The sequence below is a fragment of the Peromyscus leucopus genome, chromosome 5 (assembly GCF_004664715.2).
Source record: "Peromyscus leucopus breed LL Stock chromosome 5, UCI_PerLeu_2.1, whole genome shotgun sequence".
Taxonomy (NCBI): domain Eukaryota; kingdom Metazoa; phylum Chordata; class Mammalia; order Rodentia; family Cricetidae; genus Peromyscus; species Peromyscus leucopus.
The window spans coordinates 143,742,763-143,814,851 of NC_051067.1; the positions used below are offsets into that span (position 1 = coordinate 143,742,763).

Here is a 72,089-nt window from a genome sequence, read left to right on the forward strand (position 1 = left end):
GTGCTGCTCAGCTCGCCTAGTCATGGTGCCCACTTTATCCAGTGTCTGTCAAATGTCAGTCTGGATTTTCCTACATGGGAGTGGTGTAGACATCAAACTTCAGTCAGGAGGGGCTGGAAGTGTAAATCTGGGGCAGAACATGTATTTATCACATATAAACCTCTGGGTTTAATCCTCACCCCAAAACAAAACCAACCAACAAAAACTTTTAGGGAAGTGTTGAAATCAGTCGAGGCTGAATCACAAAGGTGACCCTTACATTGGACTGAGCCTCTTCCAATCAGTTAGAAGGTCTGGTGGGGAGACTGGGATCCCTCAGAAGGAAGGAATCCTGCCTTTGTGCTCCTGTGGACTTGGCTTGTCCCACCAGCTCTTCTGACTCTCCAGCCTGCAGGCCAGCTCTGTGATTTCAGGTTTGCCAGAACCCTCAACTGCAACGCTGATTCCTTGACATAATTTCACTCCATATACCTGTGCATCATCTATAGCTCCCCCTATCACTCCTGTTTTTCTGGAGAACTCTAACACATCCCCACTTTATAACCAATAACACCAAGGCTCTCTGAGGTGAAGCATTGTGCCTTGGCATTCAGCTCACTGATGCGGGCAGAGCATGGGCTGCCTTGCCATCTGCACCCCCACCCCGATCAAGCTGGAGCCCTCCCAGCCTGTGGCCAACGGACATGTGAGGGCCTGTGGAGAGCTGAGTTGTTCAATTCCTCTCATCGGTTTTGTCCAAAAGCTTCTCACAGCAGCCCACGTGAGGGAAACTGATTTGCTCAGGATGAATGTGGCCACCAGTGTGCTATTTCTCTCAGTCTAAACAGAGCCTCACACACACTTCATCGATCATACCTCCACACTGAAAGGTCCCCTTAATGCTGGCCCACAAATATTATGTGTCTCAGGCAGTCCTGTGCTATCAGCCACATTTCCTGATCCACTTTGATTAGATACATAAACAGCGCCAGTAAAACAGATCCTGAGCTTTGCTGTTAGAAATACAAGATAAGGCCTCCATAAAGATTCATCAATGGCAGAGGTGCTGTCTAAATTAGGCCTGCGCTCTCAGATTCATGCTTGCTTTCTTTTTTCCATGTTGGAGGAAGGGTCAATGGGCAAACATCTGTGATATATAATCAATGTGTCCAGTCCACTACTAAAGGGGGATCTTGGGGAGAAGGAAAGGTTAAAATAATTGAGAGGTTCACAAAGTGCTCTTGCATTTGCGGCCGAGTACATGATTGACACTGCTTACGGTTACCTCATCATTTTGTGTCTGGTAAACAGTGTCGCTGTCGTAGCTGAGAGCAGGGAAGGAGAGGGCTGATGCCTACAAGGTGCAAAAGGCAACAGAGGCAGCACCCCGAATCTTCATGGCCTTCAAGGAATGTGCTGCTCAATGCCTTCCATGAAAGGAGCCCAGTGTGACCAGGGGTAACAGTCTGGGACTGTGCTTATAGTCTGGGGACGTAAAATGCTTTTTAAATCTGTTTCAGTTAGTTTGTCTTATGCTGCTAGTGCTTCTTGGATCCCACACTTTTGCTGATTTTGTTGAGTGTTGTTTGTTTTGTGCATTGTGCATGGTAGTCACGTAGTAAAAGCTAAAGTGATGAAAAGCTGTATTGAAGAGTTAATTTGGAGAGATCTGTCCACTTTTTCAGGCTTTCAAAAAGGCATATACACTACACGTGGATATTTCTTCAGATTGGATATCTTTTATTTTTGTTTTCACATGCCAAAGGTTTTAAGTATCAGACTGATGGAGGTGAGCACCTTGCTCTCCCCCACCCCCCCAGGCCTGTGAGTGCAGCAGACATCAGAGACCACTGGCCATTTAGGTAGAAAAAACAGACATGCCCCCGAATTTAGAGTCAACAACCAAGAATGCCAAAACACCCTGGTCACTCAGGTCTGAAGGAGTCCCAAGCACCTTTTGGGGATCACCTTAAGCCTTTACTTTATTCCCCCAAGCATCCCCTACTGACAGTTTTCTCCATTCAAGACACAGAAGAGTAGTACAGGGCCAGTGGTGGACAGTCCCTCTCCTGAAGAAAGACAAATTCTTCATTTGCCATGAAAAATCGAATCTCTGAAAGAATCCAGGCATCAATCCATGGAGTAGAAACTTTTTGTTCATATTGGCTTCCTTGGCATGATATTTTCATACAAAACCACAGATGTGATGAAGTACAGGATGCTCTCAGGCCTTTAATCTTCACAACCAGGAGCTCAGTGTTTTATTTGAAGTTCACGTAACAAAGCTTCCCACAGTTCCCAAGGAAAGGAATTTGATATTGCAAATTTGCACTTGAGGTCTTGAGTATAATAGTAAGTTATATCTTCCATTCAACTTAACTCCCAAGTACACAATGCTGAGATAAACAGACCTGCTGGCGGACTGTTTAAAGTACTGAGGTATTCATCCGCAGATCTGGAGTGTGCAGTCTCAAAAAGCAGCATGAAATGTCTTCCAGTGCATTTCATGATTGTAATTTCCTGTTTATTCAAGGTAAGAGTGTTGCTACCACAGGCTGCAGTCGGACTTAAGCTGTTTGAATCCACAAACGCTGACACTCCAGCGACCCTCTCTGTTGTAAACAAGCTGTGTTTATTCTGACTTCCTCGGGGTTGACCCTGCCAGTTTCCTTGGCTGTTTGTGCTCTTTTGCTCTATTTACGTATTTCTTCCAAAACAGATCTAGGACTGCTTGCATTGTCTCTCCTCACCACACTGCTGTACCCTCTCCTCTCCCACCACCCTGTGCGATGGCTCCCATTTTCTACCGTCCACTGGTTACCCAGCAATAGTAAGAACTGAAATAAGCGTGCAGTTGACAAGGTCTGAATTCATAAAATAAATAGGACAATTCTATGCGTCCTCACATTTATCATATCTGACTCATGTCCCTGAATTTAAGTTTAGTCAAAGTGAAATGAAATGTCAGTTACCCTAACATTTTAGCCATTTCACCAGAGGGCCTGGGCTGAACCTTGCAGTAAATTCATATCCTGACCATCAGCACAGGACCCTCCTCTCCTACTGGGTCTAAAGAGTAGCCTGTATTTGTCTTACAGTGTCTTTCAGAATGTATCTATGAGTAATGAAGGCTTTTCTTCAAAGCGACTACCCAAGAAATGCTCAGTTTTCATTTCTGACTAATCTTGCTATTTTTGATGTGCTGTTGAGTAATCTTTCTTTTTTCGGGTGTCAGAGTGGTCAGGCCTTCAGAAAATGCAAAGTAAGGAGGTAGTTTAAGAAGTAGCAGAGGAGAATTTGACCTGGCCTGGGGGATATGTTGCTGTGGGCAGCTACCACACACATCCTGAGAGTGTCTTGCAATCTTATGACTAGGTGTATGAGTAAAGTGGTGTGCAGTAGCAGGAGATAAATAGGTCAGGTTGGGTGGAAAGTCTAGAGAACAATTAACTGATGACCCTTCACAGTTTCTGTTTCTGTGATCCCGTTTTAACCCTCACAGGGCCTTACATCCTTGCATCGAGTCCTGAATGTTTTCCCTCTCTCCACTCCAGTTTCATCAGCCTTGGGGCTGTTGGCATCATTGCTGAATATTCTCTATTGCAAAAGGCTGCCTCATATACTGCTGGATATTTAGGGTCAGCCTTCCTAGATGCACGTAGCATTTCCTCATCCCTTTCTTACAGTCAAATGGCCTCTCCTTTTTATTCCCCACTGAGTACCACTGCTTTCAAATATACTTCTGAAGTCATAAAGGACAAAGTAAGGAGCAAGATGCATAACCACATGTGGGACCAAGGGCATGTGCTTCTGTGGGCCACAAATGGATATTACAGAAGGGAGTCAGACACTTCCATCTTGCAAAGTTCTATCCAATAAGGAAACAACAAACAAACAAAAAATTAAGCCTGGATATAGAATATTGGATTAAAAACTGATCATCAGCAGAGATGCTGCATACTAGGGAACTCTTCCTCCTTTTCCTTTTTAGATAGGTCTCTGGGCCAGGCTGTCTGTCTAACTATCTAATTGAACTTTTGATCCTCCTGCCTCCACCTCTAAAGTAGTAGGACTGCAGTGATGGTGGTTGAACCAAGGATCTCATGCATTCTAGACAAGCACTCTATCAACTAAGCTACATTGCTGACCCTTGAATATTGCTTAATTTGATTCCTTTATTCTGTATTCTATCACAATGAGATGATTACTGCCCACTTTTTTCTCTGGATGTTGTGAAGCCACAAAGTTATTATACTGCTGCTTTCAAGTCTTTCAAAAGCCTCATTTATAGGTGGGACTATACTCATAGGAAGATAGCCTAAGTTTGGAGAGTTCTATATAGAATGTGTCATTTCAAAATGAGAGGAAGCCAGACATGGCATACAGAATTCTCAAATAATTAATAAAATATTATTTTTTTCAAATGAGGAAAATTCTGGTTATCTGGAGTTATCTTCTTTCCTAAGACTTTGTGTATGAAGTTGACTAGCTGTCTTTATTAACACATCCTTGTTAGTTGGTTTGCTGTTGCTTGAGGAAAGGGCCATTTTGGTCCATAGTTTCAGAGACTCCAGTCCGTGACCACCTGGCCTTGTTACTTCTGTGCTGTAGCAGGAAGAACATCTGAGGAATGCTTGGCAGAGGAGGCTGCTCACCTCATGGGGGTCGGAACACAAAGGGGAGGGACAGAAGGGAGCCTGGGGCCTAGAATCCCCTTTTAGAGCGGATCTGCTAGGACCCAACTTCCTCCTACTAGCCCCCACCTTTCATAGGTTCCATCATCTCCTGATAGAACCACAGGATGGAACCAAACTTCCATCACTTGGTCTCTCAATGACATTCAGAATTCAAGCTACGGCAATAGACATCTGCTAGAAAAATGCTAGAAATGGTCTTAGGTTGGGTAAAAGAATAGATGTCCTTACTACAGTCATATTTGAGATTCTAGGAGGTAATGGGTCTGGTCTTATCTATGACAATAGATAAGACATGCATAAAATGCAAAAAGAGCAAGAATGGATCAGGTAACAGTTTTTTTCTGTGTCCAGAGTAAGGCCATTCTATACACATCTGTGAGTCCATTATCAATGACACTCAGCATTCATTTCCAGATAATTATTATCAATCACTGCCATCTAGTGTTAACCAGATGAATGGATTTTTCTATATGATTTCAGTTTTGTCAATCCATTTTCCAGACCTGCACATCTGGATTAAAATGAAATATATGAACCATCTCTCTGGAACGATGCATGCTGTGTTGTGATGTCTGTACCCTGAAAATACAGGTTTTATGCCAAACCAGGCACAGTTTGTAGTTCAGGGTCCCTAGTTGTTCTTTTTTTGTGTGTGTTCCATAGACTGTTGTAACCAGTATCAGCCTAGTTCATGACCTTTGCCTTCAGACACCACAGTCTCATAGGACCAAATGCATGAGCTGAGGAACAGAAGTTTATAATTCACCAATTAAAGAAACAATTAAGGAAAGTTCTTCTCCATTTTTTGTAATGGATTAAACACTGGGGAAAGTACTTGCTGTGAAACTGCTAGAACCCAAGTTCAGCTCTCCAGAACCCACATGAACCTACAGTAGTATGCACATGTATTCCCGATGTGCCTATAGCAAGATGGGAGGCAGAAATGAAGAGTCCCTTCAAGCTACGGACCAGTGAGCCTGGCATACAGAGCTCACTGAACAAAAAGGGACCCTGTCTCAAGCAGGACAAATACTGGAGGATGTCCTCTGACATCCACATGCATCACACACACACACACACACACACACACACACACACACACTCACATACACACACACACTCTCACATACACACACACACACACATATACACACGTGCGCGCACACACACACACACACTCTCACATACACACACACACACATGTGCACACACATACACACAGAGGGGAGGGACAAACAGAGAGAGAGAGAGAGAGAGAGAGAGAGAGAGAGAGAGAGAGAGAGAGAGAATTTAGAGAGCTATTTGAGCTCCAAAGGAGCTTAGAGAAAGCTTATCCAACATTGTCTCTTGTGTCTTCCATAACCGTAATAAGCTGTTCACCTCAAATCACTAAGAAATGAACTTTGTTTCAAGCCTTTTTAGTTACTGAGTTGCTCATGTTCTGCTACAGTTGTGTTAGTGGACTCACTGTGCAAAAATATTAGCACAATACTATATCAAAAGTACCCAGAAATAGACAAAAGAAAATAATTTACTCATAATAATTAATATAAGTAATCTGCTCTTATAAAATAGTATTCTGAACTCTATCTGACTTCATTTTGAGCAATTGTAAAATAACTTCACAGACATGAAACTAAGACACATGACACTCAATGTTACATTGTATAAAAGATAAAAAAGCAATTATCGCTGGGCTTCTGAATTTTTGGAGTGTTGAAGACTGAGTCCACTTCCACTTTCTGGATGTGGGAGGAGAAAACAAATCCCTCGCTTGGCAGATGGACATTGTCTGTTGTTTATTGAGTTATTAGATAGGGAAAGGCTCTTATTCTGTTCAATGAACCTGCTCATGCTTCCTCCACCTTTTAGCTTCTTAGAAACCAATCTCGTGCTTTCTAAAACTAACATTGCCATCCACTATGATGCGAGTGGTCCCTCCCTCTAAAACTCATGTGAAAATTTCATTTCCTTTGTAACAGCACAAGGAGGTGTAACCTTAAAGAGATTAGGCCATGGGGGCTCAACCCTACGGAGTGGGATAACTGCTGTTGTTAAGGATGGATTTGGCACCTCTTGCCCTCTTTCTCACCTGCTCTCTTCTCACCATGCCATGATGTACTAAGCAGAACCTTGTCAAATGTTGGCACCTTGGCACTGGACTTCCAATTAGGGCCCCAGAAACAGAATTCTGTTTATTAGGAAGTATCCTGTCCCTGCTGTTATTACAGCGGCACAGAATGGATGAAGGTGTTGTCTAATTTTTTTGTTCCTATATTAGGGTTCTCCAGAGAAACATGCCCAAGAGGACACGCACAGGTGTTACGGGAATTCTGTCACCAGTCTGCTAGCCAACTGAAAGGAACATTGTGGTCCAAAAAGTGTGTGTGTGCAGGGGAGGGTTCATCGGGAGTGTACATGACAGAAAGAAAAGGCAGTGCCGAGGGATGTGTGGCCCCTTTGAGGAACGAGTGGCGAGTAGCAGTGGCTGGTGACTCGTTTGGATTCCCCATTCTGTCTTGTGACATTTGTGCATGGATTTTACTGATAATAAATGGTAAAATGATCTTTTGATTTCCATTTTCACATAGGTCCATAGAACAAGTCATAGCATAGCATTGGTTCACGTCACTATGGAGACTAAAATCTTCCCAGATCTGTGACGTGGTTCCCTTCCAGACTCAAAGGCCTGAGAACAAGGACACTGATGATGTGCTCAGTGGTTTGAGTCTGAAGTGCTGGGGGCTAAGGTTTGAGGGCAGGAAAAATGGATGTTTCAGCTCAAGCACAACCGATTCACCCTTGTACCCTGCTTCTGTTGTAGCCGGGCCTTCAATAGATCAGATAATACATGTCCATCGACCATGAAACTGAAACGGTGATCTTTACTAGTTAGCTCCTGAAATACTGACCTGCTCTGGAAACACCTCTATGGAGTTTTGATTGTGGTGCTGAAACTGGAATTCAAGACCCTCCACCGGCTGAGCAAGTGCTCTGCCTCTGAGATACAACCTTGGCCATTCCTTTTCATGTTTGATAAGTCCCTTGTAAGTCAATGTGCACTGGGAACCCCAATGTTACAAGGAGGAGAAGCAGAGATGGGGAGAGAAATGGGTACCATCTCTGATGTCTGAGAGTAGCCATGTTCGGGGTTTTGCTTCCTTTCTTCAGGGGGAGTGAAATGGGTACCATCTCTCATGTCTGAGAGTAGCCGTGTTCGGCGTTTGCTTTTTTCCTTCAGAGAGAATGAAATGGGTACCATCTCTGATGTCTGAGAGTAGCCGTGTTCGGCATTTGCTTTCTTCCTTCAGAGGGAGTGAAATGGGTACCATCTCTCATGTCTGAGAGTAGCCGTGTTCGGGATTTTGCTTTCTTCCTTCAGATTCAGGATCCAGCAGTGTCACTGTGAAACCTCCTCCCTACAAGAGCCCTGCTTAGACTGCAGTACATACATAGTTCTGCATGGGGATGACCAGAAGATCTTGATAAAGTGTGGAGTCTGCTTCTGCAGCTCAAAGTGAGATCTCAAGTTCTGCATGTCTCCCAAGCTCGAAGGACATGCTGCCCTCGCTAGTCCTCCACACAGCTGGATTGCAAAGTAGAACATAATGGAGACAGGAAGAAATATCTGATACCAGGGAAACATTATGATACCATGGATGTTTCTTCTTCATCCTCAGGGTCAACAGTTTAAACAAGTGTGCCCTTGAGCTGGAGGTGAGGGGAACAAGGGGAAAAGCCATTTAAAAAGTGGGTTACAGTGAAATAGTGACAAGGTTATGTTTAAATAACTAGGGTTGGCAGACCTCATGAAGCTGAAGTCCTCTAGAGCAGTGGTTCACAACCTTCCCAAGGCTGCAATGCTTTAGTGCTTTAATACAGTTCCTCATGCTGTGGTGACTCCCAAGCACAAAATTAATTTCATTGTCAACTTCATAACTGTAATGTTATGTTATGAATCATAATGTAAATATCAGATTTTCTGCATATCCAGGGAAAAGGTCCTTCAACCCCAAAGGAGTCATGCCCCACAGGTTGAGAATCACAGCCATTCACTTAGATCACAAAGGACTCAGGGATGATGTCACAACCCTTCATTGACATTTGGGCCAAGGTGGCTTCACTTTGGGGACTAAAACCCAGGTAACAGAAGAGGAAGGCCGAGTGAAGTATTGATTCAGACTTACTATTTTTCTCCCTTCATGTACAAGCACAAATTCCACAGGTTATGACTGAAAACTAAAACTCTCTTTAGTCATTCCCAATGGGATCAAGTGGCAAAAATTGGAAGAGCAAAATGTGGACAGAGATAAAAATAGATAAAGCCAGGTCAGGTGAAGGGGTGACATTTACCCAGGAAATACAGTCACCTATTGATCCGTGCCATAAGCCCTCCTATCTCATGGACACCACCTTCCTGGCCAGGCTCGCATCTAGTTTGGAAACAATTTGAATACCTGCATCAGCCTAGCAGCTGGCATCCTCTGCTGACTGCCTCATCTTAGCAGGCTCTCCTGGTTCCTTGGCAACTGTGTTTTAATAACCTTTGTAGGGGAATTGGTGCATAAGCATAGAGCCGGGGTTAGCCTACTGCAGGTGTGATAAGACTTCCCATGTTTTTCTACATATGATTCATCTCTATCAGCACCATATTTTGATAGTTTACTTAAGACAAAGGCCAACAGCACGGATTCTTCGTCAGCAAAACCTCCCTTAGTGTAAGTAATAATCTTATCTGAATTGGTCCTTGCCCCCAGGTTCCATGCATTAGATTCCTTCTGTTCCTTCTGCTCTGTCTACTTCCTTGTTTACACACCTTTAATAGTTTAAGTCAGACTCTGGAAACTACTTCTCAATGCAAATACAGAATATTCTGTCCTCCTCTATTTTGCATTTTTTTTTCTGATTTGTCAGAATTGGTCATTTTGTTTTAGTTTGTGCAGTATTCAGTATGTTTTTGAGCTTTTGTGGGTCCTAATTTATTTATAGTGTGTGTTCATGTATGTACTAGCAGGAGCTTTGTCTGTGTAAATTATATTCTTGAGTTCTAATAATTTCAAGGCATTTCTCTATATTTATTTATGTTCTTAACTTTGCTTCCAGTAGAATTGATTTTTTTTCCTAATAAAAGCAGGTGGCTTAATATACCATTGACTGTTCACCACTTGTAACTGTGAAATGTAAACAGTTTGACTGTGTGAAGAGTTGTCAGTGATCAATACAGAAGATATAATCTGCAGGTAGGAAGGCTATTGCCTAGGTCATCGGAACTTGAGCTTGAGTGGTGATAATTTGTAAATATATGAGTTGTTTTCTATGAGGATTTGCCCTTGGTCCTTATGTTATATGTCACATTTAACTATATCTGCATTTCTGACCTGAGAGGCACCCACATACATGTATACCCAGACGCATGTGGACATGCATATACAGTTAAGATATTTTAGGCTATAGTGGTCTGATATGACACAATGAAGTTTAATCCATCACCAAACTACTCAGTGAACTGAACGGAAAGAGTTATAGAGTTGGAAACAAATCCTCTGCCATTTGATTCTGACTTTTCTGGGTAGGAGGCATCGTTTTTGTATATGATCGGGAAGCTTTTTAGTTCCTGATTCTCTCAATATTCTTATATCCCTGATACTCTTAATGATACTCCAGATCTTGAGGCCAAGTTTGGTAGAAAGCTGGGTGTCTGGACCTGAGTCTGGAGCTATGCCCCAGTTTTCACTGCATGTGCTGACTATGTGGTTTTATAGATACTTCTCAGTACTTCGATAGTTTTAAAAAGTATTTTCTTAACACAGTCGATGGCTCATTGTTTTAGAAGGATGCAACAGTGTCTAAACTGCCTCTTAAAATAGGGTTGTGCCTAAAAATATCGTTTAAAATAAGTTTGTGGCTTAAACACATTTGATAGATAGAGAACCTGGGAGACTCTTAATAAACACTAATATTTATACCTAATTCTCGAATTATGTGTTTTCTCTTCATATTCTTCTTTTTCCTCCCCACCTCTTTTAACCTTCTTATGAATCACATCCCTTGAAATCATGTGAGGTCTATTTCAATCATATTCACAAAAGCAACTTGCTTGTTTGAGTTTTTATAACTTGCAACACATCAATTTTGGCCTGATGAGATAGTGATGGCACATTCAGTACATGAATCAAATTATTCTTGTGAAATTTGGAACCAAGCTAGAAAACATTGTGAAATATGATATCATCACTGAATTTTTAAGATAGATTTGCATAATTCTTATTTTTCTTAATCTGGAACAAAAATGAAAAAAAAATCTTTAAATAAATGAATATTCTTTCAGATCTTTGCAAAAATACATTTTCCATACTGGCTAGTACTTTTTGGAGTGCTATGTGCCAAGTCACTATTTCAAATACTGTACTAGTATTAACTCACTAAATCTTTAGGGTAGCTCTGTGAAGCATGTGGTATCATTTAATCTAACAGCTACAGAATGGTAGGAGCTAGACAGTCTCTGAGAAGGCAAGTCTGCACACTTGCTTTCCTTGTCTGCAAGTCCTGTGTCCTCTAGCCTTCTAACACCAACAATTACAGTGTTTCCCTGCACGAGTCCGCTCAGTAACCTAAGCATGAAGCCATTGGTCAAATAATGTCCTTTTTCTCTTGTTTGTTTTTTTAGGAGAGGATGTAGGTTCATGATGAGGACACAAAATCTGGGAAGGTGTGGTTGTGTTCCTGTCTCAGTTGTTTGACTTCAAGTGTGGTATTCAGGTTGGAGGTATCAAGACTTTTTTCATAAAACAGGAGTGGTCGTCATAGCACCTACATATGGTTTTCAGATGCTGAAGAGTTAAGACATGGGTTTTCTAGCAGTGTCTGATATGTAGGAACCCTCACAGGCCTTTCCCTTGTTATCATTATTTAATCTGATCATATCAAAATGTCTCAGATAGCTTAAAACACTCTGTGATGAGTAGCAACAGTCTGTTCTCAGCAATGTTTGTTCATCTGCGTCTGAGGCAAAAATAAGTCTAAAATGCTGAGGAGTTTTATTTTAGTGAAATGTTTTTGTGATTTGTGTGACTTATATTATAACTTCGGTAATGGGCTCTGGGACTATCTGGGAGCTTCAGTTTACAGCAATATGATAATTAACTTCCAAGAAAATTTAAAGAATAATTGGTAGGATGTAAAAATTCCAAAGTTTTATGTCTGCTTCCATCTGCTGGACTGGTTTTCTCCAAACAGCATTTATTGAGCTAGGTACCCTGTGTGCACATTGTCTAATCTTGCCAATGCCCCAAGGAACATACATTATTGTCATCACTGGAGAGATGAGAAAAATCGTAGTTACTGAACTTAGGGGAACTAGAGTCCATATGAAGGCACACACTGTTCTATACCGGAGTGCAAACTCCTTCTATCGTTCCTTCTGACCATAGTTAGAAGTATAAAAGTAACCCAGGCTGAAGCACTGAGAGGGAAAGGCATGGCCATGTGGCTCTCACGACACTTCGCCTCAGGAAGAAGTCTTGTTAGCAGGACAGGGCCAATAGTACAAGGGCACAAACCCCCTTTGAGGCAGTTTCCTTACCTTTTTTTTCTGGCCTGTACTTATTATTTTTACTGATTTTATTTGATTCTTGTTTGTGTTTGTTGAGCATCAATTATGTACAAGGTGGCATTCTAGAAACCACAGAGTATGAAAAAAAAAAAAAAAGTGAAGAAAGGTGCCATACTTTATATCACCCAAGACTGAAGATGGAGTAAACCATGAACAAGTCTATGTCATGCCTGGTCGGAGGCAGGCCATAGTCATCATTACAGGCAGAAATAGGAGAGACATGCATATCAGTCCACAAGAGACAAGGAGCATAATTCAGGGGGATTTCTATGTGGAGGTACCACATCGGGTAAACTTGGAAAGAGCTGGAGGGAGAACAGGCCATACAGAAGACAGTAGGAGGAGGAAGATGAGGAGTCATGAACTTTTTGGATCAAGAGTGATTCCCTACCAGAAGAAGAGGCTAAATTAGACTAAGAAGATTACATTATTTCTGTGGAGGAAGGAAATCTTTATGATCTCTGTTCTTTAGTTAGTAATACTTGGGAAGGACGCAGGGCTATATAGATACCATGAAAGCATTTTACCTTGGAGATACTACTGCAGTGTGGATATAAAGCCTTAGAGCTCTTCTTCAGGAAGAATGCCTCAACATATCTTGATGCATGCCAATTTCAGATGTAGGAGCCTGAGAAAATGTTGGAATCTTTGATGGAAAGTTAAATTTAGACCAGTCAAGATCTGTTCTAAATTCAACATTGTATGTGGTTAATTTGAAAAACTATGGAGATGCAAGACTGGGCTTTGGGTGAAGGGAAAAAAGGACTCTGTGTGTCAGCTGTACTATGCAGAGTAATAATGATATTGACATTGTAAAGGCAAAAGTGTGTAAGAGATCAGAATCAAGAAGAGACTTCAGGGATGGAAACACCACTGCAACAGTCAGGAAAGAGGAGGCAGGCAGGAAGAGAGAAGTGAGCAGAAGAAATGGTGTTGGAGGCAACAGCAGAAGAGAACATCGGAAGACAAATGATGACTCACTTAGTTGTGAGCTTTAGGAGTTCCAGACTTTGGAGGTTGTGTAAGTCACCCTGCGTACTTCAGTGTACGCAGTCCCACAGTGTGAGGCACAGTGTTTCACTGGTGTTCAGTAGCCGTGAAGATCTGTACTGTGCAGAGTTTGAGGACAGTGAAGGACTTAGTAGTATAATCAGTAGATACCTGATGCATTGGGAACTTCTAGCTTTTGTAATTTAATGGTAAGCACAGAACTTCACATCAAAGATGAAGACACGTAGAACACTGCCTCTATGTCTCCATGCCATGTGTTCTATTGAGCCATGATTGTAAAATTGTCTCAGTTTATAATACTACAAGTTGCTATGCAACACCTAGTGTTGAACTTGTACTGGATGTATTTGGCAGCAAGAAGGTGGAGACTATCAATATAGCCATCTCTTAGACCATGTAAGTATACTGTGGTGGGTGCACAAAATAAGATGGACTGTCAGAGGCCCTACACTATATGGACATGAGGTACAATTTATCTTGTAACCTAAATATAACATCCAGTGGGAAAGAATAACAAATAGAGAAAGAGACACAAAACAATAACATCTATGAATATAAAAACATTCAGAACAACCCTGTCCACATATAACATATGGACATGCATAGCTAAAGTCATGTTCATGGAGTAGATGTCTTCTGGAGTTGGTGAGTGAATAAACATGAGAATCACTTTATGAAGTTCTGTGCTAGGGTAATGTGAATTCACACTTTTGTATTACACATGAAAGAAATAACGGCGTGGATCTGATGAAGGCACGTTTGTAATTTTCAAAAAGCTAAATGCAACAAAAATCCATACTGCTATCCCTGAGGAATGACTGTGTAGGTATTATCCTGTATTAAGACCATTGGTATACAAGTTACTTTCTGTTGCTCTGATACAATGCCATGACCAAAAGAAATTTGAAGGAAAACAGTTTATTTTTGCTTACAGTTCCAAAGGAAGAGTCCATAATGGACAAGAGGTCATGGCAGCAGGACCAGGAATCTGACTGATCACATTTTTCATCCACACCCAGAAAGTAGAGAGCAAGCAAGGTTGCCAAACCTCTCTAAACAGCAACACCAACGGGGTCCAAGTGTTCAAACGCATGAACCTATGGGCAACATTTCTCATTTAAACTACCACAATTGACAAAGTAAATACAGAGGGAACACACAGCGACTATAACATTCACACTTACCACAGTCTACTAATTAGGACTTCAGTCAAGTGTCTCAGGGTGATGCTAATGTGAAGATGAAGAAGGGAGGGACCATAGAAACAGAGATTACAGTGTCCCACCCCAGGTTCTAACACAGGAAGGCTTTATATGGTAGAAGTTTGAATCTAATACTTGGGACTATAGACATCTCCTGTTATATAGTTATGCCACTATATATACCACTATATATATAACTATAGTTATCTAATCATATTATATCAGCATATATTGAATAGGAATCTAATATTGACATTTGTGTCCTGGCTTAATAATTACATTTATTCTTGTCCTTCATAATGTGTGTTCTAACAACTTTGCTTTCTATTCAGTCAAATAAGATTACCCTTCATTAAAGTCCAACTTGAATATGTCAGAAAGGATATTCCCAATACATGGTGATTGACATAATATATATATATGATTTTCAGGAACTACAGTTTCCCATGCAGTGACGGTGACATCTGTCCAACTCCTCTTTCTTTGCTCTTTCCAAACTGACATTCACTGAAGTAAGTCAAGCAGTAAGTCTCCCACTCCCATAAGGCACCCCACTAAAGGTCTGGGTGACTAATGTTTAGGACTAATATATTTATAATATATACTATATAATAATATTTAGTGTGGTTTTGTCTTAACTGCATTCAACACAAAATTCCATTTGCTGTGCATGTGCTCCAGCCTCTCCCTCTTAAATCTGTCCTGGAAAGAACAATGGTTATCTTCATCTTCTGTCTCTGAGATGATTTCCATCTTCTGGATAATGAGTTTGATGAGTTCATGCTGCTTTTCCAAGAGAGAAGTGAGGTCCTTCAATCTGTAAGAGCACACATGTGTCAGGAACTTATTTTTAATCCCTTCCCCTTTCTTAGCCCTTGTGACTGTGGCAAGAACGAGGGACTAGAAATGGTCGGCACCAAGTAACAGCTCAGCTTGTGGCCTCATTGTCGCCATCCATTCCTGAAGTGGGAGTGATTTTCCCTAAGTTACAGGATTACTTTCTGACCAGCTGTTGTTTCTAGCTACTGATATGAAACATGCATAGAAAGGTTAAGCAGCCTTCCCATGGACATAGTTACTAAATAGTTGATTAGGAATCTAAACTCAGGTAAACTGTACAGCCCTCTTGCACATCTCCTGTCCACTAGGTAGCTATTCAAGGGATTCTCCAAACCTTTTTAGGGTTCTGTTATATGAGCCCAGTTGGCTCATGAAGAATATAGTTTATGATAATGAACCCAATAGTAAGGAAATTATCATTTAATTCTTATCCATTTATTCCTTGGATGGCAAACTGGCTGGTGAATGGTCACACATAGAGTCCTAAAATATGTCTCTTGATTTTCAGTGCATGAGCAATGTCCCTCAATAAAGCCTAATTTCATATATGAGAAAAATACCAGTATCATAATGTAACTGTACCCAATTTCCCACATGAAGATAGATGGAGAAACACAAACCTGTATTTCTGTTTCAATATTTCCATTTCCAAACACATGTCAGTGTTTGGTACTTCTTGCCGTGTTTCTTGGGTACAAAGAAAGTAATGAAAAAATCGCTGTGGGTAAAACACAGTAGTTACTAAGGGTGAATTAAATTCAGAACTACTTCATGAGCACGCACTGAAGCTCAGTCCCCAAGTCAGGTTCAGCAGGACAAATTTTCCTAGGCTACCACTATGGCCTTACAAAGCTCCTCGTCTACCTGGGAAACCATCAGGCCAATAGCTACAGTGAAGTCATCCGTAAGAGAAAAATTTAAAAATGCAAATGATACAGAAGGCACAAATGTGGGAGGGGCTGTTAAGAAAGGACTTTGTTGTACCATTTTACAAATTCTCATGAAAAATGCCCATTCTGCATTATGAGCAGTACTGTTCCATATACGAGGTGTTAATTCTTTGAAACTACTCTGCCTCATAATTGATCACAATTCAACTGCTGAACAGTATTTCCCATATAAACATTTCTGAAGTTAAATATTAATAATTTTTTTTACTTAGTGCTCTCTTTTTTTCCTGGTAGCAGGGACAGAACACTGGGCCTTGCAGGTACTGAGGAAGCTCTTTAACACTGAGCTGTACCCCAGCTTCACCGAGTGTCTTTTAAATCATAGTCGACTAGAGAAGGTCAAGTGTAGATGTGAAATGGCCAAGAATGAGGTAATTCTAGGAGTCCAGGACATGAAGGAATTCAAGTGAACTATGTTTAGAAATAGAGTGAACTAGAGGGGAGAAGAAGAAGTAAGGGGATGTCTTACATAACCAGGATGGCTAGCCCACCTAGGCTGATGAATAGTACATGAACTGCGGCAGTGAACCCTAGGGAAACACTGGGACCTTTTCTCTGTGGGGAGGAGAGGGTGAAGCATGGCAGAAGTGAAGTTTGGCTTTGGGTATGCTAGGTTTAAAGACGCTTTGAGACAGATGAGTAGAATCTTAAAAGTGGTCAGTTGAATGCAGGTCCTGGACCTCAAAAGTAAGCTCTCAGCTAGAGAAATGAATTATGGATATTCTGGGCTTAGGTTCAACCATGTACAAGAGTAGGGGATAGCTTGGAGTTAAAATAATACCTAAACTAATGTGCAGAGATTATGATTTTGTGACTACACAAGGTAAAATCAACATACAAAGAACTCAAAAAGAAGAGTCATAAGATGTGAGCAGCCTGGGTATGACAGAATTAGGATCTGGAACTTGTGACTTTTAGTATGGTTCTTCTCTCGTATAATATACTGGCCTTACTTGGTCTTTCTTTATTTTACATGACTTCTAAAGTAGACATTCTCATATATGTTCTTTACTTTGTGTTCTATATTTGCATTTAAACACACACATCTGAACATAAGTCTACACATAAAAGTATGTGGCAAGTGATTAGGAAAAGCAAATGAATACCTGCCCTTGTAGACAGCTACTAAAAGGGTATAGCCTGCCCATCTATCTGCCTGAGCTTACAGGGATGTGATGCTGTGCATAAACAGATGTCTCCCTCCCGACATCCTGATACTTTCATATAATGTGTTGTGCACTTACAAAAATACAACCACTTCTTTCCCACAGGCAGAGCAGACCCAAAGTCTTCTCAGGGATACTGCTAAGGTCAGCACAATGAATGACTGTCATACAACATCATTTGGTATGCTCTTCCTTAAGAGTACTTACCAGCATCCTGCCATGCCTGGGTCTGTTTGGATACACAATGGTGGACTTCTGATCTACTTTGCGTAAGTACCAGAGAGGCAACTTTTTCTCTAAGTTGGTATGAAGTTCCACCTAAAATGTATATTGGGTTTATTAATGAATCTTTGATTAGTCTCTGAAGCAATCACCTCAAGAGCAAAATAAAAGTGGATTCCCATGTCCTGATTTATACCCAGTGACTGAGCTGGCCAGGCTTCCTTCACCTGCCACTTAGCTCAGTCACCTACTTGTCCCTCTCTCGCCTCATCCCCCACAAGGTCAGAGCAATCCACAAGTGAAGTCGAAGAAATGACTGAAGAATTTAATATTAGCAAGTGGGTATTTAGTGCTCAGGCAGAGGCTGTAATCCACACTGAAGATACAAAGAAGAATGAGATAGCCTGTATGCTTAGGGTGTTACAACACCAAGAGTTCAGCACTGCTGGGAAGTTTGAATGGTATGATGTGCCCAGGACAGGAAAGGAAGGATTGCTTAGGTGGGGAGATACAAAGTGAACACACAAATGCAGTTCAATGCACAAAACAAAAGGAAAACCAAAATGCAACTATCACGCCTACAATCCTTCTGTGTTTTTTTCTCCGTATATTAGCAGGGCAGAAAGTTTTACCCATGACATACATTGAATATAACTTCTCTTTGGAGACACAGTATTTCATCTCTTTAATGTTTCTGTTTTGAGCTGGTATTTAGTTTAATTCTCATATTGTTTATTAATTTTTTGGCAGTACTGGGGGTCCAACCCAGGCCCTTAAACATGCTCAGTTAAGAGCTCCCAATAGTCTTCCATGGAATCCTCAATCTCCCATTTGTCCTGTATCTCTAGCCCTTGGTGTCTCTCTGCATGTGGTGGTTGTGACAACTGTGTAGTGGCACTCGCTTTCTAATCTAAGACCACACTGCTTTCAATACCTAGGATTTCAATGGCTTTCATGAATAGTGAGCTATAACGACATTCCTGAGCAAGGTGCCTCAAATGAAGTGTGCCTCAAGTAAGACACACTCACTATCTGGCTTACCATTTATTTTTATGATGTACACCACCCTTTGCATACTGTAAATTAGTTTCCATTTTAAAAAAGCTGTGTTTTCTTGTGCTTTGCTTGCAATTCTGGTCAGATATTTGTTTTGATTTTTATGATAATTTGCTGAAGATCAAGCCCAATGTCTTTCAATGCTAGCCAAGGCCTTTATCATAGAGCTACATCTCCAGGCCCTCATTATTCACTGCCCACCATCTCTCCACTAATTTACCCATTCTATAGGCAGTTCAAACACCCAGACGGAAGAGAAGCTATTTTAAAGAGGGACTCCATCTCTCCCCAGGCCTCTGGCTATAAGACTGTTTAAATATTGGAGTCAACTTCTATTCTGAGAAAAGGAAAAGGTTGGAGCCCTGATGCCAGCCAGGAGAACAGCATGTATGTTAGGAAGACATGTTACTTGGTTTTAACAACCCATAAAACCAGTTTGCAGGACAGTGTGGAGCTAAGGCAAAGATAAGTCAATGATGGATGGGATCACACCTTGACCATGAGTACTTAATTACACGTGCTTCACATGCCAAACTATCAGGAGAGCTTCTGAATGGAACATTTGGGCTGTAATAAGAAAAAATCCTCATATCATTTGGGTGACACAGGCCTGTAACTCCAGGACTCAGGAGGTTGGGCCAGGCGAATTATGAATTCAAGGCCAAAGTGAGTGACAAAGTGAGTTCAAGATCAGCCTGATAGAACACTCAAATCTACACACATATACCTTCACATACACACACAGATACACACATACATCTACACATACATACCTACATTCACACCTACACACACATACATGACATATACATAAAAACACATACATACACACTTACACAGATTTATATCCATGCATGTACATACTCATACACACACATGTACATATATGCACATACATAGACACACACATACAAACACCTATACGTACACACCCATATACACACATATAGAGACACATAAACACATGCACACCTATACACACATACATACAGATACATTCACATATACACACACATACAAACACATATCTACACACACACACACACACACAAACACACCCTCACACCAATGTTGCATTTGGCTCAGCATATAACTAAGCTAGTTTCTTCAGTTGGCTATAACTTAACCTGATACGAGTTGTCAGACACTTTCTCAATTTTTCTGAGTAGATTACTCCAGGGTATTTTATGATAATCCCTTATCTTTTAATCATAACAAGAACATACAAACAGGTACAGGTGGCAATTCTCAATACGGAGAGACATCTATATTAAGAAATGGTGCACTTAGAAAATCAGCTTTCTTATATACAAGTAATCATAAGAGTATTGATTTCAATATGTGTTTAATAATTATAATACTTACCTGCATAGCAATCCTCTTCAGTGATGCATGCTTCTGGACCTCGGCAATGTCCCCAACTGCCAAACCAATCTATAATATGGCAAAAGATCAATCATAGCTCAACAAAAAATGCAATTAAGATTGGTCTTACTTTCCATTCAAATGTCAATAATTAAACACCATCGACTAAGTGGTATATAAGCAACTAAACACCATAGGCCAAATGCTATAGAATCTAAACAATGTGAATTTGTTTTTTCCATTTCTGGGGCCAGGAAGTCTAAAACGATATTAGCAGATTCAGTGCTGTACATAGTGTCTTTTATATTTTCTCAAGGAATAGCAGACAAAGCATTGTAACAAGTTCCAACACAACTTTTTCACACAGGTGAATCCTGCACATGAGTCCTCTGTCCTTATAATAGAGTCATTCAAAGGCCTGGGAGCTTTTAATACTATTATCTTGATGATTAAACATGCAAACTGTGGCAAGATCTCTGCCAAAGTGGAAGAATGAGTGATGGGGTTGGAGTCATTGGTTAAGGAAGTCTGTCCAAAAGACCTGACACTTGAACTTTGAAAGATTAGAGTTAGCCTCTGGTGGGATTGTTTTCCATGAAAAAGGAAAAGCCTGCACAAGAGTTCCATAAGCATGAAGGAAAGCTGAAACAGTCCTGGGGATGATGGGGATGGGATAAGATCAAGATGATGGTGAGCCAAGCATACAGATGGGTTTGGACTGGATTAAGACTTCTAAAGAGTTATGAAAATGAATTTAATAGGCCCACTTTTAAAACAAAATGATCAGCTTTTAAATAGCTATCTCTGTAGTGAAAATGCTTAGGAAGAATTCGGCAGAGAAATGAGATTGTAGACTCTTCCAACGACCGCTATGACAGAGATGAAGTGCCCTGAGGATGTAGGCCACCTGGAGGAAGATGTGGGAGGTAAAAAAGAGCAAAGATGGGGAGGCAGGAACTAAGAAACTTTCCATGATCTGGACACCATGTCTCTGGACCATGGGAACCAGGAGGTGTTAAACATTATCTTTCTAAGTTTGCTGCCTTCTGTAGTTTCTTGTAGTAACATAAAGCTGACTAATACACCCCAAATACATAGATGCTTAAGGGGTTAAGAATCCTTGGTATTTGTGGTTGTTTGAAAGAAAATGGCCCTTCAAAAGGAGTGTCACTATTAAGAGGTATGGCTGCCGGGTGGCAGTGGTACACTCCTTTAATCCCAGCACTCGGGAGGCAGAGCCAGGAGGATCTCTGTGGAAGCCAGCTTGGTCTACAGAGCGAGATCCAGGATAGGCACCAAAACTACACAGAGAAACCTTGTCTCTAACTCCTCCCCCCCAAAAAAAGCGGTATGGCCTTGGTGAAGGAAGTGTGTCACTGTGGGAGTAGACCTTGAGGTCTCTTTTTCTCAAGCTTTCCTCAGTGTGACAGTTAGTAGATAGTTGTTGCCTGAAAGATGTAACACTCTCAGCTCAAGCACCACATCTGCCTGTACACTGCCATGCTCCCCTTCGTGATCATAATGGACTGAACCTCTGAAACTGTAAGTGAGCCACCCCAACTAAATGTTTTCTTTACAAGAGTTTCTGTGGTCATGGTGTCTCTTTCCCGCAATAGAAAACCCTAAGACAGTATTATTAAATGTTCCAAGTAAAATTAATGGTGTGAGCAATGAGATATCACTTACTAGTAAATTCATGAGAACAATTGGGACAGACATTGTGAAGGCAATAAGTTGCCCAAAGGTCAGAATTGGATATGCCAATTCCTTTCTTAGGAATGGTTCTAGGAAGGCATCTCGATAGTTGATGTCTCCTAGCATCATGCTGAAAGTCTGGATTAAGGAGAGCAATGGAGTGCTGAAGGCATCCTGAGAAAAGAAGAAAAGGAAACAGGAAATGAAAATCTCATATCATGAAAAAGGGTTTCCGAATGACTAAATGATGAGAATTATACTAAGAATACTTTTAAAATTCACACATGTAGCTCTTAAGATATAGTCATGAGAAGTATTATTAACAAACTACAATCATCAAAAGTAAATGTAAAACACATTTTGGTGCTTAAATATAAATTTTTGACCGGAGAAAAATCTAATTAATAAAATAATACTTTCTCATCAATAAAATCATTTAAAAGATGTATAAGATACAAACTATTCAAATACAGTTATTAATTTGCTAGGCCATTAGGATTTAAGTATAAATATGTATTTCCAATATTACTAGTAATGATATCAACCAAAGATGTAAATATCTCACTTGGAAGTTCAGGAGGACATAAAAGCTGAGGCCAAAAGCCAATAGGAGGAAGATAAACACGCCCGTTGATCTCAACAATGTTTTAAAAATCACCTCCAACATAACAATGAAAATTCCACAGTTCTCAAACCTAGAAAAGCAAAAGTATTAAAGCAGTTGCTCACTCTGGTGTCAAGGGGTGTTTCATTCAGTATTTATCGTCGAGTAAATCAGGTAAGAGGTTTAATAGAGGAGATCACTGAAGCCAGGCATTTTGGAATAAATAAATAAATGCAAATCTTCAAGTAACCAAATCTTCTTTTCAAACTGACCATTGGGCTGCTTCCTCCTCCTCCTCTTCCCTCACTTTCTCTTCCTCCTCTTCTTCTGTTTTTTCATTCTTCCTTTTTTATTTCTCTCCCTCTTTTTTCCTTCCTTCCTTCCTTCCTTTTTTTTAAATTTGTTTTTTGACAAGGTTTCTCTGTGTAGCCCCGGGCAGAGTATTTCTTACTAATGCCAGCTTTCTTTGTTTTACCACTTGACCAAGGGGATGGCAGTTTACTCTGAGTGATTAACAGAAACCCTCACAACCCAAATAAAAGAGAATGAGGCCTGTTGTTTAATAAAGGGATTAGGGACAGAAATTCTGTGATGACTCAAGTAGAGACCAAGTAAAGGAGCTCATGTTCTCAGAAGCCCCCAAGACAGGGCACGAAGTACACAGTTACACTCCTCCATCCTTACAACCCACCCTTAGCATGCTACACTGTGATGCTTGGATACACAAGTGCAAGATCTGGCCATTAGCTTGTACTCTTCCTTTGTCAAAGACTCTTTTAAAAAAATCACATCATATAACAAGCTTCCACTACTTAAATTATACCTGAAAATAAACATCCCTTTGTACTTTATAAACATGTATGCATATTATATGTCAATCAAAAAATACAGTTTTTGGAAAATCTGAAAGGAAATTTAGCTATGTTCCCAAAGAGAACCAGAAATGTGGCCAGATCACTGACAGTGCCTGACTTGACTCTGCATTCCTTCTGGGTCACTGCCTTTTCCCAAAGCCCTGTCCTCCCTCTCCAAGGGCCCACACTTCAGTCAGCACGGCTGCACTGTTTCCAGGGATGCAGATTAGAGTGGGGTAAGCATATCCCTGGAGACCCAAGACTCTCCGGTCCAACCTGTATCTCGGTTTACTGGCTGAAACCTTCAGTAAATTACTGCTATTCAGTGTTTAAACTTCTTCTTTGACACAGTGGAGGTAGTGCCATCATAAACATGTTGAAAATGATGCTTAACTCAGCATCAGCAGTTGTTGGGACGAGAACTTGGGCCACTTTCTCTCTCTTGAATCACTTACTACTTTTTTAAAAATTGGATTATTTTATTCCCTGTTTTTTATTACTTTTATTCAATTAATTTGAGTGTTTTAATTCAAAGTAAATTTTTTACCAAATAATGTCAGATGAAACAAGAGTAGCTAACACTTTCATTTCCATTTCTGCCCATGTTTGATCTAGGCTTGTTGATGATGGCAGATTTGGCACTGAGGGGACTATGGCCATGTCTGGATACTTTTTGGTTGTTACACTGAGGGTGCAGATCTGCAGCTAGTGTCTAGTGGATAGAAATCTGGAATGTTGCAAACTACACAACATCTTGTTGCATAGGCAGAACTGCTCCCTCTACACAATGACATACACCAAAAATAATTAATGGGTCCCAAAGTGAGGAGTTAAAGCCTCAGTCTACACACTGAGGCTCCCACCCTTCAGGATTAGTATATTAACATCCTCACATTTAAAATGATTGGAGACAGTGAGAAGCAAGCTACAAATTCACATCACTTAAAATAGTCTTTCTTTGATATTAAAAAGGTTTAAAGAATATAAAAATCATTCAAACTGGTCTTACCTCTGAAGATATAATAGAAAGTTCATCCAGTATAAGAATATTGCTATTGCTCCACATTGCCACTGCATATATGCTGGGATGTTGAGAAACAAGGGTAATACAAAGATGATGCTGGTTGTATAGATAATCCATTCCAGAGCATTGTTGTAATCCAGGAAGTAATTTCTTTTCTGGATAGAGAAGGGTGGAGAATTACCACATGGAGAAAGCTGGCATCTGTATGCTTTAAAGACCAAGCATCACATCTGTCATTCTGGAGTGACTTACAATCAGTGCTAGAGGTGGCAAAGACACTGGCCGTCCTAGTGTTCTGGGTACCCGATAACTAAGAAAATGCTGCATGTTTTTGTTTGTTTTCTCGATAAATGGCATATTCCCTCTTAGGGGAACTTCTGTTTGTTTGGCTGTTTTTTTTTGTTTTTGTTTTCTCGAGACAGGGTTTCTCTTTGTAGCCCTGGCTGTCCTGAAACTTGCTCTGTAGACCAGGCTTGTTTCTAATTCACAGAGATCCACGCACGAGCTACCACCACCTGGCTTAAGGGAACTTCTAAAGAATTGCAGATTGGTCTCATAATTCCTGAGATCTTTCTGCCTGTAAGGACACACATTTCTGGTATTGTGAACAAGTCCAGCTATAAAGAAGTTTGAGACCTGTGCTGAAAGTTAACCAGAGAACAAAGCCAAAGCAAATGATGTGCTTAGTAGAATATTCTAGACATTAAATGTTCCATACCATAGACCATTTAAAAATAAACCAGAAAAAGGGAGATCAGCTGTAAACGAGGATTTATATAATGTCATAGTTTTTAAGCTATCATTTGAAATGTTCAGTTAGGAAGATGAAAGAAGATAAGTGAGTCTAAATAATGTGCCCCAAATAATTTAAGGTAAATTAATGCGACTTGATTCTCAGGATTGTGACAACTTACTGAAAAAAAGAATTCACATACACACGAAAGTATTTGTGATGTATAATAGTAAGTGAATACAAATTTGTATTAATGCCATAAGTCTTTAATACAGATATCCATGCACTTACATTATATAACAAAGAAAAATTTCAAAAATGTAATGCTACAAAAGAGATATGATTTATAAAAATTCAAAATATATGCTTAGAAATAAAGGATCTTTCTCAGTTGCCAAAGAAAAGATCTTTGGATAGTTAATAAAATTCTTATGTCTAATGTGCACCCAACTCATTATCTTAAAAATAAGAATAAAGTAAAAGAAAATGCCGTGATAAATTTCCGAGTCAGGTATGTGGCACATACAGAAAATCCCAGGATTCCAGAAGTGATGGCAAGAAGATCATGAGTTCAGATTCAGCCAGAGTAAGACCCTTGGCTCAAAAAATAAGTTTCCATATTTTATAACAATTTGGTTTTTCAATAAAAAGAAAAACCATTCCTCTTATGGCAATGATTCAAAGACAGACCTGTTTGAAATAGAAGAAGCTCCTTAAAAATACATTTCCAATTTGAAATTGAATTTATAGTATTACAATGAAAATAACTCTCGGCAAACGATCTTAAATAGTACAAGAGCAAACACGGTGAAGCCCTTCATGATGATCGCAGTGGACTGACAGTCCCGCCTGGAAGCAGGAATGGCGGAGCAGTTCCTCCTCATATGTGCCAGCTAGGCAGAGTGACCTGACCAAAAAGCATGTGATTTCTACATTTTGAAGTTCCCATATGAGTCAAGTTGTGTGAATTGAACATGACCAATACCATTTAAATAATTGTTTACTAGTTAATTCATACTCTCGATATTAAAATAGTTATAGTTTAGAAATACAAACTAAATTATGTACCTGTTGGAAAATTTGGACCACTTCTTTGCAATATCCAAATATACTTGATAAGAAAACAAGAACCATACATATTGTTATTGGAAATGAATTCTGAAACAAAAAATGTAAGACAAAAGGATTATAAGGGTTTAAGAGTAGACAAATTTTATTTGCATCATAATTTTCCACCAGTAGATTTTATTTTACTTCTGCTTCACTTCTCTGCACTGTCTACAATTGCATTAAACTGAAAATTATCATCATGCCAATACTCATCTCATTAGTAGAGGTTACATGCTCATTTCTTACCCTGATTATTTCATGTTCAAACACTGCCAAGTGAATTATGAAGGGGCACAGGTCTGCAGATCTACATATATTTTAAAAAATTGTGGTAAAGTACACATGTTATAAAATTCACTGCAATTTTTATTGTTTGTATTTGTTACTTGTTTTGTGTATATGGTATGTGCACACATGCATGTATGCATGCACTCATGCTGTAACATGAAGGTCAAGATCAGAGGACAATTTCAAGAAATGGGTTCTTTCTTTCTGTCATTTTGGTCCTGGGTATTAAACTCAGGGCATCAGGCTTGGCAACAAGTGCTTTTAACCACTAATCCATCTTGCTGCCTCCCACCTCACCCCCATTTGCCATTTTAAAAACTCTATGTCTTAAATACACCTTAACATTTTAAAATATAAATCCTATAATTAAACACATTCACATCATTACATCAGCATCATCACTATTTCTAATGTTTTCCCATTATTTCATTAAAAAAAACCTCACACTCACACAACAGCTCTTCCTATTCCCCTTTCCCTATATTCTCCATAATTACAAGTCCATGCTATTTCAGAAAAGTTGTAAGTTCTCACATTTAGCGTTTTAGCTAGACGTCAATTTCTTTGCATATTGTCTTATTGACCATTTGTTAATATTTGTTCTCAACCCAAGAAAGTTTTAGAAGAAATTTTTACCACATGTAAGTTCTGTTAATAATAATCAAAGTCCCGATACATCATGATAATGAACTTGTTATTTCTAAAGAAAAACACATTTTTACATTCCTTAATTTTAAATGTTGAAGTTTTGAAATACCAGAGTGTTTACTGGATCCAAATTATTACTAGTTTCATTGATGATTCCAGTGGAGTTGAAGGCCATTCCAGGCTTTATTTTGACAACAAGAAAGGTCATGGGAATGAGACCAAGACAATAAGACCCTAGGTTCATCATATGGGCTCTGAAACCATAAGCACACCTACAAAAGAATGAACAAATCACAACTGAGTCATCTCAAATAAAAATATTTACGGACACCTATGGAAGAAATAGCAATGATCTATTTCGAACATCTATTTTATAAATTCCTTGTATTTTACAACCAAAGTTCTTCCTATTCACCTTCCTCATTTTCAGAGATAGAATCTCAGTTGCTGAGCAAATGACGATGCAAATCTCACCAATTCATGGAAAAGGAGTGTTTTCAGCCATGTGTCATAGCTGCAAATGGAGCCTTTCTGTACGACACCCCTATTGTCTCACTGCTTACTAAACTTCACGACCCACAAGGCTAGTTTGTGTCTCACATTAAAAATCACGTATTTCAAATCTTAGTGTCAAAGATAACCATAATGATTTTTAATGACAAAATTTGCCTTCAATGCTTGCTCCACTCAAATTCTAAAACATAATAATATCTAAAACAACAACATACCACTGCAATATAATTACTTAGAAGTCTGGGTAGAGTTAAAGGGAACATCATTTTAAACAGAAGACTAGTACCCACCATTTCATAAGTAAGTATTCCTTACACACAGGGTGGTTGAGAAGCTCTATGCGGTTATGTTGTACCATGACCTGAAAACAAGGAAAAGGTAATAAACACAATGATGTTAAACAGCTGAAGATGAACTGAGCCTTTTGTTTTCTGATTTATGATGTTATTGTGGTATTATGAGTGCAACATTTGGTTATTTTAGAAATTTTGATAAGTTCAAACTTTCACAAAAAAGTAAAAATGTGCGGGTGGTGGTGGCACAGGCCTTTAATCCCAGAACTTGGGAGGCAGACGCAGGTGGATCTCTCTGAGTTCAAGGCCAGCCTGGTCTACAGAAAGAGCTCCGGGATAGCCAGGACTACACAGAGAAACTCTGTCTCAACATCCCCCCCCAAAAAAAAAAATTCAAAAGAGAGAGAGAGAGAGAGAAAGGAGGAGGGAGGGAGAGAGATAGATAGATCACTTTTATACAGTGCAACCACTTGATTTAGTATGTCTCTTTTAATCTCTGTCCCAATGATGTGGTATAAGCTTGTTAATCTTAAATAGGGTTGCAGCAGAAATAGAAATTATAGATAAATTGGCAAGAGTTTACCCTCATTCTGTCTTCCTAGAAGGAATTTCATCAGTAGGGCACATACAAGCAGTTAAAATAATGTATACATTATAAGCTTTTGAGGGTGTTATTAGTAACTATTAGTATCTATTTAAAAATTATATTTTAATTATCACAGAACTATAAAATGAGAAATGAATGGCCTGGACAGTACAGGAGAACCCACCAGATCCTTTATCATTCACAAAACACTGATTTTAGCATAATACACAGAGCACATTACCTTGGTGAGTAACAGAGACCCCAGTTAAAAGGATCCTGCTAGACAGATGAATATATCAACCTACAAAGGCTATTCCCCAGAGAAGATAAATTCTAGAAAATACCAAAGTGAAAAAATACAGGCTTGGGCAGCATTGCAGGTATGGACATCATTGCACTATAAAACTGTCTCCCCAGAGCTCTTCCATTTCCATCAATCTTGTTGTAGCCAAGCAACTCAGAGTCTGAGTGGAAACAAGTCAGCTAACACAAACACTAGACTTACATTGAGGACTGTCAGAGGCTCATATCTCACATCCTGGGTAGGTGTCATTTTTTTGGTCATTTCTAGTGGGCACTGAAGATATTTGAAATTATATTCAATCTGTGGGAGACATACATTTAAAATATTAGTCTAATAATTAGTTTAATAAAGATCTCCAACTACTTCTTTTTAAAACTCTTGTTGAGATTTATTTATTTATTTTAGATGTTATGGATGTTTTGCCATCATGTATGTCTGCACACTTCATGTGTGCTTAATGTCGACAAATTCCAGAAGAGGGTATTGGATCACCTGGAACCAGAGTGGTGGACAATTGTGAGCCACAATGATGGTGCTGAGAATTGAACCTGGGTCTTCTGAAAGAGCAACCAATGCCTTTAAATACTGAGCCATCTGTCCAGTGCCCTGTCACTTCTTCTTGATAAATCAAATATGCAAGCTTAAATTTTTGCTGAAAGTCAACTGGTGTAACTATTAGTAATTTCAAGTGGAGAAAAGGAAATTAAGTTATTACATGCAAATTACAAAAATAAATATATTACAAAGATATTTTTAATTTCTTTACAGAAATGAGGAAAAAATAGAATTATATGACTTAGACCCTTGCCTACATAAATGATTTGAGCCACCCAAAATTTGGTGGTCTAGATTCATAATCCTGAGAGAAAATGATTGCCACTCTGTACTCTCAGAACCAGGGAGGACAGGACGTCCTAGATAGCTTCATAGATGCATGAGAAGCATCTGGATAACTGGTCATGAGACATGTGAATTTTTAGATATTCACTCTTCCCATAAAATATATAAGTAAATGTAAATACTGGAAATAACACTAAATAATGGCATTAGAAGTAACTAAATAGAGGCTGGGCGGTGGTGGCACATGCCTTTAATCTCAGCACTTTGGAGGCAGAGGCAGAGGCAGGTGGATCTCTGTGAGTTCAAGGCCAGCCTGGTCTACAGAGTGAGTTCTAGGAAAGGCTCAAAGCTACACAGAGAAACCCTGTTTCAAAAAAAAAAAAAAAAAGAAGAAGAAGAAGTAACTAAATATTTGCGAGAAACAGAATGTAAGGAGAATATTCTCTCATAAATAAATAGTGCAATATGAAGCCAATACCCATCATCTGCTATAGATTGTGGAACTACAGTATCATCACTTTCATATTTTCAAGTAATTTTTATGAAATACACTTCAGATTATCTTAACAAAATAAACTTACGTGGTAGTCTTGACAGGACTTGTCCTCTGTGGAAGGGATCATGCAGAAGTCTAAAAGAACCTTTGAGAAAGAAAACCTAGTTGAGATATTGGGGGAGCAGATTGTACATGAGAGAGAACTTTATTTCGAGTCTACAATAATCTACAAGCTATTCCCATGCTTTCCTCTGCTTCACGATCCTTCTCCAGGAAGAACAAGGAATTGGGAGTTTTCTCCTAATGGCACTGCTGCCCTAGGAAAGGCCATTTTACATTAATACCATGAATTTGCTTCCTGTCACTTATATGGTCATTTAGGTTATATGCTCATCTGGGGTGCAGGAGCCTCATAATCATGTTCTGCAGTGCTCATCAAGCCATACACTTATCTTTATGTTTGAATAGACACACATATTTAATAGTATCTTCCTAGTACAAAGAAAACAATTCCATCAGAATGACCATATATGACCACTACCACTTAACATTAGAGCAGAGTGTGCAAAAAAGAAGAAATGGCCGGGCGGTGGTGGCGCACGCCTTTAATCCCAGCACTCGGGAGGCAGAGCCAGGCGGATCTCTGTGAGTTCGAGGCCAGCCTGGGCTACCAAGTGAGCTCCAGGAAAGGCGCAAAGCTACACAGAGAAACCCTGTCTCGAAAAACCAAAAAAAAAAAAAAAAAAAAAAAAAAAGAAGAAATGGAGTGTGCCATGTGGGAGAGGCTTCTGCAAATAAAAGTAGTTGCTGTTCAACCTAGTGATTCCTGCTCTCTGAGAAGGCCCTCCTGGGCCTTTTGATTTATATAGGAAGTCAGGTACCTGTATCCTTAAGGAAAACATCTTAGGATAAGTGTTAGAAACAAATGCAACTGTAAAAAGCTTTCATTCAGGTATCAAATACCACTGTGTCTCTGCCCTAAACTTGAATTATTTGAAGAAGAAAACTCTATTTACCAAATTTTATTATATTATAGGCAATAATTGTTAGGATTCTTTTTTCTAAGCAGGTCCTCATTAAATATTTGTTGGCTATTTTCCCTCATAGACTTTGAAAATTAAAAACTGTGAAGATAGAAACTACTGTTATGAGGTCATGATTATAAGTATAAGTCCTCCTACCATACTACATGCCAAGCACATACCCATGAAGACTTTTGCTTTAGGGAGCTTACTTTCATGCACTCAGGAAGGTATTCTACCATTTCCATGGTTGGACATCTGTTGCTTGGAGAATAATGACTGAAAACGTGAAGACACTCATCCCATCTGTAAGGAATTCATAAGAGAAGAACACTAATTAATCATGTTTTCAATGTAGTTGAAACTGAAGATTTCATAAAGTTGTAGTAGAACTCCCACTTTAATTGTATTCTTAAAACATCATGTTCACACACTGACTGCAATGGAGCCAAGTGAACCAAGAACAATTCATCAATATTACACCAATCCATTAATGAGGATTAGGAATGCAGGTGAAGTCCAGAACAGCTGTTATCATGACTGTTCTATCACTTTCTTTAACTGTTTTTTAAAGAAGGAAAGCCATGGCCATTGTCTTTTTCCTCACCTGCAATTCTGACATGCTAAGTTCTTCGGAGGTGATTGTGTTAGGCAGATAAAGTCATGCTCACATACTTGAATCGGCGACTTGGTATGGCATCCATATTTAACTCATGTACGTGCATACATGTGGTGCATTGAGTTGAATTGAAAAATAACATGTGTTGAATATAGTAGTGTGGGTAGATCCTGACATCACATTACAGAGTGCATCTGTTTCTTCACCACCATCTAGAGAGATGGGACTGGAAGGTACTTAGTATTCTAAAGAGAAATTCAATCTATAGCAAGTAAAGATGAGCTCATTTATCTCTAAGACAATACTTGTAAGTTGAGTCCGATGCTACTGCTACCAACACAGATAGACTTTTTATGAGTAAAATTCATGTGGAATATCTGCATTATTATCAGAAAAGATGGATAAACAGTTTGATTCACTGGTCTTTCAAAGTGAACAAATTTCTTAAGACTCCACAGGCTCCAAATGAAGGCTAGATCGGCCTTGAATACGAATATTGGCCACTTTGTGTTCCCAAATGGGTGACAGGGGTTATCTGAATATTTATTTGTGCTGCTATAGAGAAATTTTGTTTAGAGAGTGGAAAAACCACCATCTAACTTCATCATTCAAACTCTTTATAGGGGCTAGAGCTCAGTGGTTAAGAGCACTGGCTGCTCTTCCAGAGGACTTGGGTTCAATTTCCAGCACCCACATGATGGCTCACAACCATCCACAACTCCAGTTTCAGGGACTAACCCCTGCCCCCTGCAGTTTCTGCCCCCTGCAGGCACCTGCTACACATGTGGTACATATACCCACATGTAATAAAAATTTAAATAAATAAATAGTTGAAAAACAAGAGTAAACTCCTTAGAGGATGATTTACAAAGGCATATCCACAAAAGGTCACATATTATAAAGGGACATTTCATTAAATGCCATTAGTAAACTTAATCATACTTTCTACATTGTTATTATTATTTACACGTGTTTATTTGTTTATTGGTTGATTGATTGATTGATTGATTGTGTTTGTCTGGAAGAACAAGCACCACAGTGTGCTTTTAGGTTAGAGAACAGACAACTTGTAGAAGTCAGTTCTTTCCTTCTATCATATGAGTTCTAAGGATCAAACGCAGGTACTCAGGCTTGGTGACAGGCATGGTTACCTGATGGGATAGCTCCCCTAGTCCTAGACTTATTTTCATCAGCACCCAGTTTTGGAGTTTGTGCTGGCAAGAGCTGGCAAGGCCAGAGTTTGCTTGACAGTAACCTTGTTGCCAAGTGCTCCCTGTGCCTGGACCCCGGGCATCTCACCAAGGGCTAAGCAGGTAGTACTGGGCTGTCATGTTTGGTTTGTAGAAACGAAGACTGAGGATGAAGCAATGCTCCCACTGTCAGCAGTAGCTGAACAATGGGCATTTGCATATGTTGATTCAAAGCTGGAGCACATCCTTTCCCTCACTGGTTCTCAGGCGAGGAGGGGTGCCCCCTGCTACCTGAGGAAGCAGGTTACAAGAAAGACGACGGGAAAACACACACCTCTTGCTCCTGATGGTTGTGAGGACCACTTCCTTCCGCTTGTTGTGCAGTGCGATGTGCAGAAAGGAGGCTTGCTGCTTGTTCAGGACGATGTCAGCGTTGTAGTTCAGAAGCATAGCAACAGCCTTGGCGTGGCCCTCCCGCGCTGCAAAGTGGAGCGCTGTGTTCTTCACACCAAAACAGAGCATGGAAAGTGGGGTGAGAGTGGCGAGAGTCCTCTGGCTGCTTTGTTGCCTTGTTTCATTGCTGACTTTCTTAAAAGGATGATCAACAAAGCTAACTATTTGATAGCAAGTATATCAGTTTAAACCTCATGTTCACAGTGAAGCTTTAAACAATGAGTTTATCAGAGAGAGAGAGAGAGAGAGAGAGAGAGAGAGAGAGAGAGAGAGAGAGAGAGAGAGAGAGAGAGAATTGCTTTGTGGTATCTGTGTTGCTTCTTTGGTGAGATTACTCCATGAGGACAAACGAGAAGCTTTTAGGATAAGGCTCCAATAGTAAGCACAAAAGTGCATACCCCTGAGGACTTAGCACCTGTTAGAACTATAAATTCCAAACTTGGGGTTCTAAAAGTGTATTAAGAAGTCAGAGATGATTATAAGGTTGCCAATTTGTCATTTTCTCATGCGAAAATATTCCTAAAAATAGAAATAGAAATCATGATGGCCTATCTCATTTTGTGAGGAAATGCACATTTTGGCACTCTATAAACAAATGAGGAGAAATGCAGATTTAATTGTTATCTTGACACAACAAAGAGCATTTTATTTGAGGAACTGTCTAGGTCTGGTTGACCTGTGGGCATGTCTGTAGGGGTGTGTCTTGATTGTCGATTGTTATAGAAGGGCCCAGCCCATTGTGGGGAGCATCATTCCTTCGGCAGGAGTTCCTGAGCTAGAAAAGACAAGGCCATATGGGAGCAAGAAAGCCAAGATTCATTAAATTCTCTGTGTTTTCTGCTGTGTATGTGATACAGCTACCTGCTTTGAGTTTCTGCCTTGACTTCCCTTCAGTGATTGACTATAACATGAACTTGTAAGCCTGATACACCCTCTTTTATGTGTTGTCAGGGTGCTTTATCACAACAACAGAATTAAAACTAGAACAGAAATTGGCACCAGAGTAATAGAGTTGTTGATATGATGAACCCCATCTCATGAATTTTTATGGCTTTGAATTATTTTGTTGGAGAATTTTGGTACTTTAGATTGGAAAAGCCATTGAGTGCTCAGATCATCAGGATAAGAACTCAAACTGAGTAGGAACCAGAAAGCAAGAACTGATGCAAAGGCCATAGAGGAGTGCTGCTTACTGACTTGCCCATCATGGCTTGCTCAGCCTGCTTTCTTATAGAACCCAGGACAACCAGCCCAGAGGTGGCCACTCCCATAATGGGCTGGGCCCTCCCTATCAACCACTAGGTAATAAAATGTCCTGTAACTTAACACTATAAAGACATTTTCTCAGTTGAAGTTCCCTCCTTTAAGATGGCTCTAGCTTGTGTCAAGTCAACATAAAACTAGCCAGCATATTTCCCTTTGGAATAAGAATGCTTAAGCATGTCATTTATTTTTTTACAGGAGCCCACACTTAAGAGACTTTGGACTTTTAAAGAGGCTTTGGATTTTTAAAGAGTTGGCTTTTTAAGGACTTGGCACTTTTAAATTGGATTATATTTCATATATAATATTAATTCGAGAACTTGGAAATAAAGAAAGGAAGGCTACTGTTTACAAGTGATGTGGGTGTTCATATGTCAAGTTGACAAGAGGAGGATTCTGATGGTTTGGATTGTCAACTTGCTACAGACTATGGTCAGCCTAGGAGCAGAGCCTCAATTAAGGAGTCCTCTAGATCTGATCAGCCTGTGGGCATTGTCTTGAGGACATTGTCTTAACTGACTCTGCCCACTGTAGGCTGGAAGAACATTGCTAAACAGAAAGCAAGCAGCAAGAGCACATTCATTTCTCCTGGCTCCAGTCTGGATGTGATGTATAGGTGCTTTGAGTTCCTGCCTCATGCCCCCCCCCCCTCTCAGGGATAGACTGTAACCTTGAACTGTAGGTCCAACAAACCCCTTTTTTCCACTAAGTTCCTTGTCAGGCTGTTTTGTCACAGCAACAGAAAAAAAAAAAAAAAAAAAAAACAAAAACTAGACTAATCCCCAGTGAAAGATAACAAGATCAATCCTTTCAAATTGCTATACTTTGTGTCAGATGACTGTCATTAGGAACAAACACTCAATTCTGCTTTCTTTATTAATTTTTTTTGGGGGTGGTTCATAGGGAGAGATAAAATTTTGAGGTGTACTCATAGGCTTCTATAGGTATGAAGGACAGTTTCAACTCACACACATCCTTCAATGTTCTCTACTTTCTAGTCTCCTTTTGCTTATTCCTCACTTCAAGAGACTGCTTTTAAACAGTTCAATAAAAGGCTGAGAGTAGAGCAAGGGATGGAAAGAGGGTTGTGAAGAAGGCTTTCTCACAAGCTGGATGTTTGCTCTATGTCAAGATTTTGATTTGGGCAGAGGGATCTATACTTACCCCTTCTTCATCTAGTCGATCAGTACACTTCAAGTTAGTATCAAGAATGACCTTCATGGTCTGAGTGTACCCGCCCATGGATGCATGATGCAAAGCCGTCCAGCCATTGTGGTCACTGTTAAAGAAGTAAGAAAAGACGTGCAAACACTTACAGATCAAACATGGAAAGTGATGCCACTAAGCTTCTTTTAGCCTGGGCAGATGGCAAAGCATGAGATGTAACAACTCAATATTTAGTGAATATTTCTATAAGGTAGTTTCAAGCATAGTAGTGTAGCTCACTTACTTACAACTGTGATTCACACATATACATTAGTGAAGTATAAAGGATGTAAGAATGTTACCAAACTCTTGAGGGTGGGGGAAAGTATAGTTAATATAAAGCCTAAATGGGTTTGCAAATGTTATTTTCAATCTTGTCTCCCTAAACATTGTTTCAGAAAAACCTCCCTAATAGTTGTGTTGTCCTCACACTCCCCAGCGATTGCACGGTTGTAAGACGGGTAATGATGTCCCTAAGAATTTAGGTCTACAGTCTCTCGTGTTAACAAAGGTGTTTATCCCTTTTCACAGGAATTAAAGACGCAAATGTAGTGATAGCCTGTCAAGTCGGTGATACTGTACAAACTACGACATAGGAAGGAAATGACACAAGTTAATTTTGGTACCAGTAAGTGATTGTTCAGGTTATGAGAGCCACCTTGCTATTTCAGTAATGCCGTAATTAAGCTGGATCTACATGTGTCCCTGAGAAGCAGGAAGAGATGGGGCAAAGCACTGAGTTCACAGCTGTCACTCATGTGCTACTATCTATATTCTGATGAAGAAGTTGGCTGATGAACATGAGCCTAAAGACCTGCTTGCTCTCTGCCACTTGGGTAAAGCTTGAAGATAGCTCAATGTTTCAGTGTTCAGATAGCTCAGTGTTTCTAGGTTTCCTTCCCTTTTTGTAAATATGGAGTTCGATTACACACAGTTCATTATGTTTCATATTTTATCTTGGTTTTGTGAATCATGTTAACTTTCTTTAAGTATAAGAGAGGTTGGTTCAGTTTGAATGTTTCCCATGGCCACTTTTTTTGTACCTCTCATTTATTAGACTGAAGGGAAAACCCTTTGTGGTTGTATGTGTGCATATGTACACATACATGTACTCACGTACATGAATGTAGCTCTGTATTTGAACAAGAAGATGAAAGAACAATGACATAGAACACAAATATTTTAAAGGTTCTTAGAAAAACTCCCCCAAAGCCACTTACTTATTCTATGGCAACAAGGTCATAACTCTATACACTGAATTTGACATTTGAGAATTATATTGAATTCCAATTTAGTGTTTGGGAAATTATGTATGCTTTGAAAGATTAAATGAGATAAATAGATATTTTATTTATTGATAGCTAAAGTTTTATACCGTAATTTAAAACATCACAGAAAACAATCTAAAATGCCTAAATTTAAGACACATGAATTCCATGCACTCACGCCTCACCTGAGAAACAATGCCCCTTTCTTCAGAAGAAGTTGAACAACTTTATCATGTCCATTCTTTGCTGCCAGGTGAAGAGGGGTCATTCCATGGAGATCCCCTTCATTCAAAAGCCTCGTGTCACTTATGTCTTGTAGAAGCCTCTGACATGTATTGATGCGTCCATAGCTTTAAAAGGTTCATATGCATAAGACAAAATAAAAGACAGAAACATACGTGCTCATGTGTTGGGAGTCTGATCCTCACCTGGCTGCAAAATGCAGGGGTGATTTCTTATCTTTGCTTTTGGAATGAATGGACACATTGAACCCAAGGAGGTTATTTACAGAGACTGGGACTCCCTGCCTACACGCATAGTGGAGAGGCGTACATCCATCATTGTCTTCATCCATCACGAGCTCTTTGATATGTTGCATCTGTGGGAAAAAGGGTATTTTGATATGACTGCCATCATGCTCATAGGGTAGGTTTCAAACTACTCTGTAGCATAGCATTTTCCAATCTAGCCCTTGAAGACAAATCTGCAAACAAACTAAAGGCAGCTAGAGGAAAATAAATATGGATGAGGTCTCGTGCTTTGTCCCTCTGTCATTTCAAGTTGAGGCCTCGAGAGACCCCGCAAGTAGGGAAAATACTTAATGCTGTATTCTCTGAACTATTTGACCATGATCGCCCTCTGCTCCTCCCTTCATTGTCTGCACAAACAACACTTGAGAGCCCAAGATGTTACGTTAAGCAAAACAAAACGGATGGAGGTCTTGAAATTGGATTTATTTAATTTAAAAAAAATAGATGAAGCAAGACTATAAAAGGTAAATGAGTAGGTCAGTCAATATAATAAACATTTACTTTTGTTTAAAAAGTTTAAGCCCATCCATATTTTGACTCTTTATTAAACACAATAACAACATGAAAATCTACTTATTCTGAGAAATATGATATACCACATGCACTTAATAGTTAAGCAGTAAATATTAGCTGGCTCATTAAACATGAGCCTGTCATTAGTGAGTCAAATGTGTTGACTAGTTTTCTTAATGGATGGGGGAACATTACTGATTCAACTTTATACTTGGCTTCTCCATTCAATTCACAGAAGTGAAACAGTAGAGGAAAATGAATGATTATCAATGGGCCCCCATTATAGATGAGAGTACAAAACCCCCTGTAACTTTCAAAACAGTCTGGATTATCATTATCATCAACTAATTATTACCATCCCCATTTCTATGGTGGAAATAAAGTTTCTTTATTTGAAATCCTAGAATGAACTCTCATAACATAAATGGCAACAAAATCAGTTTACTCTTTATTTAACACAACTCAGTCTATAAAAATTCATGGATATACAATACCTGCATAAACTCCGGCCGCAAATTTTTTAGTCCATAAGGCTGTTGTACAGTCAAATGTAAAAAGTTACGCCCCAGATGATCTTTTATGTCTACTTTGGCACCTGGAAAAAAGCACAGAAGAAATGTAAAATCTACTCACATGTTTGTAAATGGCCTTCGGTGGGTTCTCAACTTTCCAAGCCTTTGACTTACAGGCAACTATACTTAGGTGGGAGAACTGAACATATTTTAAAAATGAGTTTACTTTACGATATATGTGTGTTTGTGTGTGTCAGTAAGGGGTGAAAAATATCTGGTGCTTTACATTTCTATGGGAATCCTTAAGTTTTAAGTATAAAATTTGAGTATGGAGTGATGAAGAAAGGAGAAGCTTCTGTTCCCACAGTACCAGGCTTGTCTGTAATAGGGACAGTGACAGCAGCTATACAGACGTCTGCTGGGACAGAAAGCTCACATGGTCACCAAACTCCTGGTATTTAACTGTCTGATACATATTATGTGTTATTGCTACACATTGTCCTCTCAATATTTTTTACTGGACTGAACACTAGTTGAGGCTTGGATATATTCCATTAACCTTTGTGTGCGCACAGGATGTGTCCCTGTACCTGGCATGAGACAAATGGTTAATAAATGTTTACTAAGCAGATTGGCTTGCTTCTAGTTAGTACCTTTGGAGAGGAGCAAATTCACAATATTCCAAGATGCAGAAGCAGTTGCTAAAATAAGTGGAGAGCGTCCTTCAGAATCAGTACTGTTGATGTCTGCTCCCTACAACAAAGCAAGTCATTCAACAAAGAGATTATGAGTAGATGAAGCAGCAACTGACTTTGAAATATCTAACTAGTGTTGAGTGTCCATATTACTCCAGCACTCAATCTAAAGACTAATCATAGAATTACATAACATTTTCCTAGAATTCAAATAACATTAGAAATCAAGACAATTTCTCATAACTTCAACGATGAAGTTATTTTCCCATATTAAGCTCTTGATTAACATCTGTCAATGGATCAATTACTACTCAATTTTTTTTAAAAATCTTAATAAATATGCATGGCTACAGGCCAGAAGAGGGCACCTGATTTCATTATAGATGGTTGTGAGCCACCATGTGGTTGCTGGGAATTGAACTCAGGACATTAGGAAGAGCAGCCAGTGCTCCTAACCTCTGAGCCATCTCTCCAGGCCCCCAAGAAATTATTTTTAAATGTCTTTAATTTTGAATTTTTCCACATGTATTGACTGTGTAATTTTTAAATCATCAATAAGTAATCATTCAGTTAAAAATACTTATTTTATTTGAAGTAGATAAACCGAGACAACTGAATAGAAATTATGAAGGTAAGAGTTTAACAAAACATGCATGTGAAAATTCATTTTGTTATTTTTTTGTGTTGTGGAACTATATTTCACATGATAAGAGACAAAGTGCCTTTGAAATTTCCATGGAGCAAATCCTCTACTTTGGACAGAGTAGCAAAGTCAGCATAAGCCTTGAGTCGGGCATTTTCCTTTGCTCTTTCAGAGCTCAGCTGACAGTAGCAGCAACAGCCTCATAGAAAGGTAAAGGCAGTGGGTGAGGGGCAGCCACGATTCTCTGGATAGGACATTTGTAAGAAAGCACACACAGCACCAAAAACACGGTATCTAGTGAAGCTCTTCCAAAGTTTTCTGTGTAAACACCACAACTTCAGCAGTTGATTTAACAACACAGAAAGTGCTGAATATGATGAGTGAAGCTGTGCTGAGTGTCCCTCTTGTGGGCATAATACACCCACCACACAACCATGCAAGTGCATACTCGTGAAAATGCCAGTCAAAAGCTGGCCAAGCCAGCTTCTCCAAGTGAAGAAGATCCTATGCTTTCCCTAGCAGGCAGCATCTCTTCAACATAGTTTTTAACTTCATTGTTTTTCATGGTTTGGAAGATGATGCTGATGAGGTGGGACTAAATGCTTTATTAGAAGATAAAAGGGGCATAGGCGGCCTGTCTTATATGTGCCCCAAGATAGCACTGTTATAAAGGCTCTGCTGACTTGTCTACACCCAACAGTTCCAAGAGGACCCATTCACAGGCCATCAAATGAACTTACTTTGCAACAGACCCATGAACTCTAAGTACAAAAAAAAAAAATTGATAAGGACATCAAAATATATACCCCAATTCTTTTAACCTCATAGGTTGATTACTGCATCCACAGGAAATACACTCTTGGGAATGTGTCAATCAGCCTTCTGGAAACTTTGGCAGCCAAATAACCACCCATAATTTCTTTGTACTTCCTTCTTAGTAAGGCTTTAACTCCTGGCCCACATTCTTTTTTTTTAAATATAAATTGCAATTAATAAGCAAAATTCTTATGGCCATGATTTAAAATAGCATTTCAAAAACTATCATGTTTGAGACTAAGATTAAAATAATTTTAATTTCCACAAATATTCGTATTAAATTTGAAATACACAGATATGTTAAGCAAGAACTGTGGTTTCTTTTAGAAAACCCATGCTATATTTAAGTGATGTTTTCAAGTGCAAGTAGTACTTTAAGAAGACTAGGCCTGTCAATTGAATAATTACCACTGAAATTAAGTAGTCTGCCAGGTCATGGTGGTCAAACAATGAGGCTCTGGAAAAAAAAAGAATTAAGATTTTATTGAAATAAATGGGAAAAACTAAAGCTGCTGTAATCAGAAGTAGATTTAACTGGACAATGACTAATTCAATGTTATAGTAAAGAATTCAGATTCTGGGTAGCATATTTTCAAAGTAATAAAAATCAGGAAAAATAAAATACAGCACAAAAATGACTCATTGTTTAATGAGCTGTTTTATCCTTCATATAAAATCTTCATTCTGAAGTGAGTACCAACTTCTGCCTTTTAATGGAGATGAAAGAACTTGGGAGCATCATTGTGATTGTAGGGATCATACAAGATGTGCCTAAAATGTGTCTGTTGTATGCAGAAGGTCTGCTGGTAGGCTGGGTGGGCAGGGCTCCTCTTCAGCAAAGCCAATGAGGAAGCATCAGCTTTCCTGAGCTCTTAGGAAGCCTGAACTTCCTATGGAGAGAACTGAAATCACTTTAGGCCTCTCTCACACCAAGTTACAAGACAATGCTAGTTAATAATAACTGAAAGCCACGAATATTCATTAAAAGTCACTGTTCAGATACGAATGCTAATGACTTAAAACTTGATGTTTTCTATTGGATCTCACACTGTTCCCATTCAAGGCCCTCAGCTACTCTTAATTTTTTGTACACATGTAAATTTCAGAACACTTTTGAGTGTTACAAAAAGTTCACAAGATATAGCATGGAGCCCTATTTTCCTAACATAATTGTTTCTTAGGCATACTCATATTCTAAAACTATGTTATGAAAAGTCACTGGATATCCAAAAGTCAATGGATATTGACTGAACATTATAATCAAAGAATTCTAAATAAAGTCCCAACTCACCCAAGTGGTTCCAACAGAATCTGGGATGTGAGAATCAGCCCTGATAGTTCCCAAGTTCTTGTAGGTTTCATATGCAGAGAACTTTTTGTTTCATTTATTTATTTTTATTACATATATCAATTTATTTGCGTACATGTGTGTGTGTGTGTGTGTGTGTGTGTGTGTGTGTGTGTTGCAGTGCACATGTAGAAGTCAGAAGACAATTTGTAGGAGTCATTTCTCTTCTCCTATGACATGTACTCCACGGTTGAACTCAGCTCATCAGGCTTGGTGGCAAGTATCCAAATATCTTGCTGACCCTAAGTTTTTGCTTTTAGGGTTTCTAGTTGTATTCTTTTGGATCAGCATTCCTGAATTCATGCTGATTCATTTTTCATAATCTTCTTTTGTCATCATATGCTTATGTTTATATAATTTATCATTCATGTCTTCATATCTTTGAAGAAATGAAATATTTTGACTGTCATTCTTTTAATCTTGCTCTGTATTTGTCATTGAAAGTAAACAAATCTTTTGTTAGTTTGGGGATTTATTGTTTTGTTTTTTAAAATATTTTCCCTTTATATTAGGAAAATTTAGTTTGCAGATTCATCCTATGTGAGACCCTGCCTATAAATGCATATTTCATCAGGGCTAGTAGCTTTGCTCATCTGGATATCCATTCTCCCCTTCCCAGTTCAGAAGTACATCTTACAGATTATACACTTCAGATTCCTTTCCTGAAGAGATAATGCAGCTTTCCTGCTCCAGTTAGTGGCTGAGAACTTACCAGCCCTCTTCTGCCATCCCAGACTTCTACCTAATCATAGTTGTGGAGGAGAAGAGGAGAGAGACAAGTACAGAGAAATGATGCTATGACTCACATAGGGAATATTAAATCTCTGCCTTCCCAATGGACTTGAGTCCCAATCTACACTTCCTGCTTCTCTGCCCAGCATCCAGGAAGCCTCCACCACCAAAATAGTTCTCTTTATTTAAAACCTTGGTTAGAGAATTTCCTACAGCTGTTTTAAAACATTGATGTCTACTTAAAGGTGAAGGCATTAGTGATCAGAAGGGGAACTATGGAGAAGCCACATGCATCTGCTCCATCCTGGTCACTAAATGCCAGTAGAACACACCTGAAAAAACGAGTTTAGAACTGGCTTAGGAAATTTCACATGTTGGCTTCCTTAGCCCTTCCTAGAGGATCAATGGCTGATCCGGAATATGGTGCTGACACTTCTGGAAAGTTCCACTTACTTTGATTCCTGAGGTATGTTAGAGATTCTAGATGAGACACAACATCATTGTGATGAATTCCCTTCTGACCTTTGTCCCTTTCATGTTTGATTCCAAGCCTGACTTATGTGAGAGGCATCTAGCTACTGCAGCTTGCTTTGATTTTAATCACATCACGTATCTACTGCGAACCTTCCCACTTTTGTTTCTATGTATCTTTACTGAAGAAGTGAATTGCTTACATTGTTGGATCTTGTTTTATGATTCATCCTGTTGATGTCATTTGACTGGTGAATTTAATCTCTCAAGATTTTTACTGTTAGGCATGACTTTCCACCTGACATTTGGTAATTGTCCATTGATTTGAATGTTTTTAGAAACTTGCCATCATTCGTTTTTACCACTATTAATTTATTCATTATTGGGGTCTTCAGACTTTCTGTTGTATGTGATTATTTATCCTTCATGTATAGGTTTTATACATAGTATGTTTTCATGATAATAGTTATCCTTTTCTTTAATCATTGCAAAGGTATTTCTTATGGGTCTGTTGAAGAATTCCTTTACTTTCTGGTTATTTGAGAAGAATGATTCAACTTTAGATCCTTTACTACCATTCTGGCTAATTTTTTCAAGCAATATATATATATATATATTTAACATATGAATGACAGGTTGGCTACTTGCCTGTGAAGCAGGGTCTCCTGATTGCCATCAACTGCATTCACAATATCACTGCTTCCAGTATAGGATGAGATCATGAGTTTAACAATGTCAGTGGCTCCCTGGGTTGCAGCAAAATGGAGGGCCATGCATTTGCCATTCTATAAACAGTGTTGATGTCAGCATTAGCTTAAATCCAAACTTAAGGATCTAACACATGTAAATTCAGCAGTGAGTCTATTTTTCCCAGACCTAGGATGTCAGAAGGCAATGAACCGCACCATTTGACTTACTAAAAACCCTGAGTATGAAGGCCTTTCTAGCAAAGGCCTCCTAGCAACCCAAGTGCTCTTGGCATACACTTCCATCACTATCATTTGAATACCATTCTCTTCTTAAAAAGTATGAGTCTCATTCCTTACTGAGGCAGCTGAATGAAATGACTCCATATGAATAGGGTCACTTCTATTTCAAAGAATTTGGAAGTGATAAGAAGAAGCTTCACATGATTAATAGGCCAATTTCTGCTTCCTCCACAAAGGAAAGGCCTTTATGGGAGCTGACCCACAGCACTAAAGGGGAAAGTCCCTGTAGTCCATGCTCTTTATCAGGTCAGGACCCAGGCTCAGTCAGAACTCTTACATACATATCCTCAGAAGTGAATTAGGTGATCCTTAATTAAAAGACACAAGTCTTTAGAATAGAACCCAAGACATTCATGACTGGACTTCAGTGTTCCTGGCTTGGCATATTAATGCTGTTCTCATTGAGGTTAGGCCTCAGCACAGCTCATGGCAGCTGAGTGGGGTGTACTCGTTGCCGCATCCGCCTTGTCATTTGCTTGGGAATGTTGAAATTTTTAAAATTAGAGAACATTTTCTTCAGAATGGACAGAGGAATAGCACTCCTTTGTGCTATATGCATTTCCAGTCTTACCTGCGTATAAAGGAGCCACAAAACGTTTGGGAAATAATGTATGGGAATTCTCAAATCAGAGTGCCATACAGACTGAACACTTGCCTCTATCATGTCGATGTGCGCACCATTGTCCAGGCACATTTTGATCATGTCCAAGTCACCACTTTGAACTGCCAGGTGGAGTGGGCTAGCTTTCTTATGATTCACAAAGTTAATATGAGACTCCTTGGTGAAGCCGTGCTTTTCACCTTTGGAAGAAAACACCATTGAAGGTGAATAGGGGAAATAAATAGGCTTCTGAAAGAAAGGACCTTTAGAATTACATAAAGGCTCATGTATAGATTTTATTTTTTTCATAAGAAGGGTATCTAAAGGTTGCTTTACTGTGTAGACTATAGAAAGCATCAACTCACCATAGTTTAGTACTAATTGCATGCATTTCTTGGCACCTGCAAATGCAGCCTGGTGAACAGGGTAGTCTCCCCATTTATTTGATTTACACAGCTTCGCTCCTTTTTCTAACTGGAGGGAAGGGAGAAACAAGAATGGTGATACAAGCTAAGTGACAGGTTGACAAGGATTTCCGTGCTTCCAGCAGGCCACTTCATCTTTCAGAGCCCCTGGGAGAGCACGCCGAAAGCTCTGCAGACGTGCAGTCTAGGCAAGATAGCAACTACAGAATAGGGTTAGGACTGCAGTAGAGATGCTTTGCATCTTACAAAGATGAAGATACACTATGATGCAAAAAAAATATCAATCTTAATCTCCCAACACACTCAACATAGTTTTTTCAATGTCATGCGAAATATTTAATTTTTAAAACACAGGCCATTTGAGTCACATAAATATTTTCAGTTTGAGATGGGACTAGTACAAGTGCCAAGTGTGATGAAAAAGAACAATTTAGATGCCGTCACGTATGGGAAAGTCTGAAGCACTATGACATGCCATGTTAAAATTTCAAAGACTGGCCGGGCGGTGGTGGCGCACGACTTTAATCCCAGCCCTCGGGAGGCAGAGCCAGGCAGATCTCTGTGAGTTCGAGGCCAGCCTGGGCTACCAAGTGAGTTCCAGGAAAAGGCACAAAGCTACACAGAGAAACCCTGTCTCGAAAAACCAAAAAAAAAAAAAAAAAAAAAAAATTCAAAGACTGGAATGATCTGACATTCCTTCACTTCCTGCAGTGTTCTGTTGTTCTAAGTTGTTAGTAGCCGATAGTCAACTAAAAGCAAAATATTAACACACATTTGCATATGCAACACAAATATACGTAACGAAATATTTGTATACCTTCTATTTCTGAATAGCAGGCAAGTTAGCCAGAAACACTTGGAAAGGAGCTAATTGGATGAAATTCCATTAGTGGAACAGAAGCTATCCCTGAGACAGGTACCTTCAGTGTCTTGATAAAATTCCAGTAGTGCCCTCACCAAGGGTGCTACCTGGAACAGAAGCAGTCCCCAAGACAGGTACCTCCAGTGTCTTGGGGTGTCACACCTGGGAAACTTTACAGAGAGATGGCCGACTTTCTGAATTCAGGCTTTGGAGAAACCATAGTCAAAGTTCCAGTCTTGGGAATGGAAATCAAGTGTTTCTTTCCTGCTTTCTGCTTAGAGGTCAAATAACTCTGTAACTGTCCATATTCATGTTTTCTCAAATGGTTTAATTTTAAAAATTTTTACATATATGGTGTTTTATCTGTATGCATGTCTGTGAACCATGTGTGTGTCTGATGCACAGAGACCAGAAGAGGGCGTTAGAACTCCTGGGGTTAGAGATGATTATAATCCACCATGTGGGTGTGGCAGCTGAACCTGAGTCCTCTGGAAGAACAGCCAGTACTCTTATCACTGAGCCGTCTTTTCAGTCTCAGGATCAAATGGTTCTAGTGTCAAACAGGTTGTTATATTTTGGTTTTATATTCTAGCTAGCCCTACTGCCAGATTCATCTTAATCATTGCCTATATTTTCTTTTTACCTTATTTTTTTCATGCTTCATTTTTAGTCTTCTGTATACATTCTAGGGTCCACATTGAATCCTAGAGGTGTATCCACATTAAAAAGCACTGAGAACTAAGTTCTTTAGACCTACTTTCTGTATTTTCGATTTTGCTAAGGAGATACCATGAAATGTTTCTTAAATAGCAGTTTGTGACAGAATCATAGAAAGAAAGCCACACAGAGTGTGATTCATTGATTTACAAACCAAAAGCTGCAAAGCTTCACTGTTGTCTTTGGCACATGCGGACATCAGAGCTGTGTTTCCATTTTCTCCTTCTAAATTGATGTTGGTGGTGGTGTGCTCAATCAAGACCTGGACAAACGAAGAAATCATTGTTAAAGAGCTAAACTGCTGGTTCTCAAATACAGTCACGTCTCCCAGTAGACTAGATTGCCAAACACCATGTCTGACCCATCTTTTCTGATTCCTCTTCCATAACATACTGAATACAAAAAATACTACAATAAAACTTAGCAAGGGCTTATACTTTTTTTCAGTACCAGTAACTGAACCTAGTAGCTCATGCCCGTTGAACAATGTTCAACTACTGAGTCATTTCCCCAGCCTTATTTGTACATTCATTTTCGACATTGAGACAGGGTCACATTGCCCGGGATTGCCTTTACTTAGCAATGTACTTTAGGCAAAGACTTGAATTTACTCTCCTTCTTCATTAGCCCCTGTGCAGCTGCATCTCAATGCTGCACCACTGGCATTGGGTTTGTCATTGTTGTTTGCTTACGTGCTGAAGCTTATCAAGCCAGCTGTTTCCTAAAATCCTCTGCTTCTTCCAAGTAAACAACTTCCTAGCAGAATTCCTTCCCAACAGAGTGTATTCTAATGTGACACACAGCCGATGAATTAGGCTAACTAATGAGTTCTGTTCATAGGAGAAAACCCGAGCTGAGGTTTAGTACATAAAAACAAACAGGGGAACTCTTTAAGGTGAAGAGAAATTAGAAGCAAAGGATCCCTCCACAGACTTCAGGCCCCTTCAGGGTCCGTTCTTCAAATCCAGATTCACATGCAAAGGAACCCACCAAGGTCTACTAGAAGCATTTCCCCATCCCACAGTTCTACAGCATGTAATTATTCCTTCCTTCCTTCCTTCCTTCCTTCCTTCCTTCCTTCCTTCCTTCCTTCCTTCCTTCCTTCCTTTCTTTCTTTCTTTCTTTCTTTCTCTCTCTCTCTCTCTCTCTTTCTTTCTCTCTCTCTCTCTTTCTCTTCCTTCCTTCCTTCCTTTCTTTCTCTCTCTCTTTCCCTTCCTTCCTTCCTTCCTTCCTTCCTTCCTTCCTTCCTTCCTTCCTTCCTTCCTTCCTTCCTTTCTTTCTTTCTTTCTTTCTTTCTTTCTTTCTTTCTTTCTTTCTTTCTTTCTTTCTTTCTTTCTAGGCTGAATTAAATTCTAGGTGACAGTGGCCACAAAGAGAGCAACTGAACTATGTACCTACTTCTATTCAGTCATGACCAGACATGTCCAGAAGCTCTACAGGACTCTCTGGGGCCCTTGGATAAGAATCCAGGAAATCGAAGGAAAGGCTTAAGCTACTGAGCCAGATTAAGCCCCAAGGACAAAGACCATTAAGACATAAGGCCATGCCCAAGCCCCTAGGCAAATGGTCCCCAAAGATACTGCCTATGTAAGAACCTGAGGTGATTCATAAATGACTGTTGTGGGTTTTTTTTTTTTAACTTTATAACCTTATAGATAATGGTGGATATTGTAGGGGAAAGCTGGTATATCAAATAGTAAAAAAGCCTTTTGGACTGGGAAAGGCTGAGTAGGTACAGGCTAGACCATGGGCATGGCTAGAGAGGTAGGCTGGGGACAGAATTGCTATCCATAAGCAAACCTTCTCCTCTTTCTCCTATTGTCATGAACCAGGTGGTTAAGAATACTGGTAAACATGGCTACGGTAGGTAAACAAAGACCGTTTAAGGCAGAGACAATCCAGCTGTCTGATGACCCTAGTTTTCTCTCTTGGTTTTGTATTGTTCAGGACAACTAGTTTTTTTGTTGTTTTGTTTTTATCTACATACTGATTTCACAAATTATCTATGGGCTTTATTTCTGAACTTTTATTTCTATGCCTCATCTGAAGAATTTTCTAATTAACAGTAGTTTTTCAACAATTACCTGCCTTTGAACTCCCAAATCAAGCCTTTAAAGACAAGACGAATTAAGCTAATGACCACTTATTTATGAAAAGAGCCTTCAGAGAAAGGACCAGAGCTCTCTGAGGAAATAGATGGCACTGCTGGGCAGTCCCTGCAGCCACTGATGATGGGCACAGCACCTGGCTATTGGATGATGCAGTCATTAGGAAGAAGGTAAACAACCTGTTTCCATGCAGATTTTTTCAGTACCTTCTCAGGGGGTCCTGCCTAGTCTTCACAGTTGCTAACTGTTCAGCCACTTCTTCTGCTTAGTCATTCTTCCATTTCATTCAAATACCCACTACTTATCAGGACAGTGTCTAGAACTACAATTTTGTTCAGACAAATAAGACATTGCTGTTCTTTCAGAGATAACTAGCCAGCCAGGAAGGAGGCACATCAACATTTAATGACACTGTCATATCACGAAAGTTAAGGTAGACTTCAAAACCCAAGCCCAGCAGACACGGTGAAAGGGGTTCAACTCCACTCTCTCTCCATGTGCTAGAATTCAGACCTTTCCCAGAGCTCGGAAGAAAGCTTTTGTGGCAAAGGGGCCTTGGAACTCTCCTTTGTGGCTTACTGACAATCAGCTTGGGTGTGGGTTAGCATATTTGCTAAAAATCAGCACTTCCTGTACTGTTTCCACAGGAAAATCTATTGTTAAATTCCAAACAGCCTAGTGGTTCTCAACCTTCTCAATGCTGTGACCTTTTAATACAGTTCCTCGTGTTGTGGTGACCCCCAATTATAAAATTATGTTGCTACTTCATAATTGTGATTTTGCTACTGTTATGAATCATAAGGTAAATATCTGATATGCAGCTCCACAAAGGGGTTACAACCCACAGGTTGAGACCAACTGTTCTAGAACATAATCCATCTGTAAATGGCAGTCCTCTGAGGAAGCAAATTTGCTTTCTAATATGCCTGTGAATCTACGAGGTGCAGTCTAAAAATCATGGGCTAAATCCTACCTTTTAAATATTTACCAGGGATTGTTGTGTGATATTTTGTTTGCATTCTGATAAATAAAGTTTGCCTGGAAATCAGAGGGCAGAGATAGCCACTAGTGAACCATAGAGGTCAGGCAGTGGTGGCATACACCTTTAATCCCAGCACTTGGAAGGAGGAAGCAGGAAGATCAGGATTTCAAAGACACCCTGGGCTACATGAGATTGAACCAGTCTAAAAGAGAAACAGAGCTGGGCGGTGGTGGTACACGCCTTTAATCCCAGTACTAGGGAGGCAGAGACAGGAATATAAGGTGGGTGGAGACAGGAACTATCTCCATTTGGTCTGTGATTTCCTAGAGGTAAGAAGTCTCTAGTGGTTGCTGCTCTGCTTCTCTGATCTCTCAGTTTTCACCCTAACATCTGACTCTGGTTTTTATTGACTAAGACTAATTGGGACCAAGGTCCAAAGCTTTGAAGAACAAAAACAAAATCAATTCCCACATATGATCTCTGTATCTCTTGTTGATCTATCTTTGACAGGCTGTCCATCTAATAGAACTATGGGCTCTGCCTTCACTAAGGTTCTAATCATCCTTTTCATTTCAGTCATTTATGAAAGAGATCTAAATGGCAAGGCCTAGAGCTGGAGTTGTGCAATTTTAGGCAAGTCATTTAGTTCTTTTTGTGCCTCTTAGTCAGCTATCAAATGGAGATACAAATATTCTTAATTTATACTTTTTAGTGAGAGTTTAATAAAGGCACAAAGCTATTTTTAAAATGCCTGATAAATTAAAACTCAAGAAAAGTTGAACTGTGATTATTATGACCATTGTTCTCACAGTCTTACTCATCGGTGTCACCCATCACCATCCTCCTCCCCATTGCCACCATATCATCATCATCATCACCACCACAACCACCATCATATCATCACCCACCACCACAACCACCATCATATCATCATATCATCATCATCACCACTACAACCACCATCATATCTGTAAGGATTATGTCCTTATTACATCGCCAGCCTACAATGGCGTCCCAGCCTAAAAAGCAGGTATGCCCTCCCACGGGTCTCTCTCTCTCCCCGTATTTCCTCTGTCCTCCCCGAGGTCTCTCTCTCTCTCTCTCTCTCTCTCTCTCTCTCTCTCTCTCTCTCTCTCTCTCCTCTCTCTCTCTCTCCCTCTCTCCTAATAAAGCTCTAAAAAGGTAGCCATGGCTCATGATTCCTCCGCTACCGCAGCATCCAGCGTTCTCTTCCGTCACTGTGCGGTGGCCAGCCACAGCACCCAATTAAACCCCCTCAATGTCTATTATTATGCTCTATGTCATTTCCATCACCCCTCCTCCTCATCATCATCCCCATCATTTGGTGAGAAGTAAACATCATAGTTGTTACACTTCATTTGCCATTGCATCTCACTTGAAGCTGGCCATTCCAGCTGAAACAGGAAAGAGGTCAGATGTGGATTCTGGCCCCTTCTCCAGGGTCAGCCCCACTCCCAGGTGGCCAGCAGCCTCACCTTGGTCATTTCATTGTACGTGGCCTGTACAGCTATGTGAAGGGGTGCCATCATGTTGCTGTTTCGAAGGTTTGGATTTGCTCCTTGGCTAAGAAGAAACTTCACACTTTCAACTTGGTTTTTTTCTGCAGCCCAGTGCAGTGGGGTATTTCCACAATTATCCATTGTATTCAGCACTAAAGAAATTACAAAATATGCATTAAATTTAGTTTGGCATGTACTTAATACCTCCTTGTAACTACCCACTTCAAAACTTAGTGTCAAGTGTTTATGAAACCAGCTACATTGTCTTAGAATATAGAAATAGGATACAGTTTTAGTTCTCGAAATTATCCAATGAATACCATTTGAGACTATATGAAAGTATGTAAAGATCTTAAAAGTTAGGTTAATTTTTTTACATAGTATCTATAAAAATGAATCCTCTTGTTGCTCAACTTTTATCTGTGTATTAATTTCATAATTGTAATATAATGCTGAGATTACATCAGAGCAAATCCTAGCTTAGCTCCATGTGACTGTGATTTCACTTAAACTTGCAGTTGCCCAAAAGATGCCCCCATGACAAATGGACAGAAAGATGAAGATGCTGAAACCTAGAGAGGCTAAAAGTCCTCCTGTTCCAGCACACTGCTCCTGAGGAGTTATGTGAATCACTCGGCTGTCTCAGTCAAACTTGATAAAAAAAAATAGACCTGTATGAAAATATGTACATATTTATATGCATATTTACTTATATATGTATAGAAACACACACTCCTGTAAAAGCTATGGGGAGAATAATATTGGGTCATGTCTGTAAAGATTTTAGCAGACTATGTGGCCTATTGCAAGGATTTCAAAAATGTTCATGGGAAAAATGGCAGGTCACTAATAAACTCCCAAGTTGGATTTTGCATCCCTGGTGGTGGACATGCTTTCCATGTATTTGTAAAGTATACATGTGCTGCTATTTGCCTTGTGAATGCTGTATAAGAATAGAATGTTCTTCATTCTGCATTGCCCAGTAGCTACGATAAGGTAGTCATGGTGGTACATCACTAAGTCTGAAGAAAAGGAAAAGTACTCACTCATGAATTGAGCTTGGTGGCTATCAACAGTAGTGGGAACCATGAGGCAGCCAAGTTTCCTTTTTCTCTCTCTTTTAAAATTTTCTTCCTCTATTCCTTTCATTCACCAAAGTTTTTAATTCTCAACCCACCTCCCCCCAATACCTTAGACCCTCGTTTTGCTTAAGCAAGACAAAATATTCTATTCAGCATCAAACAATTAAACAGCTTCGTCACCAACATACCATTTGAAAATGCTTTTAGCTTGACTACTTTTCACAATTCATTTCCCTGTAAACATAGGGGCTTTCTAAAGCAGGTCTTTCTTGTGACCTTCTTCCTACTTGATGTCTTTGTAGCAACGGATCCACCTAACTTAGCATCCCAGTGATTTCTCTCCTGCCTGTGACCCACAACTCTCTTGTCTACTACACTCTACCTCTGCCATCCATCTCTTTTTGTCCACCCCCCTAGCTACCTCTTATTAACAATCCCTGTTCTCCTAAACTGTGTCCATGCATGTGTGTTCTCAATCTCATCTACTTCTTAGGCGAAGCCCTAGAGCAGTAGCTCCATCCTCTGCAGTTCTGACTGTGTGTGATATTTCCAAGAGGATGTGCCCAAGATATGCCAACTCAGAGTAATTAAATCTCACACTCTCGCGCTGACTTTGTTCCTGTTTGGTCTGATTGGTCAAGCTGTTTACCCAGTCTCTTAAAGTAGAACTCATATAGTCCACTCCAGCTTCCCAGACATTCCCTTCACATTCAGTCTACCCATAAGCAGTGTCACAGGTATAAATTTCCTGGTCATCCACAAATCTAAGTGCTTTATGAACCCGCACTACAACACTTGGTTACCTTCACAAGAAGAACCATGGATGATCATCTTCATTAGTTCAATCTGACCTTCTGCTGCTGCATGATGCAAAGGGGAGATACTTTCATCCTCATATTTGCTTAGTTTTCTTCGGTTCTTGATGAAGTCTTCTAATCTATACATATCTCCTTCAATGTCCACCTATAGAAGTATAAAAAGTCCATTACCTAAAACAAGTATGTGCAAAACTTTAAAATATAAAATTAGTCACATAGTAGCCTGAAGACTTTACTGCTGTTCAAAACTGTCATGAGTACAAAAATATGTTTCTTAAAGAACCCAGTACATATAGACAGCAAGTAGGCAAATGCCTATGAATTGATAAATCCATTAAACAAATGTTTAATTTTTCTGACCATACTCTTACATATGTGAAAGGAATAAAAGCCTCAAGAAAAGTTTTGAAGAAAATTTATACAATATGCTCTGAGAAATAATATATTAAAAAATACAGAGGGCTTTGCTTTGCTGGGTGAAATGTATTTCAGTTACAGCAAGAGGAATCAAGAAATAGTGGACTGAAAATGGTCATAGCACAGTGAGCACACGTGCGGAAATGTTTTCTGAAAGTCCTTATTTTGTAGTTCATAGATGTTCATGAAAGTAGTAAAAAGAAGTAGAGTCTATGAATGTGAGGGTTATTAAGTCTAGGAACCTAAAGTATTCTATCTTTTTCGGCCCCTCCTGCCTACAGTCAGTCTCCACCCAAACCCTCCCTTACACACCAAAGCTAGGATCATCCTGAAGCAGTGTCCCTAAGGAATTTGTTCAGGGGTCTAAAACAGCTGCCCTACTCCTGAGCATCCACAACTCCTGCCAAAAATTCAAGAATTTCCACTTAATATCCATAACAACAAGCAATTTCTTTATTCAGTTCTTTAAAAGTTCTAAACGTCTGCCTAACACAGAAAGTGGAGAACTTTAAAAATCAATAATTACAGAAATATTTAACTATCCTCCAATTGTTTTTGCAAGATTTCCATTCAAAGTTGCATTTAGAATTACTGATGTATTTGCAAATGAATGATAAGGCCCTGCTTCCTAGAGGCTGGCCTCAAACCTACAGTGTGGCTGAGGATAACCTAAAATCTTTGATCCTCTTGCTTCTACCTACATAGTATTCAGATTGTAAGTACGAGCCACCACACCAGGTATGTTTTTCGGTTTTATTCACTTTCTTTTTTTTTTTTTTCATTTTTTTAAATTAAGAAATTAATTTTTATTTTACATACCATTCAGAGATCCCCTCTTCCCTCTTCCCATCTCCCCCAGTTTCCCCCTCCCAACCAACTCCCCATTCCCCCCAAGAAGGCAAGCCCCCCCATGGGAAGGCACATCCAGCAGAGGCAAGTTCACGCCCTTCCCCCTGCCTCAAGGCTGCCTGAGGTGTCCCATCATAGGTAGTGGGCTCCAAAAAGTCTCCTCATGCACCAGGGATGAATTCTGATTCTACCACCAGGGGCCCCCCCAAGCAAATCAAGCTACACCACTGTCACATGCAGAGGGCCTAGTTCAGTTCCATGCAGGTTCCACAGCCACTGATCCAACTTTCATGAGTTCCCACTACTTTCTAATACACAGTGACTGTAGGTCACACAACCAGGCCCTTTCCAGGACACTGTTCAAACTTAAACGGATTCTAAGGCAAAAGTTTGAGAAACACTCTGGGTCTTTCCTGTTCTTTCATTTTATTCACTGTGTTCAATGGTTGCTACACATTTGTATGCTTCACTTTTCATGATATATTCATGCGGGTAATTTTCAGAGAGGAATGGAGGAAGAGAGGAGCTTTCACAAAAAACAGAGGGACGTAAAGATTTTTGCTTACTTTTTAAGATAGGGTCTCATGTGTCCCAAGGTTTGGCCTTGAACTTGCTATATAACTTCTGGTTGTCCTGTTTCTACTTCTTGAGTGCTAGGATTGCAGGCTTGTACAACCACTCAAGTTTATTCTATGCTCGGATTCCAACCCAGATCTACAGCCATGCAAGGCAACTCTACCAAATGGAGCTACACCTCAGCTTCCTATAGACTTTTGTATACACTAGGCTACTTGGTGAGTTTTAGTTTCCTAGAGGTTTAAGAGCAAAATATAGGACGTATTCACAGGAGTCCATTGCAGTTCTAGGGTAACACCAAGATTCACAAGATTTATCATTGTACCTTCCAGATTAGAAAACACACTGCTATGTAAAAGCATTTGCCTTCTTTTGCCTGCTTTTAGAACCGGTTTCCTCCTACTGGGTTGCCTCATCCAACTTTAGTATGAGGGTTTGTGCCTAGTCATATTGTAACTTGTCATGCCCTATTCTGTCAATGCCCTGGGAAGACTGCTCTTTTCTGAGGGGAAAAGGAGGAGGAGTGGATCTGCCGGGGAGGGGAGTTGGGGGGACGGATTGGGAAGAGTGGAAGGAGGGAAACTGAGGTTGGAATGTAATATATGAGAGAAGGAAAAAAAAATGCCCGTGTTGTTTTCAAAGCTATTACAAAGACCCAAACCAAAATGTATTACAAGGCAGTAGCTTTGCATAGACCTAAGAGAGCATGATAATTTTTTCTCATGCCAAGAAATAGTCCCCAAACAAAATATCAAGAAAGTTGCTATGAAAGTTGTGGCTATGACTGGTCACCTTTGCCACATAAGATAGCTGTCAACATAATTTGTTATTTTAAAGAAAACTGGTGGTGGCGCACGCCTTTAATCTCAGCACTCAGGAGGCAGAGCCAGGCGGATCTCTATGAGTTCGAGGCCAGTCTGGGCTACCAAGTGAGCTCCAGGAAAGGTACAAAGCTATGCAGAGAAACCCTGTCTCAAAAAACAAAACAAAACAAAACAAAAACAAACAAACAAACAAACAAAAAAAACCTGCAACACTTCACTACTGCAAAGAAAAATTATCAAATGATGAATTCAGCATATTAAGATGAATTCACTAAATGTAAGGACAGAAGAAACTAAAATATCTAAATTTCCCACTTTGAATTTTATTTCTCTTGTCACATAATAGAGCTTAAAACAAATAAACAAAAACAACAAAAAGAAAAAACACGTGTATGTTGGCAGTATCTTGAATAAAAATGTGGCACTTTCCAACGAAAAAACAGTTCCATGTGCTCTTAGTGACTATAGGATAATACAAAGATATCCAGCCATTCTCAGATTTACACATAATCAATAATTAAACTGAGGTTCTTGAAGAAATGGTGCTTTCCTCCTCTTAATGTCTTGCCCTAGCAAAGAAATTGCTCACCTAAATCAATTTGAAAGCATTTTAGCACTTGAATTTGATGTCCTTTGAACAATAATATGGGATACTATTGCCCATCACCAGTGCTGAAAAGAGCAATTTACCAGTCTCTTCAGTGATAAGTAGTTGACATATACCCTCTACACACTTTAGAGGAAGGACTAGGTTCAGAGGTTGGCAAGATACTATTGAGTCCACAGTGATAAAAACAGCCTATAAACATGTCACAGGAACTCATGAAGTGTGTTAAACTCTCTCTATTCAGAACCTGACATGTCATCAGGAAATTCCTTAAGAAAGTTCTTAGGACAGACCTGAGATGCTCATATATAAATTTATATAAAATAAAACCATTTAATACTACTGACTTGTAGTATATTTTGATTTTTTTTTCTTTTGTAACAGGATATTTGAGGCCAGCTTCATCTACAGAGTGAATTCCAGGACAGGCACCAAAACTACGCAGAGAAACCTTGTCTTAAAAAGAAAAGAAAAGAAAAAAAGAAATATCTTTGAAAACTATTCAGGCAAATGCTTTACTTGGTTGCATATTTTTTCATATCTGGAAAGCACATTAAGATATTGTTTTATTCCTCAGTGTTAACCACAATGCAGTTTCATTATTTCTTTCTAGTTTGTGTATTTAAGCCTCTGGTGGATTACATATAATAATTAATCTAGTATAGTTTCCTGTTTTGAGTACTCCCTAAGCTCTTGAGCTCTTGAATTCCGATTTCTATGACTATATTCAAGACACTGGGCACTAGATCTTTTTTACGGAAGTTAGTTCTAAATTAACTCTTCAAATTAGAGACTTCAGCCCCATCTGTTTTAGTCTGCTTGAATGAAATAGATCTAATCGGAATAAGACCAAAAGGGAAAGAAAACTAAGGTGAGAAACTATACATAGCTATAGCATGGTTAAATGCCAACGTATTTTTTAAAAGTACTAACTTGAGTTAACTCAGTGAGTTAGTCATTGAAACTAAAGATACTAAAATAAAAACATAAAGAAAATATTAGGACTGGATAGCAGAAATTCTTCTACAAATCTCTAGAAAACTGAACTTACATGAAGGACTTTTTGAAATCTTAAAATTTCTTTGTGCCCCACAATAATTGTAATGACAGCATCCTAGGAATGAAATTCACTCATGATGTGGTTTTTTCCTACTAAGCAAGAGGCCTTGGTTAATGTGCTAAGTGGGATGGGGAGCAATGTTGACTCTTGTATATGTGTTTCTGTGAGGTAGGGTGCCTCTAACTCATATTGGCAGTTTTGTCTACCTAGACAGCAAGTGAAAAAATGTCTACTAAACTAAATCTGTTCTTATATTCTTGCCTCTGTTAGAACAAAGCTACCAATAGACATACAGACTGAGAAACCACATCTACAGTCATAGATTAAAAAAAAATCAAAGCTCAATAAAAGAGCAAAACAAACAAAAACAACCCAAGTACTAATCAGTACATAAGTAGTTAAATAAACCTTCATGTGTTCCCCACAATGGAATGCTGGGAAGCAGTTATTTTAAAAAAAGTAAATTTTCAAGTACTGAACTGAAAAAGTATTCTAAAATTTACTTCATGTGTGAATCAAAGTGCTATCTCCATGAGTACATACTTTTGTAAGTTAAAAAAAAAAAAAAAAAAACCTCTGTGAAAGTTTGTGTTTGCACAAGCATTTCATTTTCCCCTGAAAAATGCATAAGGAACTATGCGGAGACTAAGTCGCAGTGGGTATTGAAAAGCCACAGTTAATATCTTGACATTTCAAGAGAGTCCCTCCCTTTTTGCTATCAAGCTGAGGATCTCTAATGGGTTTTGTGGGTAGCCGACAGCCAGCCTCTACCCTTCAGAGCAGAGTGGCAGCATCAGGGTCAGCTTGGTAGTGAGCGAGACTTTCTTGCAGGTCAGAACATCCAGAGCGCTGAGGACTCTGAAACCCCCCCTCACAGCTGTCCTCTGGTCCTCACTAGGTCTCCCCCTGCTGGTCTTGTCTCGGTTTGTAGGTTTGTCCCCACCAGGCACATTTGCAAGTTCTCTGTTTCACTTTTAGACAAAACTGCTTCGCCACCCCATGACACTTGTCGGAACGCTATCTGACTACCAGATTCTCAGCTGCAGCGGTTCCACTTCAGTCCAAAGGAAAAATCTGCGTAAACGTCCAAGAGGAACGGCACACACTCCAAATTTGTCCCGATTTCATGCAGTCCTGGGATTCTAAATCTGTTATCTATCAAAAGTACTTAGGGAAATGTCTCCTCTGGCATCAATCTATTTCCTGGCAAGATGGGGTTCAGCAAACAAGTAAGCAAAACAAAGGACCATCAGACGGTGTGGTGGCGCTTTACTGGTGTGATCTCAGGCTCCGCAATCTTAAACATCACTTACCAGTGCTCAGTAGCCCTGTCCACACTCACTGCTTTCTGAACTTGTGTAGCAAACGCATCAGACTACTGCAGGCAAGGAAAGCCCCACCCTCCCACCTCCCACACTGACCTAGCATGCTCCCGACCACCGACTGATTCCCCAGTACCTTAAAGGATTCCTTGGAGCAGTCCATGTCTTCCTCCACGCCGCGATAGACAACGCCCTGGATCTCCTTCCTCTCCTCCGGGCGCAGCATCCTCCTCAGGCTGCACCTCATTGACTCCACCTGGACGCCAGCTGGCGCAGCTGCTCCCCACAAGGCGGCACCTGGTGACAGGGCACTGTGAGCTTGGGACCTGCACCGGGCTCTGCTCGGGAGATTCCCTACAGCCAAAGACCGGTTCTGCCACCGGCTAGGAGGGAACTTCTGTAGAGTTGTTCCCCACTGGGCTACTTGTAGAGCAAGCAGGCGGGGCTCAGGATCCAGACATGAACCACGTGGGCATCTGCCCAGGACCTGCCTCTTTGGAGGACTAGAGTGAAATTCCAAATTGGTGCGGATCCAGTGGATTTGTTAATAAATAAATAAATAAATAAATAAATAAATAAATAAATAAATAAATAAATAAATAAATAAAACAACCTCTCAAAGAAGTGGCGGGGGAGGACGAGAGTGGAGAAGAAAGCATGAGACAGGAAAGTGTGGGGAGGGAGAGAGAGAATATGATTCGGAACTTTTAGAAAAAAAAAATTCCCGCAATTAAAAGTCTGGGAGTTTGACTGGGGATGTGGCTCAGTGGGTGAGGTGCTCGCCTAGCCCTCAGGAAGCCCTGGGTGTTATCCCAGCATTGAATAAGAACAGGCACAATGGTGCAGTCCCACCACCGGCGATGCCACACTCTGTAATCCCTGTCCTGGGGAGATGGAGGCCGGAAGATCTGAAGCCCAGGGTCACCCTGGACTGCACAGCAAGTTTGAAGTCAGCCTAGGCTACGTGAGATTGTTTCAATATAACAATTGGAGTTCTCCCACCCATGCTCACCTCCTAGTGGAGGCAAGGGCTCTTGAATTTTTGGGAAGTAAGATTTCCAGCAAAATTTCTCTTCCCAGATGTCGGGGTAAAGTGGTTGCATTTTAGGTTTGGGACTAGACTGAGTCCCTTTGCATCTCAGACCTCATTTCCTGTAGATAACAATTATTAAAGCTACCTCATGCTTTGCTGATTTGACGTCTAAGAACGGTTAATAAAAATGACAGGTTAATTATAAGCTGCTATTGATCTATGGAGGGTGTTTGCCAGCGGCATTGTTGGAGGGCTTTATCTTCCCGGGTCTGCTCTGGATTCACTGTCAACAGCACAGGTGTCAACTGTGGACAAAGAGGGGTGTCCTGCTCCATCAGAGAGGCTGGTTCTGCCTTAGACACGGCAGCACGGGGAGTCTGTGCAACTGCTGTTGCTGTTTGCCCAAGGCCAGAAGGCAAGGAAACATCTCCGCAAAGTGAGCTGAGTTTGCACAGGACAGAATTTCGCTTTGTCTGGCTTTTGCTTTAACAAACAGAGCTCCTTTAAGATGCTGGAGCATCCGATTCAGACCTAACACAGATCACTACCACCTAACCCCAAACCCACAGGAAGCAGGACCAGCCACAAAACCAGGCTATACCCAGGAAGGGGTGTGGTCTGTTTGACCTAGGAGTTACATGGGGCTGAATTTAGGGATGAGTCCAATGGGCTTAATGACATTGAGGAATCATGAAAAGGCCTGCCCCCCCCCCCGCCCCCAAGTCTTCTCATTCACAGCAAGTTGTGATCAATTCCACCCATGGGGGGGGGAAGATGATAAATAACTATGTCACTAATTCCTTAGAGGAGATTGCTGGAAAATGGGTGGAGGGTGCTGGTGTTGAATCTCACCACTCACAGCTTCACACCAGTGTCCACTACCAGGAAGCACAGGAGGGATCTACCTGAAGTAGGTGATTAAGGTAATTCATATGGAAAATCTAACTAAGGAAAGCTCACGCATCCTAGATCCACTTACTGGATGAACAGGAATTTCTGTTATTATGAATGACTGTTGTTTCTGTCCCAACACTTGGTTTGAAGTGGGGCAGAAGTCAAAAGAACAAAGGAACTGTCAGAGTGGGTGTTACTGAGGCAGAGGGAGGCTGGTAGGGAGCATCAGAGAGCCCTTAGCCCGAGAGAAGAATGTGGAGCCAGGGAACTCCAACAATCTAATGGTGCTTGGAGATGGATCATCAGAAGCCAGCACCACTCTTTCATTTTATCCCTTGATGACAAAATTCCTACAGAATGACACCTTCTGCTGGGACTCCCCATTTATATACAGCCATCCTCAAAGACAGACATGGTGCTCCAAAACATGGGTCCTTCCCAGCTTGTTCATTCCTGGTTAAATGCTGAAAGACAGATGGTTAGCAGGATAGAGCTAATCTTTTCTTTCTTTCTGATAGGAAATCAAAATAAATTTTCCTTCTTATCTTCTGCTGGCTTTGTCTACTTCATGACTTTTTCAATCAGGACTTTCTGTGGCCATTTCTTACTAATTGTTGCATTATTTCTTGCCTAGCAAAAAAACAAACAAACAAAAATCTCTTTTTCCTAAATGGGGCTTCCTTTCCCGCAAAATACTGAACTTTTAAGACACATAATGCAGCCAGAAGAAGACATTAGCTGGCCACTTACAATTAGGCTCTTATTACATTTGAAATTTAATTATTAATGAGTATAAATAAATGTAATCATTTTACCAGTGATAATTTCAAAATAATTGTAATTATTAGAGAAAAAAAAACATTGTAGATGTTTCCAGATGGTATATTTTATTATCAAATTATGTTTTATATTAGGCAATGCCTTATTCAAAAAAGAAAATGTGATGACTTTACTTAAATTCTTAGAGAAACTCTGGCTATTTCAGATGGAAAAAAAATTTTTAAAAATTATCCAAAGTTGTCTTTATTTTGTTCCAGAAAAGTTGCATGACTTGGCCAATTAATTACAAAAATATTTATATTTTTAGTTATTACTTCAAATCTACTTTGTAGTACCCACAATTAAAGGTAAAACTGGCCACTTAAATCCAAACATAACAAACTTACTGAGAAATAGAAATTTTTATTGCATCTTTAAAAAATATATAAAATCTACTCATAATGAATGTACAATTTGATGTATTTTAATATATTTGCACAATTACATAACAATTGGTACTTCAGTTTTAAAATACTTCCATCAACACAAAATGTTCCTAAATTAAAAGGCAGTCAGCACTCCTTTCCACGGGTAGCAAAACCAACTTTTGACCCATCTGTATCCTACAGTTTCCGTCTTCAAGGATGCACCTTTTCTGGAAATGTCAGACACATGGAGTCATGCACTATGGAGGCTTTTTCTCTGGCTTCTTGTTAGCGTGATGTACTTGGGATTCACAAACGTAGCACTGAGGACGGGCAGTCTCTTCATCCTTATTCTCAGTTGTGTCCTATTATGTGGTTCTATCTTATTTTTCTTGATCCATTTGACAGTTAATTGTCATTTGATTATTTCCGAATATCACTGAGCAGATCTTTTTGTAGATCTTGGTCAGAGGCATAGTAATGGTATTACCTGTCTGCATGATGTATGTTTAGTGTCATATGAAGTTGGCAGATTGTTGTTTACTAAGTGACTAAACCACTTTGTACAATTCCTAGCACTGCGGCAGTATTCCAGTTACTCCGTGTTCTCAAAACTTAGCATTATCAACTTTTATTATAGTCATGTTAGTAGCGTATGGTGACATCACACTGGCTTTAATTGGCATTTTCCCAGTGGTTTATAATGCTGTCCATGTTATCACATATTTATTAGCCACTCATTTGTCTTCTTGATAAAACACTTGTTCAATGTGACCCTCTTTTAAAATCAGATTGCCTTCTTACTGTTGAGTTGTAGAGGCCTTTATTCTAACTATGACACTTTTCAGATAAATGTTTTCAAAATATGTGGCTCTTTTATTTTCTCAGTGATGTCTTCTGAATATCAAAAATTTGAATTGTGGTAAAGCTCTAATTAGTGAGTCTTTCTTTAATGAATTGTGTTTGGATGCCATACATAGGAATGTTTGCCTATGCTGATTCCAAGTTGTCTGCAATATTCTCAAAGTGTATATAGGTTTAGCCCGGTCATAGATCCAATTTGATTAACTTTTAGTGTGGTATATGATACAGGCCTATGTTCTTTTTGTCAGGTTAGATGCACAACTGTTATCATTTGTTAAAAATAACTATACTTAACTAGAATTTCCTGGAAAATATTGTTAAAAATTGATTGATTGATGATAAATTTGAGGGTTTATTTCTTATTATAATGTATATATCAATACAATAAGTCTCTATTTAAGCCAATATCACACAACCTTGATTTTGTAGCTTCATAATAGCAAAATTTGAAATTGGATGATCTGAACTGCCCAGATTTATTCTTCATTTTCCATATAGTTTTCAATATTTTAAATCCTTCATGTTTCTATACAAATTCTAGGATCACCTTCTCAATGACATAAAAAAGATAGAATTTTTAAAGTGATTATATTTGAATGTATGTGTCTTATTAATGAAAAGAGCCATGTTTAAATATTGAGTGTTCTGATCCATGAACAGGATTTTTCCTAAATGTACAGATATATATATCAAGTCTCTCAGCAACAAATTTTAGTGTTCTATGTGTTGGTCATGAACATTTCTGTTTAATGTGTTCCTCATACTTTATTAGCTTTGAATGATTTGGAATGGAATCATATTGCCACTTTTACTTTGAGATGGCCTGAAGTCATTATAGAGAATTCAAATTGAATTTTCATAGAGATCTTTCATGATCACACATCACAAGTCTTGTTCATTAATCCTGGTAGTTTCTCTTTTAAGAGCTCAAGAAAATGTATGCATATAAATGTCAACTGAAGCCAGTGAGGGTAAAAGTGCTTGCCTGAGGTATTTGATGATCTGAATTAGACATTCCCAGATCCCATAATCGAAGCACCTGCATATGCACACACACTCATGCACGTACACACACAAATGATGATGATGATGATGATGATGATGATGATGATTTGAACGCCATCTTTGCCTGATCTAGGAATGGTGCCATATACCTGTGATCCTAGTAGGTGATCAGGAGGCAGCAGGTTTCATAGTTTGAGGCCAGGCTTGGATGCAGAGGGAGTTCCAAGCCAGCCTGAATTACATAATGAGATGCTGCCTTTAAAAAAGAAAAACCAAACGGAAACAAACTATTATGTCTTATGATGATATTATCCTTCTACACTGTAAACTAATCTATACACACTCTGGTGCACTTGACTGGAAGTATAGACAATGGATATCATAGTTTGTCCTCCCATCTTAGAGAAAAAATACATTAGTAGGATTTGCATATATGTTTACCTGACAGTAGAAATTTTCAGAAACAATTCACAGTTTCTAAACCATGTACTCTTCTGTATGGTGTAATCAAATATTGCATCTCCCTGCTCCCTGCCTCCCTGGATGTGAATGAGCTTCTTCCCAGTGCATCCATGCTATAAAGTCATTCTGCTATTTAGTTACTGGATTACCAGGTCATCTGCCACAAGCTGGTTCTTGTGTTTAAGTAACCTGGATTTTATACAGTAATTCCCTCCCCAAAGCATGAAAATACTTATTCTGATAATTCAGAAATCCAAAATAATATATGTAAATATTTAAGCAAAAGGAAAGGAGGGAGGGAGGGGAAAAAGGAAGAGAGGGAAGAAGGAAGAGAGGGAGGAAGAGGAAAGTTTTTGACTTAATGAAAGAAAAAAATTAATTGTATGCCAAGAACTATGCTAAGAATATTTTTCTATCTATGAACTGACTAGAGTGAAAAGCAAATTTATGCTAGTCTTTGAAATAGCAACATAAACTCTAAAACTTGGGACATATACAAGTGTTCAGTTAAGATGAAAGGGCTTTATTGGTTGTAATATTAAGGCAACTCCAAGTAGTTAAAAGGGAGGTTTATTTTGTGGGGTAACTTACAAGTAAAGGGATAGGTTACAGGGTCCGGGAAAGGTGAAGCACAATCCAGTGGAGTTTTCTGGAGAACTCTGCTCAGTCTACCTCCAGCGTCCAGGATCCAGGAACCAAGAGACCCGGCACATCCGGATCTCTGGTCTTAAGGACTCCTGTCTTGGCCCCGCCTTGTAGGTGTGACAGTTACCGAAGCCTCAATGGGGGTAGTACTTCCAGGTTAAAGCTGGAACAGATACCCACTACAGAGCTTTAATAACCCAAATCTGTGCTAACCCTTTGTTGAGGCATTCATTAAGGATCTTAGAATACCTACTGCAGAAGGACAGGAAAGCTACTCTGCTGCTTTTTAAAATAAAGAATTCACCAGGACAGCTCTTTTCTTTGGGGGGTAGATATTTCATCACTGTTAGAGCTTGAAATGTCTCCAGTGGGGTCCAGTATTTGAACACTGGTCCTGGTGCTATTTTGGAAGGTTGCAGTCCCTTTAGTAGTATATTAGTAGTGGGAGGCAGAGCCTTGATGGAGGGAGTGAGTCACTGGGCGTGGGCCTTGAGATTTTATGAGACTCACATGCTGCACCAAGAGGGTAACGCCCTGAGGTTTCACTACCCAGCCCCACTTCCTGCCTGTTCCTGTTTCCTGACTACAGATGCAATGTGACCAGCCCCACATCGACCTTTTGCTAGCACACTTTCCACACACACTACGATACTATGTCCCCTCAAACCATATTTGTCTTCTTTTGTCACTTGTCTGGCATTTGGCCACAGCAGTAAAAAAATAATAATAATTTAAATAATTGCAAATTCAATTTTCTTAACTTTTATGAAATTAGTTTGATTTATGTTTTTGTGAATATTGGTAATATATGTTTTTGAGAAATTTGTCTATTTGTTGACATAAACCTGTTTACAAAATTCTCCAGAATCTAAATTCTGTAACAATGGCTTTTGCTGCATTCCTTTTTTTAAAAATGTGTATCCTTTCTTGTTCAGCTATCATTTTTATTCATCTTTTCAAAGGACAGACTATTGAGTTTCTTTTTTCTCTATACTATTTTCCGACTTTGTGTTTATTGCTTTTAGTGTTCTCCCACTCTGATGTTCTTCCAATATGACAACATAATCATACAGTGTGGTCTGGGAGTGTAGCTCGCCATTAGAGCACCTGCTGACACACACGAGGTTCTGGAAGAAGGGAAACCACTTACAAACCAGGGTATGCATTGCACAGCCGCAGCCATAAATCTTGCTTGGTCTGCTTTCGTTTGTGGTTTCTTCATCGACTCATGAATTATTCTTTGAAGCCTGTTCTTTAATTTCTAAGTATATAAGATTTCCCCAATCTCTCTGTTGTTAATTTCCAATCTAATATCATTTTGGCCAGAGAATATACTTAACATAATTTAAATTGACATAAACTTAAATGTGGACTTTTAACTTTTTGTTTTCTGGCTAGCTTGTGGTCTATGCTGGAGATTAGTCAATATGTATTTGAAAAGAACATGTATGTGTCTGCTGTTGTTTTGATAAGGCCCTGAACACATTATTCAGGTGCAGGTGACTAAGAGTGTTCAGGTTCTTTATATTCCTGGTCATTTTCAATTACTGTGCTCAGTTACTGGAATTCTCACTATGGTTGTGAAAATGTCTCTCTTCCTTTAAGTTCCATCACTGTCTACATCACTACAGGACCCTCTCTCCTCTTAGCCACACCCTCTCCAGACTTCTTATGTGTACTGTTTTGTGTGCTTGACATCAAGGTTTTATGTGACAGGTTAGGTGGCTTTTTTGTTCGTTTGTTTTTGCTTCTTTTCTTTCTTTCCCCCTAAATATAAAGTTCCATCATTCTGCCTTCTGGCCATCAATGTTTCTAAAGAAATGCTAAAATGTGCTATTGTTCTATCTTACAATAAATGGAATTTTTCCCCAGTGTTTAAAACATGTCTTTATTTTTTAACAGCTTTGCTATAAATAACATGCTTAAGTGATCTCTGTGTGTTTTCTGATCCATGTTCATAATATCTTGAGTTTGCAGAATAAGACTGTTAAATCAAATTTGAATTTTTTAGCCATTGTTCCTTCAAATTGTTTTTCCTTCCCCTTCTTTCTTTTCTTTCCTTGTTAGCATCTCTGTAACATGTGTTAGCAAACTTACCCACCCACGAGTCTGTGTCAATCAACTGCTAACATCTCATTGTGGTTGTAGATGACTTTCATAGAGCTATCTCCTGGTCCATGGCTCTCCTTCCATCTTGCTGTCCATTGAGTCTACTAGTGAAAATATTATTTAAAATAATGTTTTTTCAACTCTAAAAGGCTGCTTTGAATTTTTGTTTTAATTTCCTTTTCTCTAGTAAAATTACACATGTTTTGACACCGTGCCATATTTTCATTTACTTTTTAGATACATTTTCTCCAATCTTCTAAAAATTTCATATTAGTTAGTTTGAAATATTTAACTGCCGAATCTAACATCTACACTCTCATAGAATCTGTTTCTTTTTTCATAGTTTTCCCTTGGGGAGCTTAATTTGCTTTTTCTCACATCTTTATCTGAATTTTTTAGTTAAACTGGGCATTTTAGGCTGTCTAGTGCAGCATATTTACATGGTAGTCCATTTTAGAGCTGAGGTTTAACTTTTCTGGAAATAAGTTTAAGTTTCTTAAAGACTGTCACCACTGCTGCTGCTTCTCAGAGTTCTTTCAATTTTCAGTTTTATCCTGGATGTCTAAAATGTCTTAGTCCGTTTTCCTTACATTTAAAGATTACCATCAGAGTTTTTAAATGTCTTTGTCCTTTTGTACTGTTATAGGAAGATGTTTTAATTTGACCACCTAACTCACAGTTTCATTTCCTAGTCATCTTCAACTAGCAAATATCTGTAAATCTTTTAATCACATTAAGAAATTTTATTTCAAAGACTTACCCAATGTCTAGAAATGTGATATGCTCTCACATTAAAAATTTTTTTATTTGTTCTGTGTGTGTGCATGTGTATGTATTTGAATATATATGTCTGTGTGTGTATGTCTGTGTATGTGTATGTGCACATGTGTGTGTGTCTGTATGAGTGTGTATGTGTATGCCTGTCTGTGTATGTGTGAGTGTGTGTGTGTGTATGGGTGTGGGTGTGTATGTGGATTGTGTACCTGTCTATCTCTGTGTGTGTGTGTATGTGTGTGTGAGTGTGTGTGTATGGGTGTGGATGTGGATGTGGATTGTGTACCTCTCTCTCTCTCTCTCTCTCTCTCTCTCTCTCTCTCTCTCTCTGTGTGTGTGTGTGTGTGTGTGTGTGTGTGTGTGTGGATGGGTGTGGATGTGGATGTGGATTGTGTACCTGTCTCTCTCTCTCTCTCTCTCTCTCTCTCTCTCTCTCTCTCTCTGTGTGTGTGTGTGTGTGTGTGTGTGTGTGTGTGTGTGTGTACACTGTCTTGGTCTTACTGAGGCAGGTCTCTTTTGCTGTTTCTAACATCACTGGGGCCAGGAGCTTCATGGTAATTCTGCTGTCTCAGCCTCCTGTCTCTTCACTGTGGCTGCCCTGCTCCTGCATCAGGACTGCTGGCATCCAGGATCTCTGCTGCCACTCTGTGTGGGCGCCAGTGACAAACTCACACGGGCAGGCTGGGTGTCGAGTGCTTTCACCCACAGAGCCATCTAGTGGGCTCCGTTCTCACACCCACTGTGCTCACTGCCCCTCTTTTGCTCTGGACCTCAATTTCCCCCTTTCTCATTGTAATGCACCCGTTTCTTTCAGATGCTGAACAATCCGTCTGCTTATTTGGGTGCCCTGTAGATCTATTCTCTTGCTTCATCTATTCCTAGGCTCAGTTTCTGGTGTGTGAGGGAGGAAGATCTATGTGATGCTGGGGGCTGTTCGATGTGCAGAAGCTTCCCATCTGGGTAGTCTCCACCCTGTCTTTATCAGCCCTGGAGCACTGACTTGTAGCAGGTTCCAATCGCCCACAATCTCCTTCAGCCCATGCACAAATAGCATTTCCACAATTGCTTCATGCCCGTCATTGAGGAGAGTGGTGCTGAGCCATCAGCTCTGACTGGTTCTCCCCAAGTAAGAATTTCTAGCAATCGCTTCAAGCCATTGGCTTTGTGGCCGGGCCCTCTTTCCTATCACTCACTACAGATATCTTTGGTATGGGTTTAACTTGGGCTTTTCTGCATTTAATAACTTGATGAATATTATCTATCATCTATCTTTCTGTAATTCTTAAATATTTCCTGATTGTTGATGGCCCTAGACATCAACAATCATTTTTCATACTCTGGTTTAGATTTACAGATTCATAAAAAACATTTTGTTTTACAGGATTGTCACAGGCCTTGAGATGAGAACTATGATGGTCCTGTGTGTTCAGACCACTATCTCTATCCAGCTGTACTCTCTTGGCTTCTGTATAGTTAAAAACAAATCTATCGTGTTTCTGATGAGTGGTAGGGACTGGAGAAATATTTTATATGGCTGCTCTTGTAGTGTTTGAGGGAAGTTGTAAAGGAAGCCGAGAATAAGGTTCATTGGGAGTCTGTAAGTCTTCAAGCCATGTCTGCAGTTTAGTAAAAACTGGATGCCATACAGAAAATTCTGCTCACTGTGGGTAAACATGGGTAAACACGGGTAAACACACACACACACACACACACACACACACACACACACACACACACACACACTGCTCACATACACAAGATCACTGTGACACCAATCACTCCCTTTTTCTACCAAGGAACCAGAGTGGCTCTGAGTACCTATCACAGAGAAAAGAGAAGCAAATCTTGCCCTTTTTTACATCCCAGAAGGCTAAGCAATACAGATTATCCATGCCAGTGCCAGCAGCCTGTCCCTTAGCAACTGTGTTATTGACAACAGTCAATAACAATGCAAACCTGATTAGTTCATTTAAAATGTGAGGCATAAAAGAATTCATTAAGTTGGCCTCCAGACAAGGAAAAGCTGATAACATATCAAGTTTTAGAATGAAGTAAGACATATAAGTCTAGTTTATTGATATTAAAGGCTTATAAATGTACACAATTCATTAATCAGACTTGGACATTTATCTTTATGTTGGAAATGTGTTTCCATGATATTTTTCAACAAATGTGCTATGGCTGATTTCTTCTGATGCCTACATTACTTTATAGTATTGGAAAGCACGCTGGAAGCCACCCATTGGGTATAAACACCCTGTGTAGTGCAATGTTATTAATTATGCACATAATTTATAGTCACAGAGTCTCAAATGGAAAGGTCTGCTTGGAAAGAAGAGCTCTTTCTTCTTTGCATTTACACCAATGCTGTTCCTTGACAGGAGCACTCAGCACAGAGCTAGCTGGACATCACATGAGCATGCTTTATTGGGTTTGTCTTCAGTAGTTAACACCGTGCACACTATCTGGAGTTCAAAGTCTGTCCTCAGTTAAAAGAGACATTCTGGTTGAACTACTTCAAACTCTCCTTGTCTGATACCTAGGTTTGTCCAAGTTTGTATAAAATCTTTTAAAATATCTTAGGTCATAATAGCTCAAACAATTCAAATAGAACTGAGTTTGTAACAGTATTTTTATCTTGTTTAAATTGTACTGGAATCTAAATAACACTGAAACCCAATAACATTAACTCTAAGATGGGAAACTATGATTTGAAAGTTGAAACTCAAACTTGCATTTTGTTATATATGTTAGGACAACAATAATTATACTTATTTTATATGCCAGAAACCTCGAGTTGTTTAACAACTGAGATATTTTCATTATCCTTCAAAAAATAAGAGAGCCACCAGATACTAAGTGAAAAACATGCTTACCGTTATCCCTGGATGGTAACATCCTGCTTCTGCTGTTACCGAAGCACAAATACCAAGAGAACTCTTCCCAGTCTTCCAGGCTATGTGACTTTTATAGTCCCACTTAATTATGTGAGGTGCTGTTTATCCTAAGGATCAATATTACAACTTCTCATTAAACTGCCTTATATAAATTATACACATATGTAATTTAGCCTTTTCAACTGGATTGCTGCCTACTTAAAACTAATCACCTAATTTAATTATTTTTAAAAATTATCTCATGTATGTGAGGGTTTTGTCTGCAAGGAGTGTTGGTGGGGGCCAGAAGTGGGAGTCAGATCGGGGAGTAGCAGGCAGTTATGAGCTGCCATGTGTGTTCTGGGGATCAAACCCAGGTCCTCTGGAAGAGAAGCCAGTGTTCTTAGCCACTAAGTCATGGCTCCAGTGCTGTAATTTCATTTTTACACCACAAATTTGTTTCACCTCTGTGCTTCTTCACAATGTAATAGCACAAATCAAGTCAGTCAACAGCAGGACCCCAAAGAGAATTTCAGGTTTTTCCAAAAACCTCATTGCCATCCTCCTCCTGAATACATAGATCTTATTCCATAAACATTTCTGTCCATGAGAAACACAATTTCAGCAAATAAGCTTCTAAAGAGAGTAACTGAGGTCAAGCCTGTTCCCCACTTTCTCTCCAATCTGATTGACGGTAACTGGTCTTATCCTGAGGTCCTCGATTCATCTAGGGTTGAATTTTTGTGTAGGGTGATAAATATGGATCTATTTTCATTCTTCTAATGCAGCCCTCCAGTTTGACCACCCCTATTTATTGAAGTTGCTGTCTTTTTTCCAGTGTGTATTTTTGACTTTTTTTTTTTCAAACAATCAGGTCATATAACTTGAAATCTGGAATGGCCGCACCTCCAACAGTTTTTTTGTTTTGTTTTTTTTTTTATTCAGTAGTGTTTCAGCTATCCTGGGTTTTTTGTGTTTTCCATATGAAGTTAAAGGGTTTTTTTCAGTTTCTATGAAGAATTGTGCTGGAATTTTGATAGGGATTGTATTGCATTTGTAGATTGCTTTTGGTAGTGTAGCATGAATCTTAAAAGGTCTTTTTAATAAAAACAAAC

The 72,089-nt window shown here is 39.5% G+C and overlaps 1 protein-coding gene across 2 annotated transcripts; it reads right to left on the minus strand.

Annotated features, from left to right (window-relative positions):
- Positions 1–14,197: 14,197 nt before the first annotated feature.
- Trpa1 (transient receptor potential cation channel subfamily A member 1) lies at positions 14,198–59,511 on the minus strand. 2 transcript variants are annotated; one of them, XM_028864648.2, is made up of 28 exons: positions 59,265–59,511; positions 53,459–53,618; positions 51,550–51,725; positions 47,118–47,225; positions 45,325–45,433; positions 45,014–45,159; positions 44,018–44,154; positions 41,227–41,275; positions 39,318–39,417; positions 38,647–38,747; positions 37,538–37,707; positions 37,295–37,459; positions 35,800–35,914; positions 33,254–33,420; positions 31,323–31,416; positions 30,174–30,233; positions 28,954–29,052; positions 27,860–27,930; positions 27,166–27,328; positions 26,079–26,168; positions 24,263–24,432; positions 22,361–22,490; positions 21,787–21,969; positions 20,101–20,169; positions 17,665–17,775; positions 15,962–16,059; positions 15,124–15,318; positions 14,198–15,083 (listed from the first exon to the last, which is right to left on the minus strand). In XM_028864648.2, exons 1-28 carry the CDS (start codon positions 59,373–59,375, stop codon positions 15,056–15,058), a joined length of 3,375 nt encoding a protein of 1,124 aa, XP_028720481.1. In that variant the 5' UTR covers positions 59,376–59,511; the 3' UTR covers positions 14,198–15,055. The 2 variants fall into 2 exon arrangements, with proteins under 2 accessions (XP_028720481.1, XP_037061523.1); XM_037205628.1 differs by lacking the exon at positions 26,079–26,168 and having other exon boundaries at positions 14,198–15,318.
- Between the last annotated feature and the right edge of the window lie 12,578 nt (positions 59,512–72,089).

Bases quoted from the DNA above. Each gene is read 5' to 3' on its own strand.
- Trpa1 (XM_028864648.2), bottom strand. From the start codon at position 59,375: ATGAGGTGCAGCCTGAGGAGGATGCTGCGCCCGGAGGAGAGGAAGGAG. The intron at 37,460-37,537 runs GTGAGGATCAGA...AACCTTTTAAAG, and splicing joins CCCCTGCATTTTGCAGCCAG to CTATGGACGCATCAATACAT. The intron at 16,060-17,664 runs GTAAGTACTCTT...TTTTACCCACAG, and splicing joins CCAGGCATGGCAGGATGCTG to CGATTTTTTCATTACTTTCT.